The sequence below is a fragment of the Porites lutea genome, chromosome 4, assembly GCF_958299795.1.
Source record: "Porites lutea chromosome 4, jaPorLute2.1, whole genome shotgun sequence".
In the NCBI taxonomy this organism is placed as follows: Eukaryota; Metazoa; Cnidaria; class Anthozoa; order Scleractinia; family Poritidae; genus Porites; species Porites lutea.
Window position 1 is genome coordinate 39,934,779 of NC_133204.1, and position 70,622 is coordinate 40,005,400.

General features: G+C 39.2%; 6 protein-coding genes across 7 annotated transcripts; 2 read left to right on the top strand and 4 right to left on the bottom strand.

The window, feature by feature from the left end:
- Nucleotides 1–7,612: 7,612 nt before the first annotated feature.
- LOC140933558 (UBX domain-containing protein 6-like) lies at nucleotides 7,613–18,212 on the bottom strand. Its single transcript, XM_073383161.1, has 13 exons — nucleotides 18,119–18,212; nucleotides 16,186–16,425; nucleotides 15,322–15,475; nucleotides 14,398–14,471; nucleotides 13,786–13,908; nucleotides 13,354–13,451; nucleotides 12,711–12,786; nucleotides 12,338–12,416; nucleotides 11,605–11,729; nucleotides 10,737–10,831; nucleotides 9,738–9,865; nucleotides 9,480–9,622; nucleotides 7,613–9,260 (listed from the first exon to the last, which is right to left on the bottom strand). The coding sequence occupies exons 2-13, from the start codon at nucleotides 16,357–16,359 to the stop codon at nucleotides 9,129–9,131; spliced, it is 1,401 nt and encodes a 466-aa protein (XP_073239262.1). The 5' UTR covers nucleotides 16,360–16,425; nucleotides 18,119–18,212; the 3' UTR covers nucleotides 7,613–9,128.
- Nucleotides 18,213–18,285: 73 nt separating this feature from the next.
- On the top strand, nucleotides 18,286–21,776 carry LOC140935701 (PIH1 domain-containing protein 2-like). Its single transcript, XM_073385272.1, has 3 exons — nucleotides 18,286–18,473; nucleotides 19,847–20,515; nucleotides 21,312–21,776. Exons 1-3 carry the CDS (start codon nucleotides 18,291–18,293, stop codon nucleotides 21,447–21,449), a joined length of 990 nt encoding a protein of 329 aa, XP_073241373.1. The 5' UTR covers nucleotides 18,286–18,290; the 3' UTR covers nucleotides 21,450–21,776.
- Nucleotides 21,777–27,830: 6,054 nt separating this feature from the next.
- LOC140933559 (tyrosine-protein kinase Fer-like) lies at nucleotides 27,831–45,285 on the bottom strand. Of its 2 annotated transcripts, XM_073383162.1 has the most exons (14): nucleotides 44,919–45,285; nucleotides 43,127–43,593; nucleotides 41,217–41,354; nucleotides 39,638–39,760; nucleotides 38,966–39,020; nucleotides 37,675–37,742; nucleotides 36,955–37,033; nucleotides 35,671–35,769; nucleotides 34,423–34,623; nucleotides 33,228–33,419; nucleotides 32,230–32,608; nucleotides 31,103–31,330; nucleotides 29,576–29,739; nucleotides 27,832–28,664 (listed from the first exon to the last, which is right to left on the bottom strand). In XM_073383162.1, the coding sequence occupies exons 1-14, from the start codon at nucleotides 45,147–45,149 to the stop codon at nucleotides 28,500–28,502; spliced, it is 2,589 nt and encodes an 862-aa protein (XP_073239263.1). In that variant the 5' UTR covers nucleotides 45,150–45,285; the 3' UTR covers nucleotides 27,832–28,499. The 2 variants fall into 2 exon arrangements, with proteins under 2 accessions (XP_073239264.1, XP_073239263.1); XM_073383163.1 differs by lacking the exon at nucleotides 33,228–33,419 and having other exon boundaries at nucleotides 27,831–28,664.
- A 2,410-nt stretch (nucleotides 45,286–47,695) lies between these two features.
- LOC140933561 (uncharacterized) lies at nucleotides 47,696–51,533 on the bottom strand. The gene is made up of 2 exons (XM_073383164.1): nucleotides 51,398–51,533; nucleotides 47,696–49,803 (listed from the first exon to the last, which is right to left on the bottom strand). The coding sequence occupies exon 2, from the start codon at nucleotides 49,779–49,781 to the stop codon at nucleotides 48,540–48,542; it is 1,242 nt and encodes a 413-aa protein (XP_073239265.1). The 5' UTR covers nucleotides 49,782–49,803; nucleotides 51,398–51,533; the 3' UTR covers nucleotides 47,696–48,539.
- A 10,620-nt stretch (nucleotides 51,534–62,153) lies between these two features.
- LOC140935702 (uncharacterized) lies at nucleotides 62,154–63,817 on the top strand. The gene has a single exon (XM_073385275.1). It carries the CDS (start codon nucleotides 62,252–62,254, stop codon nucleotides 63,389–63,391), a length of 1,140 nt encoding a protein of 379 aa, XP_073241376.1. The 5' UTR covers nucleotides 62,154–62,251; the 3' UTR covers nucleotides 63,392–63,817.
- Nucleotides 63,818–66,830: 3,013 nt separating this feature from the next.
- Nucleotides 66,831–67,892, bottom strand: LOC140934670 (uncharacterized). The gene has a single exon (XM_073384254.1). It carries the CDS (start codon nucleotides 67,890–67,892, stop codon nucleotides 66,831–66,833), a length of 1,062 nt encoding a protein of 353 aa, XP_073240355.1.
- Nucleotides 67,893–70,622: the final 2,730 nt, after the last annotated feature.

A 70,622-nucleotide genomic window follows, 5' to 3' on the forward strand; every position in this document is an offset into this window, starting at 1 on the left:
GCATCGTGAAGCTTACGTCTTTTCTATTTACTGTAAATATCTAATAACGTAAAAAAAGTGTTTCGAGATTGCTTGGCAACAACAAATTACTAAATTTTACGCACTTTCTGACATCATAAAACTTATGAATGCTAACAACGGCCAATCAGAAAAAAAGTTGTACTGATCGGGTCGCTTTTAGAAGAGAGTTTTACCCAAGATCTACCCGGAGCAACTTTGCTTCACTGACTTTACGTTTTGACAAGAGCCATTATCATGATTATGGCTCTTGCTTTTGAGTAAGAAGTTTTGCAACTTTTTCTCCTCCAGTAAATATGAGGCGAAATTTAAAAAGCATTAAAAATCCTGGATTACGAATTGGTTCAAAGTTGATAAAATCGCTGATCTGAATGACCTGAATGAAAAAAGATCATAATCAAGCATATCGCCAGATTAAACATTTTTCGTTTAAAAAGCTTTAAAACAATAATCATTGTTGTCAATTTGAACCAAGTTTTCGTTTACTTACAGAGAAAACAATTTTTAAAGAAAAGCTCTTCATTTTCTAATTAATTAAACGGATTGACAGTGGATGTCAACTAACAAAAGGCCCTATTTGCATCTGTGTTAAGCACTTTTAATAACGTGGAATCGGATTTTTAGACTGCTCGTCAAATGACAGTTTATGAGGTTATAAAATTGCATTTTATCCTTTCAAATATCACTTTAAAGCTGTTATAGTCCTTTTTTGGGCGTTGGAAGTGTAGGAAATTGTCAACGACATCGTATGGAAGACACAATCAGTATTGTCCGCAAAATTAACTTTAAATTAAAAGGCCGAATCTTTTAACCCCAAACGGAAATGGATTCGTTGAAAATGACAATGGTTTTGATTCGTTTCGTTTGGCGTACAGTAACATCATGAAATAAGACTTCTTGGAATGAAAATGTTGGTATCACAACGACTCATCGGGAAACGTCACACTCTTTTTTAAGGCTTCCGGTCCAATAAGACACCCTTTTCAGAACTCTAAATAGAGAAATTTTATACTCGTTTAAGACAAAATGGATTGTCGCCCGGGCCTTTTTTGTAAGTGATTAAAAACCCGTAATCACAAAAATACTCTTAACTCGCGCTAGTACACAACAAGACAGAGAAACCCAACCAGAATGTAGTTCAAAACCATTTAAACATAGCATTGTTAAACGTATTTTAGTATTTAAACGGTAGATATAGGCATATTTTTATCCCTCTAAAAATTTCTTATCTGTTCGGATTTCCTAGCTGAAAGTCTAGTGATCCGAAAATTATAGGGATCAAAACTTAACTTTTCGAACATTTCAGAAGGCTCCCGAAAATTCTAAGTGACCTTTTTAGTGTAAAAATCTGTTAAAGATGGGCAGTTGTACCATTTCGTAGATGTTCGAAAATCCTAGGAGAGGCAGGCAAGCAAGAAATTTTACAACAAATGTTCCGAAAATTCTAGATCTCAAATCGTCTTCGGAACAGATATTTTCCGAAAATTAACGTTGGGTGCCTCTGACAAGAACGTTACTCATATCACGTCTAACATGGATCGTGTCTCGAGTCCGAATAAAGAGGCAGAGTCATGTTTTTAAGACCAAATTCAGCACTGAAGCAGACACCACCATCTCCTTGGTATTACCAGTAACCTTACTCATGCGCACAGCCAAATCAACCTGGCAGCGACAGCTATGGACAGCTGTTTCGCTCTCATTAAGACTCATCAGTATGGCACAGCCCCAGGTGAGAGGTTTCTCTTGCTGTCTATCGCTACCACTGCCCGAATAATATGGCTGTGCGCAAGCGTAAGATACTGGCAATACCGCGGAGTTGATAGTGTTTGCTTCTGTGCTGAATATGGTCATGTGTTTAAGGCTAGGACCTTTCTCAAGTAACGGCATGTTCGAGTCACAGACCACCCACGTCGACACAGGAGCTTAGCCAAGAATACCACGACTTCTATAATGCCACAATTGATTCAGGGTTTAGTGTATGACAAATGCATTGACTGTAAATCGACTTGCGGACCTGCAGACGGCGACAACAAAGAGGTCTTTCCAAATTTCTTTAGAAAATAGCATCGTTAAACTTCTGCATTTCTATACTACTTCCGAAATGACAGCAATTTTAGTTCGTCAGGAGCCCAGACTTCGTACAGACTTTGCATTTAACACCTTCCGAAGATGAAGTAAAATGGCACAGAAATCGCCGTTCAACTTAGCAAATAGGCCTAGTGTGAGATTTTTAACCAACAATTCTACGTATGACATAAATATGATAGGAGGTTACATGTTCGGTTACACCCGCGTAAGTAGCCAAAGGTTGACACTAACCCTAACCCTAACCCTAACCTTACCCTAACCTTACCCTAAAACAGCATTTATTAAAAAAAAAAAAGACATACCCCGGCCCCTACCCCTCGTTTTACTGACAACCAGATTTAACCACTACCTGGTTAACTTAGTAAGGAGAGTGCCGGTCTGTTGAGCGGGAGGTCGCGGGTTCAAACGGTCCGGCCGGAACAACACTTTCAATAAATGAGAAGAAAGTGGTGCATTTGTAATGACATCAGCAACTGCAAACGGTTAGACTTCCTAGTCTTTTGGGATAAGGACGAAAAACCGTAGGTTCCGTCTCACTGCGCTTTCATTTATCTGGTTCTGGGGACGGAAAAGAACCCACACTACTGCTCGAATAGAGTAGGGGACGTAGACCCCGTGGGTGTGGCCAATCTTTCCTGGGCTGGGTGGGTTATCTGTAAGGAGAGATCTTAATACAGGGATAACCCATCTTTAGGTGTAGTAATGGCTACCTGTAAACTGTGTGGACGGTACAGCTGACGGTATGTTAAACTGCATAAAAAAGGTTTAATGGTTTCGATTTACGGTCTTTGGCGGGAAAATGGCCCGGACAGATGGGTACCCGCCGCAGAAGATTAACAGCAAAATCCAATTTTTAGTTTAAAACATAACGAAATTAATAAGTAATTTTGAAAGAGTATGCAGTAAGAGATTATTCGATTGGTTCAAAAGATATGGCATTTTGTAATTTACCAGTGTTACTAACAACAGAAACCAGTGGCTTGAAACTGGAAAATCAGGATCACTCATTTTAAATTTTTAGGGCGTAATCTTAGAGACGTTTTCCTAGATAAAATAATTAAGATTTTTGGGAAAAGAAATTTCTGTCATTGTAAAAAGTTTGAACTCAATCGGAGGAAAATTGCAAAACAAGCTTGGAAATAATTTCGGCTAACCGGGCGTGGAACGCTTAAGCATTTTGATCCTAATAAAAGAAAAAAGCTCCTGATTCGGTTTCGGCACCTGATTGAAACTCGGAAAGAGGTCCAATGTTTTCATGGCTTTCGTTGAATTAAATATACTTCCCGTCACGAACTGTATATTGCATTAGCGACGTATCAGAATCAGCGCAGGTGCAATGTAAGCGCAAACACAAGCCATGTCAAGAAACCGCTTTAGGATTGCCATTGTTTTTGTGTTTGTGCTCATTAGGTATGCACTTTAACATGACCGGCCAATTAAATCACTAGTGCCAGCTTCACTCGTATAAGTGCGCTTTCCCGCTATTTTGGCACAAAATAGTAATGAAGGAATCAAGTCAGGCTTCAATAATAACTTTTGCTTAAAGTTTCAAAGAGGAAATTTAATTGGGTTTTACAGACAACAGAGAACTAGGTCCTACAGTTGTAAAAAAGGGTGTTGCTTTAAAATTGTTTGAAGATGAGTAAGCCAGAAAAAGCGGAAAAAACCTTCCATTTATTTCTCCGTCGAGTACGTAATCACAGCTCCTGTTTTTGTTGACTTTGTTAGATCCTCGTTATCAAGCTAAAAAACTGAGAATTTGCTTCTCCATTCGAAATTATTGTGTCTAAGCTTTTGCTTTACGTCGAGATCCGTTTTCACTTGACCAAGACTCAAATGCGCGCCATTCTGTTTACTTTTATGCTTTTTTTTAATGATAAGGAGGCTCAAGTTCCGGTTTATGGCCTTATTATCACAGTAAACATCGTTATCGACCTGTTAGAAGCCAAACCTTCTGTTAGTACCGTAGTATTAATAAAATCAGAAATTTCACTTTCGCTGAACCAAAAAGGTACTCTGATCTGCGGCCAATATAGAAACTATCTGTAGACAACAAAAGAAGACTGATTTTCATTTGCTTAAAACAAATAGGCAAAATATTACTAACAGAGAAACCTGAACGTCACTGATAAAAGAAATCTATGTTAGTAATCGTTCAATGTAATAAAATAAAGTTCTTTGTTTTTAAGAGTTACCATTAAATACACTTACCTGACCTCGTGGTAACGGTTTTTGTGGTGGAAAATTAACTCTTCCGTGGGAAACTTTATCGAGTTTACTGAAAGGGTAACACATACATGCAATATATTACATATTTCTAAAAGAACTTTTATGTGATGGGAGTTGATTATAGGTTGTTGCATGGGTTGTCACGACAACTTCTTGTGCGCTGAGATAATGTATCTCAGAGCGATCGTTTATTCTTTAATCCACTCTCTACCACAATTAACTGCCATCTGTCTGAACTGGCACAAAAGTAAGCGCATAGAACCATAATTTTAGCAAGAAGAGTGGAGAAATATATTTTGATAGCGTAAATGCTTAAAGGATTACTAATTACAGTAAGCCAGAAAATATATTAAATAGGAGTTCGGTATTTACTGTTCCTTTAATAAGCTGAGCCGGTTATTGTTTTTAAATTGGTCTACTTTATTTGTTAACCAAACTCAGTAAATGGCTTTTTGTTCTTTTCTTATGAACACACAGAGATACGAATTCTGACAATTACGAGATGCTCGAGGGGTGATGGGAAAGAGAAAACAGGGCAGACTGGGGAATGGTTTTCCTCCTTCCCATCACCTCGCGCGCTTCTCGCGTTCCGTCATCAGCGTGCAATCCAAATAAAGACGACTGAGGGCGACTCTGGCAGCGGTTGTTGAACCGATGTATAGCGCTATCCACCGGATAAATCACTACCCTGTGGATAAGTATTAGGTAGACCAGGGGCCCGTTTCTCGAAAGTCCCGATAATTGACGGGCCCGGTAAGCTGTCTACGTTTACAGTAAAGATCAACGTTTCAATAGTTTTGCATCTAACATGATAAAACTGTCAGTTAATGAAACAAAATGGAGTAGTTTGCATGCCAGGACCCGCGCTCTTATTCTTTATCTTTCGATTTGAATATTTGATTTCGGGCCCGTAAAGTTACCGGGACTCCTTTCGAGAAACGGGCCCCAGTTGCGCTATTCATTAAATGCACCATTTTCACATAAAATAATACACCTTGTTTAATTTTGTCCCCCCAAAATTTTGCGTAACCATTGTTTCCAATTTCTCCTGAGTATTACAGACGTCCTAAGAGAAATCGAAGAAAATGGGTGTAAAAAAGAGGGAGTGGGGGATTTACGGGGGGGAGGGGGTGGGGGTAAACAAAGTGCATTATGGTCTATGTGAAAATAGTGACCAGAGATTTATCAGGCAGTAGATACCTTTATCCACCTTTCGTGCAACTGGACCCAGCTATCACTCAGCAGTAATATGAAGAAAAATTCATTGTACTAGTGGTTTATAATTTTTGCCAAATGAAAGCTAAGATGGACTCCACTTTTTCAAGAAAATTGCATCTAGTGATAAGAAACATCGTCGGAGCAGAAGTCCGCAACTATATTAAGTCCTTCTGACTTCAGTTTAAACTTGTTGGCAGAATTTTCCGAACGCACGTATATTGCTTTTTAATTAATTATTAGAGCACATTTAGCTGTGATAACACTGTCTATAAATCGCTTTCAGTAAATCTAGCCCTGAAATCAAATGTTCTATTTTTCGATTTTTCTGGAACTAGCTCAGTATAGATTTCGCTCAAACTCAGCCGTCGCTTAGAAAACGAATGCTCATGAGACAAAGTTCGTCATAAATCACTGCGACTGTAATAACAACGGAGTCACCCTTACAGATCTTACAGGGGCCCACACTCGTTCCCAGAGGCCGCGATCCTTTTATTCAGCGACAGGGATAGGGACTTCAGTAGCGCATGACAAAAGGGCCCCTTGGGGACGAGGTTGACAGGGGCCTTAACACTTTGTTGTTACGCGCAGACGCAATTAAGTTGACGGGAAACACGTATTCATTTTGAATAGACCTATTCGGCTAACTCAATGTTGTACCCAATTCAAATCTCCCGGGGTCAAGATTCTTTGTGTACTGTATTTGCATTATAATGTTGCATTCACATTTAAGTGATATGGAAATTCCTGAAACAAAACGTTTTATCCCCAAAGGGTCTGAATTGGGTACAACATTTAGTTAGCCGAATAGGTCTATTAAAGCGGTAAAGCTGAAAAATCCACGAAGGTAACGCCACTCCGCAACGGACGAAGTTTTTGACCGGTTAAAATTTCGTGCTTTTGGATATTCCCTTATCTCGCTAACTGTACAAACATTTGGGAGCCTAGCCGTTCAAAAATTCGAACGCCAAAATCGAGGTCAAACTTTTAGCCTTTACGATCGAAAATTTGACAGGCCGTTTTGTACAGAAAAGCCGTGGTTGCATGGATACAACTAGGATTTGCTCAAGTGGCGCACTGCGCATGGGCGGATGGTAAAGTTCCCTGAAAAAGTTCAAATTCAACCTGGTTCATCATTTCCGTGTAATTAGAGTGAAAATATCGAACGGTTCCGTTTGAATTAAGTGCCCGGTCAAATCGTTCGACAGGTGTGAAAGTAGCCGAAGATAAAACTGTCATGGCTGTCCACATGTCGCTCTTCGGAAAACCACCTAAAGTTCCAGTGAACAAAGACATGACAGGACTTTGCTTCACTCGTTTAAAGTGCTGGATACAAATGCCCTGAGGCAGCTGGGATGGATACAAACCAGTAACCGTTTTAAATTTTCCGCTTCCCAGTGCAAAGTTACCGTATTTGCAAAGCCAGATCACAAAATGACTGCAGTAAAGAAGACAAATTCAGTGGTGAGAACTGCAAAACTTACCAAAACATACACTCAGAACATGCGCGTTGAGAGATGTTAAAGCACATCGACTTTGAGCAGAAAGGACAGAAAAACTACTTGCAATACAGTATGTGTAAATGTCCCATAATAGGTGGTTTTCATCCAATCTCAGGAGACACAAATAACAATGGTGAAATGAACAAATGCTGGTGGACAAACAAAACGATCTAATGAGCAATCTTTTGTTTACCGTCCACTAGCATGGCGGCGATGACGTAACGTGAAAACCACCTATACTGCAAAATGAATAACTGAATTAAATAGGATTGATCAGCGAAACAATGCTTCGCACGTGCGTCTTTCTTCGGTGGTACATTTTTGTCGTTTTTTGTAGTTCTTTGTAAGCAACAAAAGAACATCACAGTATGAAGCAAGATTTCATAAGGCCCGTTTACCCTGACAATTTTGTTGCTGTTATTGTAAATAAGAGCTAAGATTTTAGGCCCAATCAGTTAAAAAAAAAAAAAAAAAAAACTGGCGGCGATGTCACGGTGACAGCTTTGGGAAAAGGGCAATTGTAAGGTTAAAGGTTCCACTGAAAGAAATTTACATCTGCACGCAGTTCATGTATGATTTATTTTAGATTCTTTGCCTACAGCAAAAGTTATTGTTTCATCCTCTTTGTTTCTTTTAAAAGTTTCACTTTAAAAAGAAAGTTTCACTTTAGCCATCTAAAATTCAGAGATCCCCAAGTCAGTCTATACCTCTGTGACTGGATATCGGTGTCAGATGAAAGTCTTCACCTCCATTTTGAAGTCTTTTGACCAATTTCACGGCCTGGCTTAAGCATCAACCGCGTCCCTGGGAACGAGGCTGAGTACTTATGCAAAGGTCACTGGCATTAAACGGGCCGTGTCACGGCTGTTTCACTTCATTTAATAGGGATCTTAAGCAACGACAACAGCGACGTCAACGAGAACGGCAAAAAGCAATAGGTTTAGATTAGGGAGTTTAAGCAGGGACGTTTTTGAGCAACGCACGTCAACCGGAAGTGGAATTTTTGCACTTTTGAGCCGTGATTTTTGAACAGACTTTTAGGCAGATCGTCTCTTTAAGAGTTAAGACATTTAGCAATACAAATTTGATAGCGTTAAGGCATGTTAAAAGAGAAAAAGGCTCACTTTCGTTTTACGCTGCTTAAACTCCCTATACGCCATTTGCACGATGACGTCTTTTTACTACTAAGACCAGAATACATTTCGTTTTTCCTTTCATATTTAAATTTGGTAGTCTCAGTAAGGTTTGAATAACAAAAGCCTTAATTTGCACAAGAAAGCAATACCCAGAAGGATTCTGGTAGTAGTAGTAAAATGATGCCATCGTGCCAATGGCCTATTGGCAAAACAACAACTTTGCACGTGCATCACCCTTTTTTGTACATTTCTTTTCCGTCACTGCACAACTACGACGTGAAAAAGCCTATTTTCACGTTTTATGGTGGACTCGAACAAAAGACAACGACGGATTTCTTTTTCTTTTTGCAACTCCAGAAAAAATTGCCAACATTTGATGAATTGAACGAGGTGGAATAAGCGCGATAAAATTTGAAGCAGCGCGACTTCACTTTTTAATTGACGTTTTCGTAGCCTTTGCCGCCCGTGTTGCTTAAGCTCTCTAGTATTGTTAATAATGTCAATAACACGTCCTTATTCGCTATGGAACTTGACAAACAGGACCATGACGGCGACGGCCTCGAAAACGTCGCTTAAAAAGTGAATTTGCGTTCTTTTAATCTCTATCGCGATTACTCCAACTCATTTACTTTGTCAAATACAAGCGAACTCTTTTTGAGTCGAACTCCTAAGAATCATATTCAAGTTCAGAAGAGAAAGAAAAATTAGCGGTCGCTTGTTTACGTCCTTCATAAAACGTGAAATTAGGCATTTACCCGTCGTAGTCTCCATTTGCTGGCAGTTCCCATCGTCTCAGTTTTGATAAATTTCGTGACACAGCTTCTTCAGTTTAAAAACACAGAAACCTCCGACATGAATTACACCACGCTGCGGATTTACAGCGTCCGTTTCGCAAAGAACCGTACCCTAATATAATTCTTTAAATTTCCACATTGGTAGTTTAGCTTAGTTCTTGTACTAAGTGTAGTAGTTCAGGTTTTAAGACGACGTTTTCGTCCACTTGTCCTTGAGCTGCTACAATGTCTCTCATAACATTTGGATCCCATTTAAAATTCACCAGAGCGGCAGGTACCTGTAGTAAAAAATAATGCGCCCTAATGAGCAAAGGTTTATTCGCTTTAAAATCCCGGGGAAACTAATGGTGACGTCGCGAAATGTCTGCTGTTTTCACGGGCTATTTCTTTAGTTGCCAGCACATTCAAAATCGAATCTCGATTCCAAAGCTTCGATTCTTGAGCAGCTCGAATCTCTATTATCTGATCAAAGCCAACATTTTAACTCAACTACTTACCAAACCAAGGTCCATAAGTATTGCATTTTCATCTGTAAGCTGTCCAGTGGCTTCCGACAATACAAACGGTTGCCAGTCGGACACGAGTGACTGGCGCACAAACTCGAACACATCCCGAAGTTTTTCGCGGGAATAAAACGTACCTACCAAAAAGAAAACAGTAAGAAGCATTTATGTTTGTTGTCGTTGATCCACATCATGTTGAAAACTAGAACGTGTAAAAACGAGTGGATTTACATGCAGTATATTTGCATGTACCTTGAAGAATATAACCGTCGGGAAATCGAACCCGTATCAAGGTAAAACGGTATGTCTTGGAAGGGCGCTTTTCGGCCTCACGCATTGCTCGGGTTCTAAGCTGACTGCTGCGTTCAATTTCCTCAGTTCTGGTAAAAAAAAGAAAGAAAATCAATTTTATAGAGAGAATTCTCGTAAACTAAAAACAGCTCGTGTCACTCACTGATTTTCCTATACATGATTACAGTCACAAGTATATATGATTGGTTCTTACTCAGACTTTGTTTATTGGTAGAAAATTGACAAAAGTGGCCAAAGGTCTTTATAGGTCGAATACTGTTGGCAAAACATGGGCGATTTTAATTCTTGCCGAGTCGCCTTTGTAACTAACTGAAGAAGCATCATTCGTATATTCAGGTTATTCAGGCTTAAAATTCACCCTGGCTCACATTTATATCAATGCCATTTGCTCATATGCCGCCTATCGACATTTCAGTCCTTGCAGATGCAGCATATTGTTAAATAAATCTACGCTGAAGGACATAGTTCCCCTTAGTCTCCTATAGCTCAGTGGTAGAGCATCTGGACTAGAAACCAGGAGGTCATAGTTCGACTCCTGTGTTCGGAGAACTTTAAGTTTTTTTTTTCCGAATCACATGGGTAACTTATTGACGAAATACCACTCTCCTCGTTCCTTTCAGTTGATTTTGGTTATACATCAGCTCAATGAAGACCAACCAGCGCAGAAACAAATGTAATAGGCCACACAAATTATTATCACGCGCTGTGATATAACGTGTGATAGGAAGCAGGCGGTGAGGATAATAATTTGAAACAAGTCCTCCTTGGAAGTCAGAGCCACGATCCAGGCAGGCCTTTGTTGGTTTCTAGAGTTATCCCTCCCACCCCTGGGCACGATACTCATTCATCACTACCCCTCCCCCCACAGCATGATTTCAATGGTAACTAATTAGCATACACCTCAGAAGAAAAAAAAAGAAAGATTAGAAAATGTGATACCTTGAAAGTTGTTCTCTTTTAACTTCATCAGCAGTCTTATTAAAGAAATCACTGGGAACTTCAAAATGGCTGGCATGACTTGAAGGTTTGTACACCTAAAAAATCGTTGTTACAAACAACATTTAAACTGTTAAGTTTGCCAGCAGGTGCACCTTTTAATTTCCATACCATACCCCAGACTGCCCTCTCTTCACAGTAGAACAAACCTATGCAACCTGTATATGACAGTTCCCCCACTTCCCCCTCCCCCATGAAACTAGTTCTACAGATTCTATAGGCGATTCTTTACTTCTTTACTGACGTTATAGTTGACATTGTAGGCTCGATTGCCAGCCGCTGTTCGGGAAAATGAGCCCGCACTCATCCGGACCTGGCGGAAATCGAGCCTATTGACATTGTTGCTTATTTGTATACGAGTTAACTCATAGACTGCGCCAATATAACATTATACACAAATTTAATTCAAAAGTTGAAAGAGTTGGTTAATTGGAACAACTTGTGTAATGTTTAACTCTTTGCAAGCAATAACAAAGGAAATTGCCGCCACTGAAAATTGCAAAATTGCTGGGTAGCAAAAACGTTAATGAGCTCATACATTTTTTAAAACTTTTGAGCTTTTTCAAAGATAATTTCTCTGAAACTATTCGGTATATCGGGCTCAAATTTTCACAAACAACTGAAATTGTAATGCCTTTTTTCTGTTCGGAGAGTTTTTTTTAATAGCTTAATCAGAAAATGAAAGGTTCATGCTAATGAGGCAAAAATGTAAATAAGATTGGCCTATAAATCGGGTGATCCACTGGTCTGCACCGCAATACACCAATACATGCAGCATACATATATGCCTAAGTACGAGGCAATGACAAACCTTTAAGCATCGATCAAGCTTGGGCTTCAAAGCTTCACTAGAAAGTAAAACTTCCTTGAACATTTTCAGATGTTCGCTATCAGAGCATTTCTCCTTGGCTAATACAAAGAATCTGTCTTCAGAGTCTGGTGGGTAAATATGAGAAAAGTAAAAAAATCTTGCTAAAAAAAAAACATACATACATAAATGAACCATAGCAGCACTGCCCTTTGGGTAACAGACATTCATTGGCAGTAAAAACTTAAAATGGAGCATCAACTCTAGCAAAATAGAAAGAATCCCAAAGATATTAAGAAAAATAAAATCAATGTTATCATTACTACCATCTGGTTTAAACAGTCCCTGCACTGTACTTGGAAAGATCACTCTAAATCATTCCTAAGCACAAACACAGACTTGGAAGGATCAAAACATGGATGCACTTATCACAGATTAGCTAAGTTTTCAATATTTATTGAAGAGCACATACATCTTAACAGAGAAAAAAAATACCGAAAAAAAAACACATCCAAACAAAAGTAAAACAAACAAGCAATTCACTGTAAGAACAATAACTAAAATGTGCAGGAAACATTCCTCTTCATCACTGAAGTTCATTCAGTGACCTGCTACTCTAGATCAAATTGCATGCAGGAAGTCTTAAGCTTAATTCCTCAAAAGTTTAAGTGCCTCTTTCTCAGACTGACTGCACACAACTGAAACTGTTTCTTTGGGTACCACAACAAGTGTATACCTTCAACAGGAAGAACTTTATCTTCAAATCCACAGGCAAGAAGAAATGGTATGGCTCCTTTGATGGGCATCACACGCTCCTGCATTAAAGAATAAAATGAACTAACAAATTCACACAAGAAATGCAACTAACAGAGGGACAATGTTGAGTGCTACACAAGTAGGCCATGATCGAGTAATGATTTCTTGAGCAATGAATTAAGTATGTCAGATTTTAATATACATTGTCATTCTGCAAAGTATCAGAGATGAGTACACATGCTGGTACCTACACCCATCATAGTTTGCTTACTTTGTTGCTACAGCACGTTGTCTTGTTTCCTTTTTCAACCAGTAAATTTCTAGATCTTGGATATTCTGAGTGAAAATCTCACCTGAAAAACTTTGTTGCTTTGCTTTACTTTCTGAAACTTTTCTTCATCAGGGTTTTTGCAGATATTATCAAGGTACCTATTCAAAATAACAAGATTACAAAACATATTCAGTAAAAGTAATTATTAGACCTAATGTATTATTAAGCTGCTGCTTAGTTACCTTGGTGAAGATGTCTCCTACAGTGTATTTCCTTTGTTCCTTGGGCTCAAAGGAAAGAGCAGACATCTGCATGTAGGTTAGCTACTACCGGCATGCATACTATACAGCATGTTTGCATGGATTTACATGTACCAGATTTAAGCAGTAAAGCAGTGTAGAAGTACATGTATGCTGCATGGTAATGACATAGTAGTAAGTTGTATTAAAATACGGCCATTATATTTATCACCAGTATGTTGCTGGTTACCTTAAGTTTTTTTTGTGTCCCAGATATATGAGAGAAATTGCAAAGTAAATTGTCTTGTCTAAAGAAAATATGCAATGAAACAACCAAGGCTTCCTACATGTTAACCTTCATATAAAATATACTTGAATGCAGTTGAACTACATGTAACTTCCGGTATTTTAACCACGTTGATTACTATTGGCTATGAAAAAGTTAAGGAATACTTTATGAGATGATTGCTTTACATTCTTTCTTACCTACAAAGTATGTCAACACAAGCCTTCACTTTGTCCTTGTCTTTATTAAGTGAATAGATCATTGAGCACGAGGTTGACAAAGCTTCTTCCTTGTAATGCTGAAATTAATACACATAGTATTACTATTCAGAAAAAGGACTCCTTCAATTATGAGCACAACAACTACAACATAGTAAAATAATTTAATGCACAGTAAAACAATCTACAGTAGTTTTTATGGTCAATTATTATTATCATTATGAATTTGTATGACATACTACATAATGTGTTCATCAAAAATATATCAATCTTATTCAATGACATCAAAATGTCGCTACATTGCAAGAGCTATTATAATAAGAGAATGTATTCTCTCACTTGCAAATCTTACTTCCCCACAAAATCACAAAAAAACTTTAGCTCTTAACCTACATTTTAAGTACATATATTTACCTTCTCAAGACACTGTGCCAGATGTTTATCCATTTCACTTTGTAAAGTTGAGGCTGGACAAAGAGGACAACTGAAGTAGACTCCTTCATGAGCTTGCACAGTTGAACAATCAACTTCAGTTGGCTGTAGGTAGAAATCAAGTTCAGGGTCGATGACTTTGGTAAGTGATTCCTAACTGACTCCTCAGATGAGGACCCACTAACTAGCTACACCAAATCTTGACATAGCATTTTATTTCACATAAAAAGCTGGGGCCCAAAAGCTACTAATAATGTGAGGTAGTAATAAATACATGTAGGGCTGCATATAACAGCCATCCTTCGCTCATTGTCTAAAACATGCCCTATGTCCAACAAAATCCTTCTAGTAGTTGGATATGATGACTGGGCTACTAAAATTCTGTTCACAGGTTATCATTTTGAAGCTAAGGATTTAAATGGTACTTAAAGAAATAATATTATTGAAAGTCAATATGCCTGAGAACTTTTCTGGTTTGTCTGACTGAAATGGTGATCTTGAAAGGTTAGACGTTCACCTTCAGCCCTGACTCAGAGCCAGAAAATTAATAATCCACATCCAGGGAAATTACATGTAATCATAACAATGTCTCACCTCAGCTGCAGACTGAGGTACATTAACTGGTTTTCTTGCTTGGGTAGCTCCATCGATTAACATCTCATGTCTCACTAAAATTTGCATGAAACATTTGTCACAGCATAACCCTGGCCTTGGTTGTTAAAACCTTGAATAGCGCTATCCACCAGATAAATCACTACCAGGCAGATAAGTATTAGCTCAGGTGATAGCATGATTTGTAGTGATATTTGGCATGAATACCACGAGTGATATTTCGAATTTGTTATATGTAATTTCACGAGCCGTTAGGCGAGTGAAATTTGTGACAATTTTGAAATATCACGAGTGGTATTTATGCCAAATATTACGAACAAATCATGCTATTATTTGTTTATACTACTACCCGCAAAAGGTTTGTAATTTTCACATGTAGGTATTTCAAATTAAGCTGAAATACCACTGCTCTAAGCCAATCAAATTACAGAAATTTCTCATGTAGTAGTACAAAAAAGGAAACCAATATTATGTTATCCACTGGATAGAGATTTATCCGGTGGATAGCATTAACTACCTTACGAACAACTTGGCCCTGAGTATCTAAACTGTGCAGTCTGCCAGTGGAGAGAGACACAAAATAGTTTATGAATTACCATTGAATATAACTTCATGTCCTGACAATATTAAAAGTATTGATCTCTAAATGATAGACAGAAACTACCCACCCAACCAAATGGCAGCTAAAGAAGACTAGTTACTTTTTACAAGGGAAAAACAAAGCAAAACAACTACTACAACAAACATGTAAAACAAACATAACACCATTTTATAAACAATATCCTAATTTACAATAAACACATTAATTTTTCTAAATCAATAATATAATTAAATATATATATTAATCACATTACAATATTGTATAATTCAAGGATTGATCAAAGAGCATTTCTTTCAGTAAATCACCTTCTCTCTTTAACTTAGCAAGGTCCAGAGCATCACCAGAGCTTGATCCTTGTGATGCTGCTGTTGCTGACTCTCTGCTTTTCCATGTTGCTGTTGTGGACTTTGGACGTCTCACTGCATTTTTTTCATAACTAGAAAATCTCTCTAAGGCAGCCTATTAGTGAAAAAAATAATAACTATTATAACTTTGAAGCTCCTTAATGTACATAACAAACTGTGACATTATAGAGATATCTATAAAAGAAGAGAAAGAAACTTATGTTACAAGGCAAAATTATCTTCAGGCTAAAATTTTTTCACCCAGATTGATTCTCTGTTTTCTTTGTTGCCTAGGCCTAATTATTCATGAATCAGCCTGAAGGGCTAAGAGACAAAGAAAATTGACCTGGGTTAAAACATTTTAACCTGAATATAATTTTGACCTGTAACACACACAGAAAAGGTCAACAGCTGCCTCTACACCTCATTCATACATAACAATCTACCCCTTACACCCATGTGGGAACACACTGTTTGTAATACTGTCGCATGTTTTGCTCATGGCTCATGCATCTACTGATTGAGCAGTCTGAAGATGATTTGAAAGACTATCTCGTTTGTTACTTTAAATCTGTAATCAAAACCTTCCTTAAGTCAAGAGAGCAATACCATCTCTCAACTCTGCTATAATAAAATTTCAGAAGTAAGCTATTTCTGAACAAATAAACAGAAACTTTTCCTTACATATACTCCAGTAAAATCATGGGTTTTTGGACTAGCATAGTACACTGATCTGCAACTGCAACTGCAACTCACAATTTTTCATGACGTGAGGCGCAGGATTCATTAGAGCATTGATCAAAAGTATTCAATGTCCATACTCACCTGGCCCGCTCTTTGTGCATCTGAGCTTGGTACAGTTCTAGAGGCTGGTGTTTGTGAAGTAGAAGCCTGTTGTGTTGATGATGAGGACGATGATGATCCACCTTCCAAGGTATGTCCCTCACCAGCCTTTTTGAACTTATACTCAAGTTTGGCTTTTTCAAAAAATTTCTTCATTTCTACCCCTTAACAAGGCTACAGCCCAATTATCTGTTTACATCAGATGGAAGCAAAAGCGTTTGGCTTAAAACAAGAGAAAGATAAAAAAAAATACGTGAGATATTCTCTGACTGAATTGTGTGATGACCAGATGTTTGCAAAATGTCATCAGCTTGGGAGTAAATGTGTTAAAAAAGTTTTGAGTTTTGTCAAATCATTAAGTGGGCTCAATTTCCGTTATTCTCTCTAGGGGTTTTGCTAAAAGTGGGCCCATGGCCCAGCAGCCTGGTCATGATTTTCAACAGATTTTTGTTTTTTTAATAGGGCTCAAAACAAACTTGAATTCCAGCTTGTCCTTTGGGTAGGCAGCTCTCACATTTTGCTTGCCTGGAACCACTTCTTGCTTGTCTTAGTTAATGATTTAGTTAGAGAATAACTTGCCTGAACCCTGGCCATAGGGCAAGTAAGCTTCAGAAGTTACTGTAAAATTCTGAAAATAAGCCCCTCCATATACAAGCCTCCCCAAATATAGTATGCCCCCCAAACATGTAACACAAAAAACCCTCCGTAAAATTGCCCCTCTGAATATAAGCCCCCTGGGCTTGTACTTGGGATTTGCCCAAAATTCAAAGTAAAACAAAGCAAAAACGGGAAATTTCCTTACAACTATAAGCTAACCCAATCAATTATGAAACGTAAGTTTCCCTCCATAAATAAGCCCCTCAAAAAGGGCCTTTGAAAAATATAGGCCCCTGGGTTTATTTTCGGAATTTTACGGTACTTGCCCAGCAAGATGATCTACTTGTCCTGGACTAGCCGACAAGACTATTTTCAAGCCCAGAATAAGATGGCAATTCTCACCCACTCTGTTAAATTTTGTTTGAATGAAATGCATTTCTTTTTTCATTAATGTTTTTGGTGAGTTTGATCACAGATCATACTTTAGATAAAAAAGAATGGAAAGAGAGTGCAATAAGACAGTAAGAGAATTTTCAAAACAAAATAAAATATAAAGTAATGACTGGGAGAAATCAAAATAAGTAAATATTAATATCATTAAAATAGTTCAGCTTAGATTGGCATACCGGCTGTAAATATTTTTCGCAATTTTACCACTTTCACTATGAGTAGAATTTAGCAAACTGAATGTTAATATGCATGGCTTTATAGTTCTAGCTTACTTAGTTTATTAATGCTTTACGCCGGGCACACCAATTCCATATTCACAGGAAATAACATGTCGATCAAAATCGATCATCGGAAAGCTAGTCGATAAGTTGATAGTGCTCGATAATTGACGATTGATTAGTTTAATTTGTCGATAAAAGTCGATAATCACAAAGTTCTCAGAGCTGGCCATCGATTTGTATCGACTTTTATCGATTTCTATCTACATCAACATGTCAAGCTCTAGTTACAGTGCAAAATAAAACATTGAAACTTACATATATAGCTCTACATATGACCGTTTTTTATCTTTCGAAAGTCGATCGAAAATCGAACTCTAACACCAAAAGTCGATCAAAATCGATAATCACAAGAAAGTTTGTGATCGACTTTTATCGATTTCCGATATTTGTCGATTAATTAGTATCGACTTTTATCGACAACGATCGATTTTTATCGACTATCGGAATTATCGACATGTTACGTCCTGATATTCAGTTGTAAAGCTTATTGTAAAATTTATCAGAGTGATTTTGGCTTTCGCATCTTTAAGTTAAGCAATCGTTCACTACCATGACGTTTTTAAGTTATAACTTAGTATAACACTTACAAAACAACGGGCACCTTTTCCATTTTCACAAGAATCCCTCAACCTTCATTTTCACGAGTTTCCGGCTGCTCGAGTTTCTTGGAAGTTTGAGCGGATGCAAGCCAGCGGTCATTAGAGAGAGGCATGAGTATCGCATCTATACTCCAGTCCTCCTCGACTTTAAGAAATCAAAATGGCGGCACAGACGGGTGGTTCGGAAAGTCTCTTAAATCAGGCGGACAGCATGTGGAAAATGCTCGATGATCTGGTAGAATCAGATCCCGAAGCATATAAGAGATTCATGGAGAAGACGTTGAAGGAAGGTTCTACTATGTTTAAGCCACCGGAACCTTGTTTTTGTGTTATAACTGTATTGGTAAGTGTCGTGTTCAGTGTACTTGAAATATTGGTAAGATTGAAATTGCATTAGGTAAGTTGATATCTTTTAACACAATCACGCCCTTGACAGCCCCAACAATGAAGTGGATATTGATACTGATACGTGTTAAAAACCTAGACCACTTTTTACAGTTAGGATGTAAAAATACTACAATATAGCTGATAGTCACAAGATTTTAAAGTAACCAATCAAATAGCAAAAAGGGTGTAAATTTAGTTCTAATAGCATAACTCCTCGGGTATACACGCAGTTTATAGCATAAGGAAGCAGATTACTGAAGCGAGATTATAAGCAAAGTGCAGATACAAATTTGCAGGCCTATCCCGCCACTGCTACGGACATTCTTCTTGTCTTTCTGTTGTTTGTATTCTTCTATATGATTTGACTGATGTTTTATGTATTTATTTTAATCAGCTCTCTCAGGTGAATTTACTTGCATTTGAGTGTTTTTGTTGTAAATAAAGACTGTCAGATCCCAAAGCGTGTGTATGTGGTGGTCAAGAAAGAAATCAATGACAAATTAATATTAAGTTGATATTTAATATTTATAAGCTCTCCTTGTAAATCAACAATGAATTTGACCTCCATTTAAGTATAATTTATGCATTTATTTGTTATAACTCCTGCTGACAGCTAGCCTGCACTACCGATGTAATTTAACCTCAGTTACTAACGTCTGCGAGGCGCGAGGCAGTGCCAAAATCCTTGTCCTGGGCCCCCAGTGGACTCAACGAATTACCAGAAGTGGTAATTGCCAATCATGGCGCATACTCAAATCAAAGCCCTAGGATTTCAAATCCCATGGCTAACAATTTTTCGGTTCTGTGCCAGAGATCATGGGAAACTATTGGTAACAATTTTTTGGTCATATATTTTTTCTTGGCACTGGAAGCCATAACAATCACTGCTGCTAGCTATAAAACATCTTTCATACGTGAGTCATCAATAACATGCAATGCACGGTGGGAATGATTGAAGATGGTGGACGATAGAAGAATGGTAACATTTTTTAAAGTTTTCGTTTATACACAAGCTGAGTGATAAAGAATTGCTGTACTAGTTAAGAATCAAAGTGGAAAAATATTATATTCGCGTGTTTTGATACCTCAGTCTGAATATACCAGGACATGTCACCGGGAAACTATTTTTCGGTTCTGTTATTTTAAGATCATGGTAATGACACGGTACCGGAAAGGATCGTTACCGTGACATCCTAGGGCTTGCAAATCCTGGTACACAGATGGGGCCCATAAAAAGGATTTTGGCATTGTTTCGCAGATGGACTTAACCAGAATTTAGTGTCATCTGTGGGGCAGGATAGCTGACAGCCAAATGAAATATATTTTCAGCTTCCATCAGTGATTACACATGAGCTGTTTATAAACATCTGCAGCTGGGAACAAATGCCTGCCCCTAAATCGGAAAATGATCCTATTCCTGTGATGGCAGGTGAACTTCAGGAGAAGACAGAACAGAATTCAACATATTCAGTAGTGGACATAATTGTTAATCCTGTTGTCACCAAAGGTGTTGCAAAAAGCAAGGATCGTAAGAATCTACTTGTTCATGTTGCATTGGATTACTTAGAAAACACCAAAAGAATTCAAGTTTCAAAAAAGTATAGAAACTCAAAAAAGACCTTCAAAGGTGATCCAAAGACCCTGAGAAAATACCTACGACATGGAAAAGAGCAAAGCATAAGTCCTACCAATCAAGAACAACAAAAGCCAGGAGTGTCTGAAACCCCAGAGTCATTACTGAAGCAACTTTCGTCAATAACAGTTTCTGAGAGCCAGCCTGAAGGCAGCACAGGATTGAATTTGTTTGAAAAATCAGCAACTCCAAAGAAAGGCTTAATCGAGGAAGTGTCATCTACAAACTTCTCAGAAGTTCCAGCAACACCAAACTATGACATTTTAGTTGAGGAAGCAGAGAATTCCAAACCTAAAAGAGTTCTTGTGAAGGTGGAGTTGCCAAATGTAGTATCATCCTCTCAGTGCCAACTGGATGTCGGTGAGGTAATAACTGATGAACTTGTAATGTTACTTATATTAATTTTGATTTTTCTACTTCAAAATGATAAAAGTCTTTCATATTCATTCTGCCCAGTTTGTCAGAGATAGGCAAACTTAAGACAGAAAACTGCTATTTGCAGCTCTGCTGGTTTGATATCCAGCCTACTTCAAACAGTTCACAGTCCCTCAGGATTGTCATGTAGACAGAAGTGACATTGTCTGCTTACAGTCAAGTTAGGTCAGGCCTACCTCCCAAGAATCCATTATCCATTTATGACTCGAAAGTTGAATCTGTTGCTAGTTGTAGATTTCAGATTGATCTCTGCATTCTTGCATGTGTTATGAGCCGTGAATTCACGCGCAAGGCAGTTTTGAAATTTCTTCCCGCTCAGTTTTCCTGAATTGGATATAAATGTCTTCTAAGAAACTTAATCCATTCAAAGATTTTCAATCTGACCAAATAAAGAGAAGTTCTTGTAAAATATTCACTGCTCATTAAGCATGCAGGAATTCCGCTTTGAATTTGACAGAAGATACTGAAATGACTGACAACATCATTTTTCAAATAATCAATTCATTAATAGAATCTTGGGGGGTAGGCTTGACCTGCCTTGACTGTAATTTATTGCCTTCTCTCTGTAATGACAGGTAGCCTTTTCGGATCATAAAAAAGGTGACTGTGTTGCCTTCTAGAACTACCTAGTTCCTCATGTCAAAGCTTTTTCTTTTCTTTAATCTTAGTTTTGACCAGAAAAACCCATCAACTTTTAGTAACTGTCGTTTTATTTTCCTTCTTTAGAGTGAACTACTGCTGAACGTCCCAAGTATGGATAAACTTCATGTTAAGCTGCCACAAAAAATTGATCCAGACCAAACTGAAGCCACCTTCAATACGATCAAACACAAGCTAATTGTCAAACTTCCAATTCAATCTTAACTTCAACATTAGAAATAGATGTAAAGTTAGTGTCACCACCAATTTTTGTCATTATTTATGCTATCTTTCTGAGTCTTATCTTAAAGAAAATGAACCTTCTTTAGCCAGCTGCAATTCCATCCAGTTTGACAGGCATTGATCAGTTAGAGATTTCCATGTTGGCTTTCTCAAATTTGACACCTCAACAAAGTGGAAACCTTTCTAAGATGAACTTTATTAGCTGGCTGGTCTTTACCCGATCCAACTTGAGTCATTGTTTCTACGGCATGTAAGACCCCAGGTGATGTTTACACGATGTCAGGAGCTCTGCTGGAAACGGTTTACGGTCAAGTCACCCGAGAGTCATCTTGCCCGAAACCCTAGTTATCAGTGTCGCCCGATCATGCTCAATAACACCCTAACATCTTTATCGCGCTTGTTTCGTCTCCTCAAATCTTTTAAAAGAGCGAGATTTATTACTCATTTATCGCGCTTGTTTCGTTTGATCAAGGCTTAAAGAACGATTACTCATTTATCCGCTTGTTTCGTCTTATCTGTCTTATCGTCGCTGAAAGAACGAGATATGTTACATATGTAGTCCATTTATCCTTCTTTTTCCGTCTCTTTGTCGCTTAAAGAACGAGATATATTGCATACACTTTATTAAGATTTCGGGCGACATAACTCAGCATTTCGGGCGGCATGATAGAAAGGTGACCATTGCTTCAAAAGGTAGATCCTTCTTGGCAAATTAGAGCAATCATCGTACATGTAGCTTCCAACCTCACATAAGCATAAGCTCAGCTGATATTTGGTATGCTTAAAAATTAAACTCTCTATCAGGCAGTTATTAGGGTCAAAACATGCATGCCAATCGAATCTGTCTTAAAGCCCAGATTGGAAACAAGTGTTACTCTCAACTTTCTTTTTTTAAGATAAATCCTGTGTTAGATAATTACGCCGCAACTACATTCCATGACGGTATTAAGGTTTTTCTTTGCCTATCCCTGTATGGCGTCTTCCAAGGCCTTCTCGGTCATTGGCCGCGCAGAACAGTAAGGGTTACTACGAACCAGGAGTGACAGAAGTTGAATGCAAATTTGCGAACAACCAAGAGGCAAAAATCTTGAGATTTTGAACCTAGTACGGTTCCAGTAAAATTACAGTGTTTGTGTAGGGTAAAAATACGATCCAACCTCGTCCCCAGGGCTTTTCCCTTAAAAAATGGGTGGGGCGGGAAAAGGCCCTGGCATCGGCTGGTCACGTGTACAGCCTAAATATTCCTGAGAAGCTAATTTATATGCAACCCGCTGGTTTTGCGCTGACAGAAGCGGAACGGAGCAACAATGGAAAATAATAATATCGTGAACTGTTTGCAATATTTTCGCGTCTGTGCGATTCAAAAGCTTTAGACCATTTAATTGCGTATTATTCAAATCCTACAAGTTTATGAAAGGGCATACCGGCTCTACGTTGTCACGTACAAAATATGTCAAATGCTTCAGAGTTGAGACAAGCTGTTATCGAGTAGTACTTCGACTGAAATTCATCGCGACTGTGGAATTACTGTACGATCATCAAGTGGAAAGTGACTTTGTCCAATGTCAAAAAAAAAAAATGCGGGCCTTTGCCTCTAGGATCTGCAGTGAATTTAAACAAATTGAACTTAATTGAAATAGAATTGTTCATCAAAATGCTTTATGGAGTCTGGTCTTCTCTACAACCCGACCATGAAACAAACAAATCTCCGCGCTGGATGCAAGTCAGCCCTCCATCCAGGAACGATGACAGGTCGCCGATCTGAAACATTTGAAGATCTCTTATATCTTTTCTCTTCCGAGGATAAGTGCAAAGGATTTTCCTTATATTAAAGGGAAGATTGACCGATCGATTGGAATCAACTACAGCTATGTCAATTTTAAATGGACCCAAGTCTTTCTTTGTTACCAGCAGTCGTTTGATACCCCGGGTGCCAGAGACTTTTCATGCGCGGTTTCCGGTTTCGGTCAAGTCTCGCAGAGGTCACTGAATTTTTTAAAAATACAGGTCATACAAGATAAGTCTAAACCAACGCGTATCGCTATGATGATATGGCTGAGAGTTAAGGTGAATGGAACTAGGTTGTGTACGGCGGTCCACTTCACAAGAAATAAAATAAAATATCAAAAGAGTCGCGAAAAAGGAACTTTTCCAGTACAAACTTTACGCATTTACGATAGCTTGTTTGTCATTTACATCGCTTTGGAAGTTTTACAAATGTTACCGCTCGCTGCCCCCTTCATAGAAATCGGAGGAAAGCAAAAAATTACCATAGCCAGTATCTGTGACAAAAAGGAAACCTTGTAAAACTTTTCGTTAATCGTCAAGAGATATAAAAGGCCGCCCAAGATCGCGCGCTGTGAGGTTACGCATAATTTTAGCTTTTCACATAGCGCTAATTTATTACACCCAGGATTTTAGGGTGTACGAGGGGACACGTGACCAGCCGATGCCAGGGCCTTTTCCCGCCCCACCCATTTTTTAAGGGAAAAGCCCTGGGGACGAGGTTGAATACGATCCTAAAATTGGTAGGAAATACTAAATAAAGGTCAATGAAAACACAACTTTTTCCACGAAATTCGAACTCCAACGGTAAACAATAATGCTAGGATCGTAGAAATAGGACAGCATCAGATATAGAAATCAACGAAGCTTTCCCAGCTAGAGAAACGAACCCAGTAGACTGACAACTAGAAGGACATAATCCAAAAAAGCCGAAAGTCGTCGCGCCGAAGTGGCCGGGCCAGAACAAAGCGCGGCCAAGCAAATGAGGCCTGGGCACTGTACAATCAAATCCATCCGGACCCCTAGGTGTCCTAGGGTGACCTTTCTAGCTTGTCCAAAGTTTGTCTCCCCTGCTGGAGATACTCCCCCCCGCGGTATGTATTGAGGTCATTGAACAAAAAACTATTGACATGTTTTGTGAATCAGGCTCGGGAACTCTTATTTCGACACTTTTAAAAGAGCACTTACGTAACGAATGTCTCCCAACAGGCCATCGAATACCTGTTCACACTGCTCTAAAGTGTTACACAGAACCCGGCGCGGTGCAGCTTCTCTCCGTTACATAAACCTCCCCCCGGGGATGGGGGTACCTTGGTTAATGTTTGCTGGGTATGTGCCGCTGGCCTCTCAGAGCCCCTACCCCATTAAAGTCTATTCTGTGGCCAATTATAGACCCCATCTTTGTCACTTTTGCGCAAATATGTAATTTTCGCGACTCCAACTTAATAACTTTCTCTTTTTATGAATTGATCCATTTTTTAGATTGAACGAAGAACACTACTTTTTATCTGCAGTACAAACATTCTGGTACGTTAGCTAAGCGTAAATATGAAGAACTGCCTTACCCCCAAAAATAAAAAAATGTGCGACCCTATTAGTAGTAACTCTACTGAAAATTCGACCCCATTACAGTCGTGAAAATACGACCCCATCCAGCAGCACATCCCCATTAGTCTCTTATAAGGAAGTACCCCTCCCCCGGGCAGAAACAGAATCGCGCCGAACTTACTGTTCTTGTGTTTAAAAGAAGTCCTATCCAGTATGATTTTCGTGCCGGCGTAGGAGCTGCCCTTGAGTCTAGTGGGAACATAGTCTACGTTTAAATTAAAAAGTCGTCATGTGTTGCCATGCTCATCGCCGTTGCATTTAAAAGCTCGCTTTTCAATTTTTCTTTAGAAGGGTATCGTTAACAATATTTGGAGTATCAATCGACCTGATCAACTGCCGATCATTCTGCGAATGAAAACGTCATTTTAAAACGTTCATGAAAACGTAGAAAAATAACCCTGACTTTTCACTGACTTGCAAAACAAACAAACACCTTGAAGTTCCCTGGCCGACGTTTCTCAAAAAGCCATAACCTTAAGGTGGCTCGATACAGTTTTTCAGGGTCAATACCTCCCAAGTTTGAGCATAAACTAGGTCGCCATAAATAAAGTTTTGGAAAAACTGCCACCACAGTTGTATTAGATAAAGATGATAATTTGTTATGATCAGGGTTGCAACGTTATCAGAGTTGTCATAGCAACGAAATGTAGCTATTACCTATTTTACTTGCAGCAGTATATCTCGGCACTAGGAACTGTTCTTCCAAAACCGTTCACGGGAGCTTTTTCTTCCAATAGCGGCCTCGATGTTTGTGAAGTTTAAGCGAAATCTGTAAGAGCGTTATCGAGATATTTTGGGATGAAGTTTTTATGGTTAGAAACATAGTAAAAAATGGACAATATTGTTGTTTGGCCGTTATCTGTAAAAAATGAAGAGCTTTTGACATGCAATTTCACCTCGAAGTAGTTTCAATCTTTTTAAAAACGTGTGTGAAAGATCATTTAGATAGCTCCAACCGATTGCTAGAAAGAAGGGTTTGATTAGTATGTATCGAAGCGCTCTTGTTAGCGGTTTTGTAAACATTTTGGTCTTCTTTATCAAATTAGCGAATAATTTTTAAACTGCTCGATAGATTTTTTAAAAAATTTAAGATTCTTGAGATTAACCTTCCTTTTATATGACCTTTTAGTTTCAAGATTATTGATACATTGTAAGGCAGTAAAATAACGGCTACAATTCGCTACTTATTTATTGGAAGTCTCGTCATTACAAGAGAAAGCCTCTCATTATTCAAGGCATTGTCTCCAAGTTTCATTTTCACGTGAACAGCAGTAACTAACAATGCATTTGACATATGCAAAACTGCTAGCTATTGTTGTGCACGAAAATATGAAACTTGGAGACAATACCCTGAATAATGAGAGGCTCACACTTGTAAACAAAAAATTTAGCCAAAATATTAGCGAATTGTAGCCCTTATTTTACTGCCTTACAATGTATCAATAATCTTGAAACTAAAAGGTCATATAAAAGGAAGGTTAATCTCAAGAATCTTAATTTTTTTAAAAAATCTATCGAGCGGTTTAAAAATTATTCGCTAATTTGATAAAGAAGACCAAAATGTTTACAAAACCGCTAACAAGAGTGCTAATCAAACCCTTCTTTCTAGCAATCGGTTGGAGCTATCTAAATGATCTTTCACACACGTTTTTAAAAAGATTGAAACTACTATGAGGTGAAATTGCATGTCAAAAGCCCTTCATTTTTTACAGATAACGGCCAAACAAAAATATTGTCCATTTTTTACTGTGTTTCTAACCATAAAAACTTCATCCCAAAATATCTCGATAACGCTCTTACAGATTTCGCTTAAACTTCACGAACATCGAGGCCGCTATTGGAGGAAAAAGTTCCCGTGAACGATTTTGGAAGAACAGTTCCTAGTGCCGAGATATACTGTTGCAAGTAAAATAGGTAATAGCGTCATTTCGTTGCTATGACAACTCCGATGCCGTTGCAACCCTGATCATCACAAATTTTCATCTTTATCTAATACAACTGTGGTGGCAATTTTTTCAAAACTTTATTTATGGCGACGTAGTTTATACTCAAACTTGGGAGGTATTGGCCCTGGAAAACTGTATCGAGCCACCTTAACTTGCGAAGTCTCTGCACGGCGTTTTCCCAGGCCTTCTCGATCAATGCATTTCGGTGACGTATCTGTGGTTAACACGTGGACCCGAAACGCATTGACCGCGCAGAATAATGAGGCCTGGGGACTAGGCAAAACCTTACCCAGAAATTGACAACCGTGGCAAGCCAGGTTTTAAATATTACAAAACATATTGAACATTCTTGTGTTTCACCTCCAGCCATTTTATTTACATGAAAATCTTATGACTAGAGATAAACGCAAACTCGAGTATTATTTTGTATTACGTCATTTGGTGGTTGCAACGCCAAGAAACTACCGAAAGTTTGAGGAATTTCAATGCGAAAATTTTGGTTAAATCGAAATCGACCTGACGATCGACAAGCTGTTCGAAAACGGCCCAGTTCACTCCAGTTCTAGATTTACCTAACTGCAAACACATCAATTGACCACTCCAGAAAATACCTCTGTAACTATTCGGACCCGGGAACCAAACTTGTGAGCATGATATTTGCACCAGAGATTCTAATGAGTTGATTTTGAAGGTCGTGCCTTTAAATTCACGACACCAATAGGCCACTTTCGATCTTAGAGGACACAAACAAAGACAATGAATAAACATGTCTCTGATGCAAAAATAATGCCGACAAGTTTGGTTCCCGTGTCCGAATAGTTAAAGAGAGTTTTGAGAAGTGGGTTGTGTTTAAAACTAATTGACCTCTGAAATACATGTTATTTGCAACTTAATATTAAAGCTAACTACTTCATAAGAGCATCATTTAAGTATAATAATAATGATAATACTACTACTACTACTACTACTACTAATAATAATAATAATAATAACAATAACAATAATAATAATAATGATAATAATAATAATAATAATTCTAATAATGATGAAGATGATGATGAAAATAATAATAATGATAATGATGATGATGATAATATTATTAATTATAATAATGGGAACGCTTTTTCTGTACAATGTATATTCTCTTCCTTTTGTCATGAACTGCTTGTTACACCTACGAAATCAAACCTACTCTCACTGGTAGCATTTAATTAATATCATCCTAATAAAATTTTCTAATCTTTAAAATTCATTCTTAATTTCCTGCAAAGTATATTTTATGTTTTAACTAAGGGACATATTTCAGTTTATAATGTAGTTATATCTCTAAGCATCTCTAAAAAAATGTAAAGACCTTTGATATATCTCCTTAAAATGACACAATTTGGATTAGTTGACTTACTAACAAAAGATTTATGCACCCCAACTCAGCCATGGTCTTAGATTTAAACTTACTGTAAAAGAAGGAGGCCTTGTTAATAATTTTACAATAGGAAAACAGATTTGCTTCTAAGTTTTACTGATATTTAAGATGCACTATAAAAATGTATAAAGGCGAAAAATATACTTTAAATAAACCCCTTCTAGATGCTTATACTGCAAGTTAAACTACATTTAAAGTATTACAACTTTTTTTTTTTGAAATGATTCAACCTGAGGTGATTCAAACGTGGGCTATGGTCTTTGTAATGAATTATATATGGGTCTGGATTTGCTTCAGTCTTCTCAGTATTTCAGAAAAACGTGGTCTTTTCTCTGGATCAACGGTCCAGCAGTCCTTCATGAGCTGATAAACTGGGGCTGGAGTTTCTGCAGGGGCAGGCATGCGATATCCGTTTTCCACCTTGTCACGAGTTTCCTGAACAAGATATAACACTTTGTGAGAAACAAAAGACGAACTGACCTCCTTATCGAATAAATACCATGGAGTCAAGAATTAAGAATATTGAACAGATTACTAACGGTAACCTCTCCAGTTTAAAAAGTCAAAAACCAATCACACTTTTCTAATTTTCTCAAGCGTCAACAAAGGTGTTGAACTAATGTAATTCAAGTAGTAATGCATTTTGTGGGGCTATTTCGAATCAGAATAAGATTCCGGGAAACTGCACACCTACCCCACCCTTAACCCAACAGCTTGCTGAAAGAGAGAGATCTAAGTGCTAACTTTGGATTAAGGGAGGAATACGTGGGCACTATATCCATAGAATCATACAGGATCAGGTAGAGTAGGAAACAGAGGGGTGGCATAAGCCTAAAGGAACGAAGTGGGGGAGGTAGGGGAGACATTCGTCGTCTGCCTGCCTTTTTCTGCCCCGCACATTTTCGAACGATTTCACGTATTCTTTAAAGCCGCCTTCCAACTGATGTGTAAAGATAAAGGAGACAAGGTCAACGGCTTAACGTCATCGCCTGATGACGCGATCATTTGAACTGACAAAGGGGTTTTAGTCACAGCAAGCATGACCTAACCACATTTTAAGACCTTTGCTGTAGACAGGCACTCTTTCAACTAAGCTAAACAGGCACCTCACTGGTAGAAAACGTCTGCATCTGCACTAGTCTAAAATGTCTCAAGGTTCGGAGTATTGAGTTTAGTAGTCCTCGAACAGACTTTTTAAGTCTTCAGTGTTCCAGTGCCGTGCCTGTCAGAATGGCGGTTGAAGCCGCATAAGGCATTAAAAAGGGAAATAAAAGCATGGCAAAGTAGTTATTTGTCTTGATTTGTGTCGTAAATTATGTTGAAATATTAATGTTTCTTGTCCTTACTCTGTTTGAAAGACCAGGATATGGTGTATTTCCGTAGGAGAAGGTCTCCCATAGCAACACTCCAAAGCTCCATATGTCGCTTAGTGTAGTGTACTGGAAGTAGTTCAGGGCTTCTGGTGCAGTCCACTTTACTGGAATCTCTTTCATGTTTGAAGCTTCATATACTGAATAGAAAAAAGAAAAAGGAAAATAGAGAAAAAAGACTAAGTTTTCGCCGCCCTCCGGCATTCAGTCTTGGCTTCCTAACAATTAAGTATCTGATAAATGGAACTTCGAAACAGTAAACCACTGTCAAAAACTGTTGCCTGTTTAATCAAGGTTAAGTTCCGTAACTTGAGTGAAATCGCAGTTTCGCAAGACAGCGAAACAAACATTTGAGACGCACCCAAATACCGACTGGCCTAGAAAATAAGCGTCGTTTTTGTTTGAGGGGGCGGCTGTACAGGCTACTAAAGGCCGAGAACATGATTTTCTCCGCCATTAAGTTAGTCTCCGTTATGCCTAGCCCATTGTGCTTGCAGAATTCATTTATGTGCGTTATCTGTTCTTGTACATTTTCGCTATTACCGACTCCTTATAGAGTCCTCTTCACTTCTTTAAGGAAAGAACTTAATAAGCGTCCCCTCCTCGCCCAACCCCTCCCTCTATTTATTCAGCGTCTCCCTTTTGGTAGTCTGCTACACAGCCGTTTTTAGTGTCGTCACGCAACGCTCCTCCCCACTAGTGGGGAGGAGCGTTGCGTGACGATACTAAAAACGCCTGTGTAGCAGGCTACCCTTTTGGCAGTAATTAAAAAAAAAAAAAAAAAAATTCCAGGCATCTCTCAGTGAAATACGTTATTTCTCAGTATTTTACAAATGAAATCGTGGCTTTTCAGTTTCTGGAAATACGCCTGAGTATCAATAGCGAGTTTTTATATGTTTGTCTTGTATTGTCTGTTTGTTTGTCTGTCTATCTGATTGTCTGTTTTGTTTTTTGTCTATCTATTTGTTTGTCTTTGTTTGTTCCCTGCTTGTCCTGCTGTTTGTCTGTAATGATTTTATATATTAATGTTATTTTTATATATTGATGATATTTTAGTGATATATTTTTAATATTTTTACGTATGCTTGATTTAATCTTGTATTATATTCATTTTACTTATTTACAGTGTCCACAATTAGCTTTTAGCTAAAAACCTTGACACTTTAATAACGTTTATGTATGTATGTATGTATGTATGCATGTAAGCAGCGTCGTTTTTGAGCGACGCACGACAACCGGAAGTGAGCCTTTTTCTCTTTTAATAAACCTTGATGCTAACAAATTTTTATTATCAAGTGTCTTAACTCTTATAAGAGACGATTTGCCCAAAAATGTGTTCAAAATCGCAGCTCAAGATTGCAAAAAGTCCCCTTCCGGTTCACGTGCATCGCTCAAAAACGTCGCGTGCTCAAGTTCCCTGGTTAGTACCAATATGGACCAACCTCGTACCCAGGGCTTCTCCCATTTTCTTAGCGAAAAGCCCTGGGGAGGATCTGCATTTACCTTCCTCCACTTCGCGAGACATCCCAAAATCTGATATCTTGAGTGAATCGTCGCTACCAATCAAACAGTTCCTCGCTGCCAGATCTCGATGGATACAGTTCTTGCTCTCCAAGTACTCCATGCCAGAGGCTGCGTCAACACTAAACCTGATTAGGTTTCTGGTTTTTAGATGGGCGCCTTTCTTACGTAGATAAGAAAGGAAGTCTCCACTGGGCATAAACTCCATCACTAGAAGGTAAACATAGCATGAAAGAGTTTGTCAGTTATAAATCGACTTAGGAATTGCCTCTAGTGCAGCTCTGTACCACCTCTAAATGTACTAACAACCCCAAATGTAATACCAACCGAAAATGAAATACTCATTATTAAATATCCCTCAGTGCCGAATAAGGGACCCAAGAACACGGAATATGTGAAATGGCAGCAAATTAGACTGCTTGTTGTCAGTTTCTCTTTTAAAAAATCCCCCACAAGAAAACATGAAAAATAACAAAGAATAAATAAAAATTGGGACAAGAAGGATTGGGACAAGCCGTCTCCTCCCAGTTCCTTTCTGTTAAAACCTCTCGTTTTGCGACCAGGCTTGCTGCGATAAGTAACTTGACGGAGAAAAGGCGGACTGCTAGCAGCTGAGTACCTAAGACACGGTATAAAATATGTATTTGGCCAGTTCCTATTAGAACGGAGGCAAAAAGAGGCTTATAGAATATTTCAACTGCTTGTCTATTACTGTTATAGCCTGCGTCGCTTACCGTCTAAATCCCCGATATATTGGACTATATCGAGTTCTCTATCTACAATCATGGACAAACGTCCTTGGGACAGTAATGCAATATTCATATTTTTCTGTCATTCTGGGTTCCCTCATGAAACAGCGCATCCTTTTAGAAATTTTCCGGCAGTTTTCCCTGCCCTCACTATGTACAAAGTTAAAACTCGTGAAAAATTCTGGATACACGCGTCCAACATTTTTTGTGGGGTAAGGGGAGGGTTTGGGCCTGTGTGAATTGGAAAACGCCCAGGAATGCAAGTGTTCCAAGACTTTTGTCCATTATTGAAGGTATTGAGTGACAAGTCCGGCTGCAACGCAAGCTATTACTGTTACGGGCCAGGTACCCATTGATTACCTATAAAAACAGGCTCCCTGTCTGCGCACACGCCGATAAGCTTCACAATGTTTGGATGATCATACTGCTTCAGAATCTCTGCTTCTGCTAAAAACTTCTTCTTCACTGTTTCAGAAACACTCTCCTTGCATGATTTCACAGCCACTGGTAAATTAGAAGGCTTTAGAATTCCTTTCATGACGTCTCCAAAATGGCCCTGGCCAAGTTTATCCTTGAGAATGATGTCTTCCCGGCGCATTTCCCACTTGTCTTTTTCCTTCAAAACAGGGTTGACCAATATGGCCTGGGATTTCTTGGTCACGTAGATTTTGTTTTGCACGTGATAATCCAGTAGTTCTCTGACACTGGGGAACCCCCTGTCTTCAAAACGCACCAAGCCCTAAGAAACGACATACGTACATTGTTCAGTTACAGGCAGCCAGTACAACAGCTGAAGGAGGGTCATGAGGTTATCCCTATATTAAGATCTCTCTAGCCTGCGAAAACATCCGTTTCTCCTCGCTCTTCGACGCTGGGGACGTTTCGCGCGAAACGTCCCCAGCGGCGAAGTGCAAGGAGAAACGGATGTTTTCGCAGGCCAAGATCTCTCCTTAAGGATAACCCACCCAGTCCAGGAAAGGTTGGCCACATCACCGGGGTCTACGTCCCCTATTCTTTTCGACCAGTGGTGTGGGTGCTTTTTATGTCACAAAAGAGCCAGATAAGTGAATGTGCTGTGAGACGGGACCAAAGAAAGCCTAACCGTTTGCAGATGTCATTACAAAGGCAGCACTTTCTTCGCAGTTATTTAAAGACCCTGAGTGTTGGTCCGACCAGGGTTTGAACCCGCGACCTCCCGCTCAGCTGACCGGCGCTCTCCGAACTGAGCTAACCAGGGGGGCAGTTAGCGGCGGTTATCACAAGAAGAGAACGAGAACAATTCGAAAAAAAACGAAAAAACAAAAAACTGATGCCAAAGGAGGGAACGACAAACCAAAACGCTAAAAAGCAGTACTCACATCATCAGAGGTCTGGATGATAAAGTGTTTTAGTGCGCCTTCAAACCTCGTGGACAGAACAAATTGACCAGGTTTTGTAGAGCTTTCTCTCACCAGGTAGTCTCCGTTATTTTTAAGGCGTTCAGGTATATCTTTGCGATCAATTGTACCATGAAACCACAGCTCCTCCTGAAGAGGCAGGTTATCTTCAGGCTAAACAAATAAAACATACAAAAAAAACTCTCTTAACAGTCACCTCGCTAAAACCGACACCTGGAGTTGGTCCTTGCCGTCCCTGACTCTTAGGCCGATTTAGCAACAGAACGGGAACGTCAGTTAAAGACGGCGCGCGCAAATCCAACAACTTGCTTGACTAATGACAGAGAGGCAAATTGGGCACCGAAAGTAGAGTTTAGTCCTTTCCGCGCGCTTTCCCGTCGTCAAATGATGTTCCCGTTCTGTTGCTAAATAAGACGGACCCCCCTCTAAGATGGACCAATATTGCCAGTCCCAAAGGAGAGAGCACAGTTGTTATGGAACAATTTTGAAGACTTGTCAAAACGAGCCTAAGAATATTAGCAAACGTCGTTGATGAAGGGGTCTGGATGGAATACGAAAGCTCAGTGTAACTATCAAGAAATTGTTGGTGATAAGGACTATTTCTCTGTAATAAAGAAGTTGTTGCATGGCGGAGGGACCATTCCTTCTCGCAGGAACAAAGCGGGCGAGGCAGCTTTATTTTTTCCGCTTGGGAAGCATCCAATCTCCATCTCGCTACACGCGCCTCCACTATACGTACACTAAACTAGAAGAAGCAAATGCCAAATAGCCTCCCACGCAGACGTTCTTTTGGCTCGTCACGCAATCTAACGCGGTCTGACCATGGAACAAGTTACCATAAACATTATAGATCTTGAGCTTCAAAATGATAGTCTTGCAAGGCCCGGTCATCATGTCCAACATCAGCTGGGATTTTGTCGGACATTGGGTATACTCAAGTTAGACACTGTCCAAAGATAGATAGTCTGATCCACCGCCGTTTTAAGTGTCGTCACGCAACGCTTCTCCCCACAAACGAAAGAGCGTTGCGTGACGACACTAAAAACAGCTGTGTAGAAGACTAAACGACAGACTGTTATTTACAGGTTTGCAGATGGTAACTAAAGTTGAGTGAAACAAAAAATATATATATATAAGGGATTAAATTAAATTTTACCTCAATATATTCCCCTGTAGCACTGTCATCTGAGTCATTATCTCTTCCATTAACTTTGTCGCTAGGAGACGGGGCCCTGTAGCGAACAGGTTTTTTCTCTGCAGGGTTGGCAGACATTTCCTTTTCCAGTCTTCTCTTTTTAAACAATGTAGGTATTTTTCGCGCACTTTTTCTGAACTCGGGAGTAGATTGCCCAAATTCCTGCAATATCGAGTACACATGAGCGAAAAGCTGTTACAACATCTTTCTGTTTCCTTAACTCTGGATGGGTCTCCCAGAGGATGTTGTGAAAATTTGTTAATCGTGAAAACATGTAACTTTCTTACAAGCTAGATACCTGGTATCAGATTTACCTGACTTGCCCAGCCATAAGATGCTTGCATGAAGAAGCATGAGCACTCTAAGGGTTCCCGGTACGATCTCAAAAATATCAGACGCATTAACTTTTAGGCTCGATTTCCGCCGTCTCCCGGGTGTGGTCTTTGATCTTCCCCGAAGAGAGACGGCTGGACGCGTGACCCGTTGACCTTGTCTGTGACGTAATTGGAAAGTTGATAATTTAGGCGACAATCTTTGCCAGACGAAAATCTGCAGGCGGTAACATGATTGGCTTAAACCAACAAAGGCAATCGCACGCGTCCAGCCGCTCTTTCGGGGGATGAGTGCGGGCTCATTTTCCCGAACTGTTAGTTCATTTAAGGAGTAGTCATAGCTTTCTTTTATACGTGCACACAATAGTAAACAATGAGGTTTTTGACCAATCAGAAAATGTCTCCTGTAGGCTTTTTTCCTGTGCCAAGATTTATTGGTTTTCTTCTCACAAACAAAATAAAGTGAGATATCTAATGCACAAGAATTAACATTATAAGCAAAAATAGCAAGAAACACAAAGCACTCATGGTAGTAAATAAAATACATAACTAAATAGACTTGATAAATAAATAAAGAAAGAAAGAAAGAAAGAAAGAAAGAAAGAAAGAAAGCAGATTTACATACACAAGCACTAGCAGCATGCAAAACATATCAAGAGAAGTATAAAATAGCTACAAAAGAGAAACAATACTTAATGAGATAAAAGGTCATTAGTAAGTTTTAAGCGAGTTTTCAGTTTTCCATTTTAAAGTTGAACTTGGCGAACAAACTCATTAGATTAGTTAACTGGCTACTGTAAAGTTTTGCAGGAATTAAATTAATGTTTGACGTGCAGTGGTTGTCTACATTACTGACTTGGGCAGCTGTATTACCTACCCCAGCAGGAGGTGAGTTTGGAACTGAAAAATCTGCAAACTTTGGAGGTTGATTATTGCCCAGTCTGTCAAGTACGACAGCAATCATGTTGCACATTTTCTAAAATAGAGAATGAGAGGTTTAAGGTAAAGATGCACAGGACTATTCCCAGCAGTATGCCACAGGGTCCCCTTTTGCAGCGGCTAGCATGCCTAAGAACTGACGCAGACACAATATAACCCTCACCTCCAGATTCACAGTTCAAATTGACAACTATGTGGCCTGTATCACAGATGTTAGGTTTTGGTGTGTGTGAAGTGGCTAACATGACACAAGTTACAGCTTAACAACCAGGTCTCTGTCACAGGGCAAAATTACATTCAGGTTAAAATATTCTTAACCTAGGTTGTTTCCCAATTTTCTCTGTCTCCTAGCCCTACTTCATGAATAAGGGTCCGGTGGAAAAAGGGCACATTAAAAAATTTTGAAAATAATGCTTAAAAATTGAAATAATATTTGCTCAAAAATTGCCGAATTTTTGTGTAGATGCTTTTTTGTGTGCGCTAAACATTGTCCTGTACTTGTTTTGCTCATTTCCTCCTTATCGTTGTAGAAAAAACGTACGCAGAAAACGCGTCGGTGTTCTTTAGTTCGAAAAGAGACAACAGGCTAGGAGACAAAGGAAATTGTGAATCAACCTTGGTTAAAAAACTTTAACCTGAATTTAATTTTGACCTGTAACATCTCCACCTAACTAAACACTTGCTTTGATAAAAAAGAAAAGGAGATGACTAACAATGATAAGATGTCTTGAAAATTCTCCTCATGTGTACAATCTATGGAGATCAGTGACAAGATTATACTCGTTGATATTGGGGCTTAAATAGTTACCACAATACTCTCAAATACTAATGTAAATAACAATAAATTTAATAATGGTATTTATTATATAAACACCAATGAAATACCAGGTGAGCTTTCGCGCAAAAACTTGATATTTTCACTGGTGAAAATAACATGTTATCTTCACATGTGAAAATATCACTGTTGCTATGGCTACATAATAAATTGCACCTTTCACACCAAAAAACTGTTAAAGTGAAATGGTTTGGTACTTCATTGGTGATTATATAATAAAAAGAACATTACATGGCCGCTTGGAGATATGAAATTTCTCGTCTCGTGTTAAAAATTAATATTTCACTCATTCGCTGCGAAATATTTTTCAACACTTGAAGAGAAATTTTGTTTCTCCACGCGTCCATGTAATATCCTCTTTATACTAACAAAATATGACACACGTACCTCTAACTTAGTTTTTTTGCACTTTAGATCTTCCACATGCCAGCTTAGAACAGCTACATTCTGCTCCTTTTGAATGATGCTATCAAACCACAAAAATAAAGCAAATGTTATACAACAAACTTCAATAGTATTGAAGACTGAAGCATTGTCTAACCTTGGAAGTGTTAATTACTAGCACAGAAGCTAGTCGTGCAAACTAAGTCACAAAGGAAACATATTCATATTTAGAAACAGAACAATGCAGTAAAAAATCCATGTTATTATATTAACCAGGTGACTTTTAGCAAGCATCATTGGCTAAGGTGCTGAAGTCAGGACTTCTTCAAAAAACCAATTATAAAAGAGGGCAACAACAGCAGTCTGCATGGACAGTCTTTGTCCCCCAACAGATGAGAAAATACCCTTTCTTCTCCAATTTATATTTTCCAGGATAATATATTGTTACAGAACATTATTATAGGATGAGGAGCATTGATCCCTTTTACTTAGTTATCTTAGCAACTATATGCATTTCTAAAACATTTCTAAAACATGTTCTTACTCACTTGAGATGATCTAGGGCCAATACAACATATATAAGTCCAAGTTGTTAAGCTTACCCAAAACCCATTATCAATTGTGTAATTGCTAAAGCAAAGGTTTAAATTTTGTTGTTGTGTGTATTTTGTATTCCTTGCTATTTAGCAGCAAGATGTATTTTTTAAAGTTTTTTACTTGTACCTTAAGTGGTCTTCATTTGTTTGTTTTTCCCCTTGAAGTTTATTGTTTTCTTGCTCATGTTCCTTTTGCTAGAAAATGTACAATCAGTCAAGATAATGCTAGATAATGTACAATCAGTCAAGGTTCAAAAAAATCCTCTGGTCAGTATCATACAGTGGAACCTCGATATAGCCTGATGAACAGCAAGGGACAAGCAAAATGTGTCCACTATAATGAGTTTTATTATATTGAGATTCTTTTCCATCTTATGTCAATATTACTACTTCATTATATATCTGGGTTTGTACAGGAGGCAGCGTAGCTGAGTGGTTAGGGTGCTGGAGTTACAAGTCGGAGGCCCCGAGTTCGAGTCCTGCCCTGACCGAGGCCATGCCAGGGTAAATTCCGACAAGCGACATGGCCCAAAAAGTAGCGACAGCACGTAAAATGAAATCACGACAAGAGACAACCTCCCTCGGCCAAATTGTGACAGTGACGGCAAAGCCGACAATAAGCGACAAGCATTTATAAACACCGACACGAGACGTTTTAAAATTCAGATGGGCAACCTGGGACACCCCCCCCCCTGGCAGGGCCTCCTGACTGCTAGCTGGAGTAGTGTTCTCAGTCATCCAGGCCACGTTCAAATCCTCGACCATGGTTATAAATAGCCAACTAGTGGGATTCTTAACCCCATCATGTTTGATTTCAATTATTTGTTTCAGGTGTTAACTCCACCCCACTAGCACTACTTCTGCAAATACTGCAAAGGGTAAATAACAGAAATTTATTTTATATCAAGGTTCCAAAAATTTTGGTAACACTTTGGTAAAGCTGCACTTTTGAGGTAGATCTAAGCTTATTTGCATATACCCGCTAGACTTTTCTCTTGTTTTTAAGCTTCAAAACAGTGAGAAATTCCAGTAATGCGACAGCTATATGCATACGTTGCAGATGAAACCACCTTGGTGTGATTTTATCATCAACTATTTACAGTGTGGAGAAAATATGTATGCATTGATACTATTTGGGCCTAAAATATTACAAAAAGGAAAGAAACATCCACATTCTGTATTACTGTGAAACTCACAAAACTGTGAATACCAGAAGTATTCATGGGATGTTATTGTGTTGCGAAGAGAAAGCCAATAAGGCGTGAGAAACCTAAACCGGAAACAGCAACAGTAGTCAGTTTGTGGTTTTGTGGTTGGCTCGCATGTCCTTAACTTCACTGTGATTGGTCACTACACAATCAACATTCCTGAAATTTTTCAGCCGTTCACAGTTTTCTGAGTTTGACAGTAAAACTCACTTTAGCTTCAAGCTGCTTTTCGATGGTTTCAATTTCCTTGGTAAGATAATTTCTCCTAGGAGAAAGGCAGTACAAATTAGAAACCCACAAGTAAAACAGTCAAAGTTTCATAAGCAATCAATCAAAATGTGAAGATTCAGTGGTCACTTACAAGAATCCAACCACAGAGGGTCCCAACACATATACTTTTTGAAGGTGAATTTACTGCATGCAATTTCTAATAAGTTGCTATAATCATATTGAGCTCTACTGTTCTCACTAAAAGTTCCTTAGAAGTAGCATAGTACATATAGTGAACATAGAGATCAGACCATGCGTTGAGTGGTCGCTTACTAGAGGGTAAAAACAATGGAAAAATTGTCTCTTCAAAAAGTGGTCCTGGTTGCTTATGAGAGTTGACCATTTACGCAAGCTTGCTACAATAGTGATTTGACTAGGAAAATATTATAATTTTCATAGGGGTTTGGGATAGGTGTTCCCGTATGGGAGGTGGTTATGGCACTTTTAATAGGGGAGGTGATCGCACATATGCATGAAGGTTCAACTGGATTGAACTTTTAGAAAATTAATATTAGCATATGGTTAACAAGTGCATGAGTGAAACTATGGATAACTACCGGTAGTCAGAATAAGGGACACAATGAAAAAGCAAATTCAAGAATCAAAACACACCTGTATTCAAGTTTCTCCATAGTCAAATCGTTCAACACTAATTCATCAGCTGTTACCCCTGTTGATGTCAGTTGAAGAAGAGACGGATCAAAGATGAATGCTAGAGCTGGTTTTTGATTCTGTCTGCAAGAAAATAAAGGAGAAAAAAGATGAAACAACAATCTTGTGGTCAATTTCTACAGTTATGGACCAAAAAGTAGCAGCAGTGCAACAATGATTTAAAGTCAAGTGAGAGTTAGTTCGGATCGGACAAGCCTGAGGTGCCGCCCAGAAAAAGGGTTTCAGCACTTTCAGCACTGTTTTGCAGACTGACTTGAACAGAAGTTTAGTTTCTTCTGTGGCACAGGTTATATAAGGGACAGAGGTACTTAAATTTACTTAGACCTCAAGTGAATATTTTTTGAAAGTGTCAAACTACAGCAGTCATGGGTATGGAAATGTGAATGAATATGAATGTTTATTTCAACAAATCTGGACAAACTTGTTCTGTGAAGATAATCTGCCCTATAACTGCTGTCTTATAATTATTAAAAAAGTATGTGACACTGACTGTAGCGCATTATTAATTACTAGCAAACATCTAGGGTAGTAAAAACTCATGTTTCTGGGGATCATAGACTGCAAAACAGTGCGTATTTTTACATGTTCACGTACGTGTGAAAAGTCAAACAAAAGGTCTAGAGCTAAGCTGAAAACTGAGAGCCAGACTGGGAGAGACACTACAAATACAGACTGTCCATTTTACATACACTATATTTGTTTGATCTCACCCACTTCTCCCAGCCATGGGCAATTCCTATTGGCTAAATGTTGATGCAAGCTACAAGCTGTCAAGTTATGTTTCCAACAAGTCATTCACGATGTTCCCTACTGTGATGAAGTCATTATCTGTTGGCATGTCCCGTTTTTCTCTCATTGGCAAAAGCGTCACAGCACAGTTTCTAATTAGCCAGGCAAGAAAACTCTTGTGGACAAAGGTTCTCCTTCGTTGAGGACAACGAAAAGTTTATTTATCAGAAGGTCGGCCAACTTTGGTAATGTTTCACCTTTTTTATAGTAGGGGCAACAAACATACTTTCAGTGCTTATAATCCAGCCACTCTTTAAATTGCCGAACTGTCCTTTGAAACAACAGCTGCACATTCTACAATTATCTGCAGCACTTGGCTTGGCTTTCTCCCTCTTTGAGGAGCAGGAACAGGCTTTGTTGGCATACTGCCACTTCTGCTCATTTTGGAACTTCCAGAAAACACTATATACATTGCACACAGAAACAATGCTCAAGACTGGATACAGCATTCAACACAAGATTTGAAGCCACTGGGTGTATCAAATTTACAAAGAGGGAGGAGTTGTGAATAGATTTTTGACAGCTTGACAACATTTTTGAATCCCCTGGTCAGAACAAACTCATTGTATGGAAAACGGACAGTCAATTGCCCATAGGGCCTCACTCTTACACTACACTGGACCAACTTTGAGAAAAAACCTGACCGTTTTGCAGTCTGGGGGGATCATTAACCTTTTTCCATCCATATTTTTTCACCAAGGTGTATGTATTAATACCATCCATAAAATACCTGTTGTTATTGATAAAGTTTGCATACTCTTGGTCTCTTTTTACTTCCGTGACACTGGCCTGTACTGCTTGGCTTGATGACATATACTCTTCTCGGCAACAGTTTGTAAGATGAAAAACATCCTGCAGCACATCTTTCCTAAATTAATGAAACAAAAAACTACAGTCAGTTCTCTCTAAGATAAATGCTATTGCAGGCACCAACACTAATAGCGTGTCTCATCAGAAAGGTGTGCGCCTAAAGTAATTATAGAGAGAAGTCAAAGAAAAATGACTGAAAAAGTGCAGAAGAACCAAAACATCCTGCAAAAGACGTTTCCCAAATCCAACAACAAAATATAATCAGTTCTCTCTAAGATGGACACTAGGCTGATTTAGCAACAGAACAGGAACGTCAATTGACGACAGCGCACGCAAAGCAAACAGCTGGCTTGACCAAAAGTAGAGCGGCAAATTGGGCACCGGAAGTCAAGTTTAGTCCTTTCCGCGCACTTTACCGTTGTCAAATGACATTTCTGTTCTGTTGCTAAATAAGCTTACTATTGCAGGCACCAACACTGATAGCCTGTCTCATCACAAAGGTGTCCACCTTTATAGAGAGAACTCAAAGAAAATGACTGAAAACCTGCAGGCACCAACTCTACAAGAGCTGGAAATAAGTCCCATCTGGTTAAATTCTCAGGATAAGAAGATTTTCTGGTTGCGTGAGTAACTTTATTTTATAACCCTTAAGTCCCAAAAGCAATTTTCTTCTTACTGTATCAAGCGGAAAAGGTTAAAAAATTAATCAAATGATCACTTAAGAGAAAATGCTTTGATCTTTTAACAAATTCTCTCAACTTGTTCTATGGAAAATGTATGGAGATCAGTCCGGAGAATTTGAATGTGGATCTTGGGGCTTAAAGGGTTAAGAGTGACCATCATCAATTTTCTCCTAACAATAGCAATGCATAATCAAGCGGAAGAGGTTATGAGAATTATTAAGATGATCACCTACATGTAAGAGAGAATTCTGTGATCTTTTATCAAATTCTCTTGCCTAAGTCTTGAAGTAAATGTAACGAAATTATTTTGGAGAATTTGAATCTGGATATTAGGCACTCTTAAGATTTAACCCTTCAAATGCGGCAGGATTAGCTCAGGCGGAAGAGCACTTGACTGCAGAGCAGGAGGTCACAGATTTGGTTCCCGGGGCCGGGTCAATACTCAAGGTCTTAAAATAACTGAGAAATGAAGGTACTCCCTTTGCCCTGCAAACCGGTAGTAGACCTTCGCGTGGCTTGGATGACCACTTAGAATGGCAGTCCCGTCTCCAGTAGGAGACGTAAAAAAAATAGTGTTGTCAATTAGCACTTTCATGCTAAATACATTGACACTCAAATAAAGTGCTTTTATTTTTTAGAGCTTAAAGAGTGAAGCTTACAATGCCGAACAGGCAAGGGTCTACATAAGTCATCAATCAAGTTGCTAAACCATTAACTAAATATAAGCAAGCAATGGCTCTGAGCAAGAAAAAAGGGGAGAGCTGGTTGTTCAAAAGACAAGCTAGAATTCATGTCTCTTAGCCCTGTCTAAGTGAGGTGTTTGTAAAATATACTTTTACAGCTTGTGAGGTGTCTAACGAGGAACTTAGTTCACTGTATCCCCTAACTTTATGGCTCTTAGTCTCAGCATAAAAAATATGGACCCAATAAAAGCTTTTACTGTTAAGACTCAAAAAACTGTGAACACCAGAACCTTTTCTGGAATGTTATGTTATGGTTTTGTAATTGTATTGGAAGCAGAAATCCAATCAGTGCAACAAAACTGCAAAGCTGCAAGCAATAACTGAAATAATTATTAGTCTTCAGGACTGACTAGTACGAGTGGCTTTTGTGGCTTGTTACATAATTTATGCCAGTTAAAACTTACCATTCCTCCACATACTCTTCTTGCAAATATTGTAAAGAATTTAACATTGTAGGAACAAAAACATCGTTATAGAATCCTTGGTGGCAATTTCCTGATTTCAGGGCTAGCACATAATCATTATGATTATGATGAAGTTTCATAGTCGTTTTCACATATTTATCTTTTGAACGCTCCCAGTCTTTGCCATTTAATTTATCCTTTGCACGAACTTCCTCATATTTTCTTTTCCCAGTCTCAGATTCCTTCGCATTGTCTTGGTAAGTTTTTCTTAGTCTGTCAATTTCATCAGATTCCTGTTTGCAGCCACTATCAACTCTAAACTTTTCAATCCTGTACACTTTCAATAAGTTTCTCTTGTCCTCAATAAGCTGGTCCAGTCTTTTTAATGTAGTAGAATTCAAAATGTTGGTAAATTCTGTAATCAACTTGGCCTTTGTTTCACTTTCTGCAATATATGTGCCCCAAGCCTGGTAAAAAAATGAGATAACAGCCCACTGAAATAAACTTACATGTGTAATATTTCTGTTCATTAATACATTATTACATATTCACACTGAAAACAGGTTCTGAGCAAGTAAAATAAAACATATAAAATATACTTTTTACAAGACCAATAAATTATGCCCCTTGCCCCAGACCTCGACGTATTTATAAATTAGCATAATAAATACCTTGTGCTGTGTTCTCAAATAATGTACTTACTGAAATAAATATTAATATTAGTTTAGTTAGGAATAAAATTCCCAGCCTTATATCAACAAGCTACAGTTCTATATATAACCCATATATTGAATGATATTAGTAAACAGCTGCCACAAAATTGCATGTCAGAGCAGGGACTATCAGAATTGGCAAGTCTACAACCTCAACATGAGATCATAAATTAAAATAAAAAACTCTGTTTTATGCATTTTCTGCAGCCTACAACAGGCAGATATACAGCAGTACCATCATACTGCGAAAAAGGTTGAAGGAAATTTTGATACATGTGTTCCACAATTTCTGAAAGTTGGTGTATTAGAATACAAGATGAATAATTATTCTTTTTTCATATTTATTTTATTTTTTTAAATAGACAACCTGAAAAAAGAATTGGACAAGGGAAAGCTTAGTTCAATCACATAAAAATACATGTATATCCTGTAAGTATTGTACAATACAAAAATTGCATTTTCTGGGTGAACATTTCATTTTCTTCAACAAATATCAACTAGCCCACGAATTTCGAGAAAGTTATCTACTGTTGCAATACTGGTTGGCTTAACCTTCAAAAATGATAAATTTGCATTGCAAGTCCTACATTGTCAGGGAAGTCAAATACCAAATAATTTTATAACTACTATATAAATAAACTAATATGTTATTATAATAAAACAAAGTTTTGAAATAAATGTAGTTGGGGCTGATGACAGAGAGTATAAAAAGACGAAACAAATAACCTTAAGATAAAATGGAACACTGCCGGGTTTTAACAGAAAACAAGACATAACATTCGGCATCGGAGAGCCAAAGAATGTGATGAACGCAATTAAAATGAAAACAAGCTTACTGCGAACTGCTGCCGCATAATATCACACAATACATAAAAATACACAATAATAAAACAATAACCAAATAAGAAAAATTTCGTTAAAACGAAACTGCCATGATTTTATACTTAGCAAGATTTCTTAACGATTTCCGATAGATACGAAATCAAATTGAAGAATCAATGATCAAGCCCACCACACCGGTCGATTATCTCCGAACTAAACATATAGAAACATAAAGTTTAAAGGACCGAAAACTTTACCTTTCTTATGGGGCTTTCTTTCTCGTTGTCGTTGATAACCTTAGAAGCAACCGTGTTTATTCTGGTCAAAGCTGAAGCATAATCAAGTTCGACTTTAGCTCGTTTGGTGAGATATTCTCTGACATGCTCCAAATGTTTCAGTTCTCCTTCGATGTGAGTCAAGATCGCCTCGTGTCCTGTCTTAGAGGACAAATCCACTGAAAATCGCAAATGCTGCCTATCGAAACTCATGGTAAAAATTTGCAGCAACGCCCCACAGGCAAGTCTTTCGACAAAAGAACAATTCCAATTCACATCCTGTTAAATAATTTCTGTCATCTCGGGCTTCTTCTAGTGTGAAACGAGCTTCCGCCTTCACAGACATGTTTACAAAGCATTGTGGGATAAAAAGTAGCCGCGCCTTTCGCACAGGATACCCATTCACAGTCGCCACTGATTTCCGTGATTGTCATGAGATTGCATGGCGGTCGCGGTCCACTGCCTCTGCTATTTCGTTGAATTACCTTACTTTTGGTATTTTGCCTCAAAACTGTCAGAAGCGGTTTTTTGAGCGAATATGAAGGATTTTGAGTTCGCCGTTTTACTAATCGGCAGGTAATCGGCGAACTCAAAATCCTTCAAAATCCTTTTTCCTATATAAGGGGTTCCCAAAGTCAATTTTCCGAAAATATCTGTTCGGAAGACGATTTCAGATCTAGAATTTTCGGAGCATTTGTTGTATAATTTCTTGCTTGCCTGCCTCTCCTAGGATTTTCGAACATCTAAAAAATGGATAATTGCCCATTTTTTAACGGATTTTTACCCTGAAGGTCACCTAGAATTTTCGGGAGCCTTTTTTCTGGCTGAAATTTTCGAAAAGGTCAGTTTTGATCCCTATAATTTTCGGATCACTAGACTGCCGTTTGAATACCAAAATACGTTTAACATGCTTTGTTTAAGTGGTTTTGAAATATATTCTCGTTGGGTGCCCCTGCTTTATTAGAGACTGCTGCCATTGATAAACGCAGTTCGGTGGCACTTACTTGAGCGCTAGAAGCGTGTCAATACTGAGCCCAGGTCCTGCGCCCAAATCCCCAAAACTTTTCTGTCTCAGAAAATTCTGCTCGATTAAATTTCGAGTTCCCCGCTAAGAGAGCCTCTTTTCCCTGAAAAACGGCTTCTGTTAGCAGGGAAGACGTCGGGATTCGGGATTTTATATTAGCGATCTTTAGCAGGAGCCCATGTTGTCCGTGATGATATGAGAGGAACAGGAGCTAGATTCGGGATAATAATAATGATGAAAAAAGCACGACTGTTTTTTTTTATGTCTGTCTTCGCCAGTATAAGACAAATGATCTTGGACTAACGGTTTTTGAGGTAATTTTCAAAACTTAACTCAGTGGTCGAGACCTGCTGGTTAAAGTCGTCGGGTGTACGGGGAACGGGGGGAAATTTTGGCCGAGGCCCGAAGGGTTTGCAAAACGTAAACCCTTTTAGTCTGATAGGGATACCGACTGAGCTTGTGCATTGTTCTACACAAGACATAATACAAGCCCAGGATTCAGATCACCGGAGATTGAGAGTAGTCAAGAGACTAACATTTGCGGACCTTGAAAATACATAGACATCATCTTGACCATAGTATCAGCGATCCAAGCCAACTGAACCTCGGCCAGAATCCATCGTGAGTGACTTTTCTATTTGCCCCTTTTATAGCAATGGGCAGGATTAGCTCAGTCGGTAGAGCACTTGACTGCAATGAGAGAGGGAGGTCGCGGGTTCGATTCCCGGCGGGGCCGGACCATATAAATACTCAGGGTCTTAAATGATAACTGAGAAATGGAGTTACTCCCTTTGCACTGCAAGCGGCTGGATGGACCTTCGCGTGGCTCGGATATGACCACGTAAAATGGCGGTCCCGTCTCCAGTTGGAGTCGTAAAATTAGTGTCCCTAATTAGTACTTTCGTGCTAAATACATTGACACTCAAATAAAGCGCATGATAATCGGATTTTCAGCACAAAATTACTAATATGTTTCATCTTAGTTCAGATAGGAGACGTATTTTCGTCGGGAAGGAGCTCAGAGTACCGGAGCACCTCAGGCCGGTCTCGCGACTCTTTCCGAAATCCGCTTGGTACGGTTGTTTTTGAAGATTTCGGCCTGGCAGAAAAATAAAGAAGTAAGGAGAGTGCAAAGGTAAGCAGTTTGTGTTTACTCTATGTCAATTTAGTTTAGTCATTTCCCCTTTAAACTCCAACTCGATATCATCATGAACGTTACCAACGTTACGTTCAATTCGAGAAACGGTGACGTACTTTCGCTAACATATACTGGGCTGGGAGACCGTCTTCCAGGAAGCCAGGATGCAGTGACGGTTGACATTAAGCTGAATGTGGTTACTATATATTTTGCGTTACATTCACATGCACGGTTCAGTATTTTTTTTTAAAAAACAAAAAAAATCAGCGTTTATGGCGATCATGAACGGCAGGATCAACAGCTATCATCAATTGACTATACCCCTTTCCATTGCTCTCAAAAGTACGACTGCCCGTTAGTAAACACTACCTGTTACAGGATCTGAATCCTAAAAGTCCCTTCTTTTTTACCAAAAATATGCAAGCCCTTAGGACGGTGAGCCAGAGGATAAAAAGGTTTTAAAAATCTATTAAAAAACAATAGTATAGCGTGGGGTGATATCGAACGCTTAATAATCCGATTAGAAATGAGATCTACGCATACAATATATAAATTTTATGCATTTTTTTTAAGAAAAAAGAAACAGAAAACCAAAAACTTTGTAATCAAACTTTATTCAATTCATTGTAAATATAGCTTTTTTTTTACACAATTCCACTCTCCTGTACATCGTGATAAAAATATCCAAATAAATATCCATCTTAGTTATACAGAGCTACCGTATATTGACAACTATGGATGAGTATAATCAATGCTTGAAAAAAAGCGGCGGAAATCACCGAACTCTAGCTGTTAAAGGTAACCTGTTTTATACATATTGGTGGAAGATTACTCAGTTGGCATCTCAATAGTATAACAAAGATTCTGAGTAGACTGAAATCATTTCAAATTTATTTTCTCGGCCGAACCTCAAAATCATCTGCCTTCTACTTTGTTAAAACCGATATGTAACAAGTGTCTGCAATACTATCAACAGGCCGTTACTCTACCATTTATATATCTGTCTACTCATAATTATTCCCTTTTAATAAGAGGAAAGGTTAACAAAACAGTTTTCTGTTACAATTATTCTACAATTATTCTACAATTCATGTAGAATAAAAACAATCCCTCCTCTATTTGCCAAAAAAAAAAGAAGACTACACACAAACGCAAGGATTAAAAAAACGTGAAAGGAAACAAGCGGTCGTGCGTGTACGCTTGATTTTTTTTATAAGGTTAACGCAACAATAGGAAAATTATTGGCTTAAAACACTACCAATATTAAAATACAATATAAATAAAGAAAAAATAATATCGACATTATCTCACTCAATTGTTTGTTAAAATTGTGTGGTTTGTTATGTTAACGATAGAAGGTCAAAGAAAGCAAAAAGGTCGCAGGCCAATTAACGATAACCCAAAAGGAAGCTAATCGAAATATGACAAATTAAAATGCACACTAAGAATTTAAATATGGCGTGCTCTTCAAGCCTTCCCCATGTTCACATGAATTGCACGAACAAATTTTACTGTGTTTGAGCTCTTGTTCGTCTTTTCCGCCTGTTCGTAAGTATCGACATCTCCGGAGTTCTTCGAGTGTTGTCGTTCTTTGTTTCGGCTCAGAATCGGAGCGCTCCCTCGATAATAAAAATTCCATTGGGTCTTTTCCCGCGAGACTTGATGTTCTGTTCCTCGCCGGTCCTATATTCCATGATTGTAGCACTTCATTCATAGTTACTTTAGGTAACTCCATGACTGGGACCAGATCCTCTGAACTTCCCCTGGCGGAATCGTCGTTTTGCCCGTGGCGCGCAGCGGGAGAAGGAATCGGTGTAACCTTTTTCGGAGTTTTCAATTTTCTTTCAATTCCAGAATCTTTAGGTTTCGGACTGATATTTAAGTATCTCCTTCCACCCTTCGAAGGAGATTCATCAGTCATTTGTTTCAGCGGTGATCCGGGTGAAACTCTTCTTCGTGTTCGCTCTTCGTGCCCTCCGCTATGTTTTGAATGCAGAAGCGCGTGATGAACCTGTGGTTTTAACTTCTCCTCTTTTTTTACTATTTCCTTGGACTTGCTGATTCCTTTAACACTGACTGAATTTCTTGAAAGTCTATCTGTATCTTTTGGGGTATACTTAGGTAGACCAGAGTCTTGAACTCGAGACATGCCATGTCCTGAAATAACACCCCTGAATTGTTCATTGCCCGAGGATGTTGCCCGAAAGGATTGATCTCGCGCCCTCAAAGACCCAGCTGTAACTGTGACTTTCTTTGGCTGTGTTTTACCGCCAGACATGTTTCCAGAAACTGTAGAAACGTGTTCTCGCTCACGGGCTTTGCTAGCTGGAGCGAGACCTTCGCGTGTTATGATGACGCTCTTTTTGTGACGCTGCTGATATCGATAATCTAACACATTTTCTTTGTTAGGCACGTACTGATCCGTGATGAGATGACCCGGCTCAACTTGTCGTGGATTTGGTTTCACGCGAAGCAAAACAGACGGCGTGTTGTTTTTGTTTACAGCTTCCCAATTTTTATCCTTTAAAATTTTGTTGTCAGACGAATTGTCTCCACTCGGAAGGGGGTCAGTTTTTTCTCTGGCCACGTTTCCTCTTGAAGGAAAAAATATTGCCTTTTTGATCGATTCCCGTGGCGAAGTTACAGAAATCTGTGGCAATCGTGACATTGTTTTCAAGCTCATCTTGGGTACAGCTTTGGTGGTCCTAAAAACAATGACATAAGTATTGTGAGAAATCGCCGTCTAAATCAACTCATACAAAGCCTGCCAGAAGAAGTTCAATCCATTTTCTTCCCTTTTTTTTAAATGGTTTTTATAGGATCTTAGTTCATTTTTAGCGGATATGACTAATCGAGTAAACATTCGATTATTTTAGCAGCTTCTCGAATGTTTCCGCTGGCCTAATAAGGTCACAGCAAGCAATTACACCCATGTCATGTCAACAAAATAGCTGTGAGTTCCATTTGGCTCACGTATCACGCTTCAATCAAGTAATTAAGATTGTATTTGTAATACCTTCGGGTAAACATGTAGCATTCGATCAAGTGAAAAATTTGACTCAGCGGGGGGTTCGTTCTAACGAAAACTGAAAACTGAAAAACTGAAAACTCAGTGTCACAGGCCTAGAAATGTAAATTAGTTCCATCTCGCCGAAAATTTGGAGTGTAAACAAAAAGTAAACAAAACAAAGAGAAGTCACATGGTCCCGGGGGGGAGGGGCACTTGGGTCCCATTCTAGTGATCTCTAGTAACTCTATTGAAAATGCGTCCCCGTTATAGTCAATCCAGTCGTGAAAATACGGACCCATCCAGCGGCACATCCCCATCTTGTAAGGAAGTATACCCCCCGGCACATGGTCTACATTGACCGTGACACATGAAACTGCAAACAATATTTATGCTGAAAAACTGATTACAGTATAAGGCTGGGAAAAGTGGAGCACTGAAAGAGAAAAGTGTGTAACATGTTCTCCTAAAGTCGTTCCCAGGGTCCTCTCCGCCTAGTCCAAGCCCTCTGACAAACAGATCACTGTTGCAGTTCAAAGCAAAAAAGGCTGCTTAATCTAAAACCTCTAAGTCTCTTTGGAATGGTTTACGAATTGTACACTGAATTAACAAAGCAGAGCACCATGCAAAATACACTCTGTTTGTCCTCCCCCCAAATTTTCACAAGTATCTTGTTCCGGTGCTCTTGGCCGGTATGCGCTGGAATGCGGTAGTCCGGCGCCCCCAAACAAGTTACCGGTATGCAAAATTTGAAAAATTTGAAAACTTTGAAAAATGAATAATTCAACAAGCGCGGAGCCTTCAACGGGTGAATAAAAATAGAAATGTGGTGATTGAATGAAACCCAAATGTTTGAATTCTTAAAAATTTCGGCGACTGACAGATCTTTGTTACGAAACAGATAACAGTCCAAACAAGCTGAGACGTACAGCATTTTAAAAACGTACTGCTGACAAAAACAAACAAGCAAACTTGCCCGCGCCATTTTAAAACTCGAATTACGTGCTTTACTGATTAGTTCTGACTAAAAGTATTGACCAGAGTATTTTTTTAAGTTCACTTTAATTCACAGTATCAACCGGGAACTGCCGCGTCTAATCGGCATGGCTCTCAAGATTGCCTTTAAAAAGAGAAGTTAACTTTTATTTCAATTAAATCGTGTAGCTTGAACTCCGAATTGTGAACCTTTTTGCGAAGACCGTGGAGTGAAGACTTTCAAATGAAATGGTGATCTGGTTCATGATACCTACAGTACTAAAATAACAGACCATGAAGTGCTTAATATTACTTACGGTTTTCCTTGATTCAGTTTAGCCGGATTCCTCTTGACCCACTTTAATTTTCAGTGAGAATACTGATTGAACCAGCAAGGATTAGCAGTCAAATGGATATGAGTCGTTTTCCAAGAAGGGTGGCGTGGGTGACGTAATTTTGCATGGGTGACCGTGGCGGAAGGGTGTGAGGCTATATGCATAACTGTTCTCTCTAGTTTCGGCGGAAGTGGGATCAAATGTCATTTTTTTCGGTCGCTTTACAAAAAGCGCCGATTAAGCGGTAATCCCTTCTTTTATTAAAGCGGCGTTCAGTAAATATAACGGGCTTTAAAAGCATTCATAATTTGGCTTGCCGCTGCGAACAGCCGCCAGCGTCATTTAATTTCCGACCGGGAAGACCAGGAGATAGCTAACAGAAGAGTAATTTCGGGATCCGGGAAAACACAGCCTTTTTCCAGGCGTGCAGGTGGTAACATACACTTTATTACGCGGGTGACTCCTCTATACGGGGCTATTCTGTCGTAATACAATTAAAATATACAATATTAAAATCACATCCGAGCAAAAATATTTACATGTGTTACTAATAGAAATATATACATGAGTTATACTGTTATGGAAAATGTGATTCGATTCAGTTTAAGAAGCTAAAGTGTTTCCAAGAAGGTGGGCGGCGACTTTCCTTTTAAAGCTTGAGAATGTCTTCCGGGAGTAGGTTGTATTCTTTTTGCCCCACGGGGCGGCGCATGCGCAAAGAATAGTTAGCAGGAAAAAAACATCAAGGGGGCTGGAGTTGGGAGTGAGGGTGAAGAAACCCTCTTCTCTCCCTCTTCCTTTCTTCCTCCTTTCCCCCTCCGTTTCGTCATACTGAAGTATGAAAACCAATTTCTTTTTTGCAATGGCCTTAAAACACGCGTAAATTTGTAATATCAATTAAGAGAGAATGAGCTAGATCATTCTCTCCTGTATCAATCGAAAGAGCCAATCTAAATCTTACATTTTTAAACGGGTTTTACAGCAATTAGTATTTAAAAAAAACCGGTATTCGAGAAGGCGATAAAAAAAAAGACGAGATGCGGGATTTCGTGAAAAAGGAACAGGAATGCGGGATCCCCCATCCCCTTCCAGAACCTGTTCATATTGCCCCCTCGATCTGGATACCCCGTCAACAGATCGAGTTTTTATTTCTGACAAACTTTGTAGCTGTGCACGCGTATTTCGTGTTGTTGCGTGGCTGAAAGAAGAGTCCAGTTACTCAGTTCCCTTCGTTAACTGGGCTGACCTTAGGAAAGTACACACTCATGTTAACTTAGAAACATATAGGTCAGCCATTTCCTTCAGTCGATAATTTTGTCACCAAACGATCTTCAGGGTTATCCTCATGCCCACAGCTCAAGTACATATCACGAAAAAAAAGATCAGTACCGTGATATAAAAAGTGTTTCTCCCTTAAGATTAGCCTTCTGGAACGACGCGCGTGTGGTGGCAAACAATTTGATTATCTACTGTGGCGTCCGCGAAAAGGTCTATCTTCAAGACTTACTTCGGAAAATGGAGGAATTGCTCAGTATCTGAGTAGTTCATCGCGACAATTAAAGTTCACTTCGGTAATTTGCCAATTTAAGTGAATTTCCTGGTAATCTAATGGATCGCATCCAAGTTTAGAGAGAAAGAAAAAACCTAATCAAGTGTACAAAAAAAGCAAGAGGAGGAGCGAGTACATTTTCGATCGTTACTCTCAAATGAACAGGTTGTTTAACTATGTGCCCGTGCAAAGCCGCTTTTACTTAGGACGCAAGTCCGTTTCTGGATTCCTAAGCCACACGTAATAGAAGATAGACAAGACCCTCCTCCTCTAATTCTCATCTTTATTTAGTGAACGGAAAACCTCAGCAATCGTCATCATCAGAAGCATATATTATGCTTCTGTGATGATATTTGAGTTCCTTCTTTTGCACTAAGCATTCAATCCCTTTGATTGAGGGGTGAACCGTCTTTTGCGTGAACTGTGGTTGTGCAGAGTATCTCGTGAAACACAACCTTTGAGAAATCTTTCCCATCAACGTTTCTACAAATTTTGAATAAATAATATAGTTCTTGTTTACATTGACAGTCTTTTAGCATGCTTGATTGGCATTAAAATTTTTTCGATTCTGATTGTGTGGAATCAATGTCAAATTTAGTATTGGATCAAGATCTGAATATAGGTGCCTTTTAGTTGAATTAACTGCTTGTTGTCTCGCTTCTGCTTGGTAGTTCAGTTTACTAGATTACGTCAATATTTAAGTGCGCTTATAGAGCGTTTTCACATGACTCCACGGCGGCCATATTAGTGTTCCAAAACAATGAAACGCGGCTACATTGGGTTCTCCAGGCCAATTCTTTGGGAGTTAAACTCTGCATAGATGCTGTTCACGTGAGTGCAAATGCTCTATACTTATTAGTCCGCCCAGTCACTAAGCGTTCTCTCTTGCCCGTTGTCTGCGCGAAGTCTGGGAAAAGGTAGGCGAGTCTCTCTCGGTGACGTCATATCTCACGCTAGAGTCCAGGTTTGACCAAGCCGAAAACGCGTGGGAACGAGGCAGCTTATTAGCGTGAAAACTTTTTCTTCTTCTGCGTTACTACAGATTCCCGTACGTATCTGCAGTCCTTAACCTCTTCCATATTTGTCCCACTACCCTTCCCTTTTGCATGTGGATTCACTACAGTTGATACCATATTCCAATGCCTGCTGTTTGTGATCTGCCAAGTTTTCATCACTTGTTCCATAGAGATGTGCGGCAAGCGCTCGCTGAACTTGTTCAGTTCCTTCTCTGCCTGTTCAATTATCAGCTGTGATGTAGCCTGAAGGTCATTCCTGGCCTTGGCCCGTGTTGGTATGCGCGCTTCTTGCTTGGCAGCTGCCATAAAAATCTTGCGCTCCTGCTGGGGAGTCACAGGACAGGTTGGTGCACTTTTTTGAATTTGACAATTGCTACTTCGGCGCAACATGCGAGGCGATGAGTGAGCTGACAAACTTCCTCTTCTATCCATCTCTTCTTCATCAGACACAAGCTTGCGAAGATCAGTTTCAGACTTGCTCATGGAAAGGCTAACACTGATACCCAGAGATGAACTAGCTCTGTGCGGATGTGGTGGGGACGACACACTAGCGGGTCTTCCTACTTCGACAGTTTCTTCTTCAGATCCAATCCTGCGAAGATCCAGAGCAGACTTACTTAGAGAGCGATTTGCTCTGACGGCCAGCTGTGCATGTCTTTCCCCCGATGGTGGCTTCGGGGAGCTAAATTTACGCGTTTGCGGTGGAGATGCTAAGTTTAAACTTTGTGCTATCCCCCTGTCTGCCTCAGATCTAACTCGAGAATTTGATGGTGAATTCGTCGCTTCAATTATTGACGTAGAAACTCGCCTCACGGGAGAACTTGGTGAATAATTTTCGTCCGTGTTTGTGGTTACACCTGCATTCTTCAGAATAGACAAGCTATTTTCAGAGATTTTCCTCACTGGCACTTTTGGAGACCTCGGTGGAGATCCGGCAAGGGCCGAATGAACGTTGTCTACAGCCCTGTGATCGCCGTCAAATCTTCGGGAGCCTTTGTCCGGTGTCGTATCCCCACTGTTATTTTCAATTCTAGCGAGCTCTCCGCAAGTTTGCGATCTTTTCCTTGGGTCAATTTTAAAAGACAAATCGATTCGTTCTGATTTCTTTTTGTTGATCATAATTTCTGGGGAGTGTTTACTTTCACCTGTAATCAAGCGACTGTTTAATGGTGTGGATCCAAGGCTTTGGACAGACCTCCTTTTGTTGAGGTTTGAATTATTCTGCGACTCATTGTAATTTTTATTGTCCCCAGAAACTGAACCCACCGTATATCTTCGCCGCGGTGGAGAAGGATTTTTTATCAAACCATTACGCTGTGTATCGCTTGAGCTCCAAGAAGTCTTTCTCGCTTTCCTTGAAACGGATGTCTTAAGTTGTTCAGCAGCGCCTTGTTTATTTAAATTGTCTTTCTTTGTTTCTACTTGGTTGTTTTCAATCTCTGTTGGGGTGTGCGACGAGACTTCAGTTCCTTCATAAGTCGATGGTTGATGACTTTTTACTGTTTGTTCGTGGCTTTCTAACATAGTTGGGTTCTCTTCTTCATGAGATCCGTTTTTGCTAACACCATCATTTCCATTAGCATTAACATTAGCAAAACATAAACCGCTTTCTTGCTTGTTTTTATTATCATCCAAAGAGTTTTCCACCATCGCTTCAGCCGATTCTGTCTTGGATTTGTCTTCCAATTCAGCCCAAGTTGGGTCGTCTAACTTTCTTTGCATGTTTTCGTTGTACGCATCGTCATCAAAGCTCGTAACATGAATTGATGGCGTTGAAATATTCATCTGCTGTAATACTCTGCAGAACTGAGGCGAATTAACCTTAAGACAGTTTGCGAAAGCTGCCATTTCGTTTTCGTCGTATACTGCACAAATGAGATCGACCCGTCCGAAACTCTTAACTTCCCTTAAACCACTTCAACACTCTTTCTGTGCTCTTGTGTCCTCCTACAAGGAACTACACATACAGCTCACACGCATGCCGCTATTTTCGACTATGCTTTCGCAAATGATGCATGGTAGTTCATTGGGGCTTTCTTCTTAATGAGCTGTGAACAAAACCTATTGTAATATGCGACCCAATATAACGGTTACTTTCACAAAAGCAATTGATTGTGACACATTTTGTGTTTATTTCAGGAATTAACGAATGTGGTTTCCCACTCACTACGTGCTTGTGTTTTAGAGCGTATTACGTCGATACGCTTTTCAAACTGCTGGCGTTTTAGTAGTGATGATTATCAAATTGGAAACTACGTCATAATTTTGAGATATTTTTAAAAGAAACGGCCATTGGATTAGAGGTGAAAACAATAAACAAAAAGAACTAAATCATTATGTGAGAAACTCCTTTGTTAGAGTTGAACTCAGTTGAAAAAATTTACATCAACCGCTCTGATCTAAGGACACTTCGCCCAGCATTATTTGTTACAAACTTGGGGGTTTCCTTTCAAAGAAACATTAAAAAGAATTACGCTTGCTTTTCCTGTTGAGAGAAAATAGACCAAAACGGTACGGAATTAAACAAGACGGCCACCCATTCGGATTTCTATGGCAATGTATTGTCAATAAAATCTCATTGCTCATTCATTCTTTATTGCCTGTCAAAGAAAATCAATAAAACAAATTGGCAATAAAAAATATTTGACAATGCCTCGCTCAGCATTATTACAACGCCGACTAAGCCTAAGCTACACAGAACACACGCTATTGACCTCACAGTCACCTCACCTCAGCGATCCTCTTCGCGCCTCGTGGCACATAAGGCTTTCACAGAGTGCTTCCACCTATCTCGGTTAGCTGCAACGGTCTTTACTTCCTCCCACGATGTTTCTACACGCTATTCAGTTTTCAATAAATGATGAATCAGTGATTTAGCATAGACTGGCAAACCACTCGATAAACTAGACATTCACAGTATATAGAGATGATATTTCAGCGTCCGATAATTCGAATACCTAAATATATAGTAGTCTTAATTAGGACACTGAGCAGCTATCCTCGCCCGGCCATCCAAGACAGTCTTAAATTCCGGATTCCATGCTGAGAGATTCCATATTCCGGGTACTGGATGCCATTAAGTGGAACTCGGGGCGCTTTCCATTCGTTAGAACTGACCGGCCAGCAGACCATTCCAATCATAATGAGAATTTCACTTTTACTCAAAACTATCCAAAACTATCCAACCAATAGCATACTCGAAGGAGATGGCGTTCCAACAAAAACTCTTGGAAAAAAGCATTTTTCATTGTCAAAATGACTGGTCGGGCTATGATCCGGCCGGCCAGTTCTGACTTTTTGAAAGAGCCCTTAGATTCCGGACTCCAATCTTAAGCGGGCTGCCGGATTTCTTTTGAACCTAGGATTCTGGTTTCCAAAAGCAAAAAATTTCCCAGATTTCCGAATACGGGGCACGCTACATGGGGCGAGTTACCGGTCCAATTTTTAATCCAGCGACTTTCTTTGACTCGGATCTAGTCACAAGGTTTTCCTTAGTCACATTTCCAAGGCACATCGCGAGAAATCAGATAACCTGCAACAGAAATCGTATAAAGTAAAAAAAGAGTGCGAGCAAGTCCCCAAATAAACGACCACTCAAGGGGTACGACCAAATTGGTCGTTTATTAAGGATCGAGGTGCGCGTCAAGTTTGGGACGAACAAATGTGGTCTTGTGTGTAAACGGGGTAGGCGTAAGGTAGAGTTTTAGTGAAGCCTCCGACTGGTTGACAACAAGAAAGAGTAAAAAGAAACCAACTGAGACTGCACAACTCCTTCCAGCGTCGGGGAACGCGGTATTATCCAATAGTACCTTACGGACCTTATGCACTGGTACACAGCCATGTTCCCCAGCTGGCCGCATTGGCAGTCATGGACACTGTTTTGTAGTTCAGTCAACTCTTTTTTACTGCCGATTTGGTTTGATAGACACAGGCCTGACTTGCCACAGTAGACCGCTGTTCTTTTTAGGTGCGCTTCTTTTTTGAAGAAAGCTATAATTGTTACTATCCATATTTTCTGGCTGTAAAAACAAATCAGTTTTCCAGCCACCTCTTTTGGTTACTTTTAGCAGACACCTGTTTGTTTAGCTCGAGGGCAGCGCAAGTGTCCGCTTAATACGGCTTTCATTCATGGAGCCTATAACTAGACTCCTGCCTTGTGTTTCACTTTAATACAGTGGAACCCCCTCAATCATTAGGTCACTTACTGATCATAAGAATTTTCTCGTATGACGGAGTGGCAGTATTAGCGGGGTAGGATTACATATCATCGCTGAATTTACAAAAAACATTGGCTATAAAATAAATTAGAAATAAAAAATACGCCGATGATAATAGATTACACAGAAATATTACAGTCAGCGGAATTCGTTATTTTTCTTAGGATTTCTTATCGTTTGTCTCTTGTTTGTCCTTTAGAATTAACGATGATTTTGAGTTCTGAGTGGCCGTATCAACAAGGTGATCATTTAGGAAGAGCTAAAATTTCTTGGCGGTTGGCCGCGTTGATTTTTTTTAAAAAGGAAATTATGTGGACAATTCATCAGGACAATTGAAGTGGCCGTAATTGACGCGCGCCAAACGAGAGAAACTTTCTGAACATCGGGGCTCGGGTCTTTGTTTTTGCGAATTTGATACATAACCAAAGTCTTGCAGAATAACAAAACTTTGGAAGACTCATGTACTTTAAATTTCTGAAAAAGCGAGCTATAGATACGGATTTCTCAACGCAATCCGGCAATTTATCGGAAATTAAAGAAAAAAGAACGTAGCAATTAATCTATTATTATTTTTTTTCGTAATAAATGCAGGAAATATATTCAAATTAAGCGTTAATGACGTTTTTTATCCTGGCCTGTGTTACCACTTCGCACTGAAAATGAGAAGAAAACTCCCTGAGGTGTTTGCCCGTGCGTTCATCATGACGCACTGGGCTCTGTGTGGGCGTTCTTCTACGCCATTAGTTGTTGCTGCTGGATCTCAAACGGATACGGCTCGCTACTGTGTTAGTGTCTTTCATATGATTATTAGTCTTCTCTAGTTTAAAAACAAAAAAGCATCCTTCATTTAAAAGCTTTCGCACCTGGTGTTTAGACTATATATCAAAAGAGAAGAAAATCTTCTGTGTTGCGGTGAAAATCTAGTCCTCTGTTTATCCATCAAAAAGCATTTCCCTGCTTTGCAAACAAAGCAGAATACTACTTTAGTGTCTTCTTGGTTTAAAGGTAAAAATGTTTGTTTTTATTCTTTATAAATTTTACTCAGTCGCATAATGCGCAACATGAAGTAAAGGGATTTAGTTCATTCATACTGGATTTAAACGAACTTAGAAATTAATTCGTATTTCCTCTTTTATTATATTTTATTTTTGTGGCAAACCGTGATGAATTCTCAATTTTTGTGAACAGATTTTGTTACAGTAATACTTTTAATTGATGAAATTCAAGGCACTGGGCGCTCTGACTTCACTTCCTTTTGGTGCGGCGTTTTCAATGTAGGACGTAAACACACGACGACGAATTTTTCTTTCTTTTCCTAAAATTAGAGTGTACCCCTAAAATATATAACTGCAGGCGATATCCATTTGACATTCCAAGCGAGTTTGAATAATCACGACAAAGTTTCAAAAACGCGAATTTCGGCCGAGTTTTAAACCTTCCATCGAACTAAAACTCTCTTTTGGGAGCTCGGCAATGGCGACGGCAAAGGTCAGCAGCGAGAACGTCAAGAAATAGGCAACAAAATTTTGACTTGGGTAAGGTCCCCAAGAAATTCAGTTACGCGACGTGGAATGAAGGCGACAAAGTTAAAAAAAAAATTAAAAAAAAAAACAACAACAACAACAACAACAAGAGATTTTATTTTCAATATTGAGCAGACGCCAAACTATAGGCCAAGCTTGTGGATGGATTAAAGATTTTGACCGTTCCTTTCGCATGTTGTAATGTCCGAACCGGTACTTCCGATTAAGTTCGAAGTTGATATCTCCCAAGCGGCAATTTTCTATGGTGCAATTTCTTTTTCTAGTGTTTTACACAGAAGTTTGAAGTTCTCCCTTTAACCCTTAATATCAGCACCCTTCGGATGAAAAATCTAGTTCCTCGATTATGCACTTCCCATGTTACTGACCGGTAGATTGATTGAACAATTAATGTTTCCCTCGCTCCAGCTGTCGCTAGGCAATCATTTCCTTTTTTTCTCTTAAGACTTTGCGTTCGATTTAGCAGTTTTATTTTTCTAGATGCTGGACACTCTTCGATGCCATGAATGGTTAAATTTTACATATGAAAGACCTTTCAAACCGTCAGACAAATGAAAGTTCATATACAGTAAAAACCGCGGCTAAGAACCTGTATTTTTCCAAGTTAGCCTAAACAGGTTCCTACATAAATGGTAATTAGCACAAATTCAGGCTTTTAGGTTCTTAAATACTTTCTTATTTTCTGAGGAAAAATTACATTGAAGCTAAGAGTATTTAGTGGTGCATAATCAGCTTATTCCTAGTATATAAAATCGCATGCCATTACATTGCAGTTGGAGTGTCAAGACATCTGTGTTTCCAAAGAGCATTCTGAATGTTGACCTAGCTTATTTGCCCAAGTGTACAGAATTTACAAATATATAGATAGATTTGAGAAAATAAGAACCTGTTTCATATTTTAGCCTCACAGGTTCTTAGTTGCGGGTTAGCTGTATCTTTCACATGAAGAGTTATAAGTATGACCCCAGAGCTCTTCTGTACAGAAGCGTATAAGCAATAATAAGCATAGGAAGAGGGTTTCTCTTGTCACGGGCCATTGTTGGCGAAACGCATGAGCATTGATAGACCCTTCCACGGTTTCTTCGTGACTTTTGACTTGGACAAGTTTGGGAAAATTCGTCGACACCAATGAAAAGAGCGCCTTAAAGTTAGTAACATGGCCAAATTTGAAACTGATACGTCAGAAGAGAGCAAATATATAGTTCCGCAAAGTAAAGAAAATTTACAGACGTTTTTATGGTGGGGAACAAGTATAAAATTTCGCGACTTTGAGGTGCTATGACCTCATTAGTTTTAACAAATCACTTTGAAACTTGGCAATTTTGCTAATTTTAATGCGCTCTTTCCAGTGGTGTCGACAGATTTTCACTAACTTGTCCATGTCAAAAGTTGAAAAAAACCGTGAGAGGGTGTATTTTGGGGGCATCTCTTTTAAACTGAACGCACCAGATCACATGTAACGACTGGAAAAGATTTTGTGACCAACGGTTCCAGTGAAAAACTTAGTTTTGATGGGCGTTGATGTATTCTAAGGCTCACAAACTTGGTTTCATCAGTTGATGTTACTCAAGATTTTTTTCCGTCTTAAACTGAACGTTCAAGTTTGCCGAACTTTTCTAAGGTAAATTGTCAATCAAAGAGATGTTTACTTTAATTAACAACAATACGAAAACGTCCATAAGAACAGTAATCTCAGTGCAGAAATGATAGACTAAACGTCGTCAAGCGATTACGAAAAGTGTTGTAACATAATAAAATGACCACAACATCTCATCCATCTTGTGGGACTAGTTAATAAATTCACGCTTCGTTTACCTCTGGATCCACTTACATTTCATTAACTCCTTGTCCAAGCCATTGTGTACACCAAAAACAAAACAAAGCCTGCTGGACAAAAACAATGCGAGGATCCAGAAAACAAAAGAACTAAGTTCAGTTGTTCAGTTGTTGTGCAAACTAGGACTGAAATTAGTTTTCACCTGGAATGAACTGAGAATTAAAAATTCGAATTTTTGCAAAAGGTGTTTCAGTGAAGAATGAATAGAGTCAATTGACAAAGTAAAAGTGCTTATCTGTTAATCGCAAAAAGTAAAAATCGCGTTATCAAGAAGATGCGAGAACTGGCATAGCAATTAAATGCATAACCGAGTGTAATCAGTGAAAACTGCTTTTGATGTACTCTCCTGAGATTTTTCATTGTACTATTTGGTTTCCACAGAGACAAAAAGTGTACGTCTCATGTCGTGTCCAGTTGGCGAACACCTCACTGACTTGTTGTGTTGAGCAATTGAGTTTGCAACTTTAAGTCGTTTGTTTTTGGAGAAGTATCGCAACTGGAAAAGAATCAAGTATATCGTCAACTAAAGTGAGCATTGGAAAAGTTGCCCCACGTCGGCCTTAGAGACAAAGAGCAACAATTCTCAGCCGCTGGCAGGACCGAAAAAAGCTGCACGAAGTACAGTTTTCTGACAGTCTCATCAAAATTGCGCAAGGTAAACAAAGTCGAGTGAACAATGAAGAAAATGAGAAAATACTCAGGAGCAACCGGACTGAAAGCCGTACCAAGTATTCCTACAACGTTTGTACCAAGAGGTTCTCCGCATTTTGTTGCCGCGCTCAGCGGTAGGGGTCAAGAATATCTACTACGGAAGACATCTGTTTATAAGAACGCTCCTTCTACTAATCAACTGAAAAAGCATAGCACAGTTTGCCGACCTAATCTGCCAATAATTCAGGTCACAATGGAGGAGAAAGAGGGCAAAGATGCCTGGAACGTACAGAGAAAAGTGTCGTCTTCATTTGCTGCTACACGTGTCGAACTAGGTTCTCTTGAAATAAGCGAGAGGTGTAATACAGCTTCTCAAGCGAATGAAAAACAGCGAAAGACGTCGGTAAAGGAAAGAATTGTAGTGGGTGAGACTCCACTAGGGAAAGACGTTGTTTTTCGCAGGAAAATTTCCAATACAGCGACTCCAAAAATTACTAAAGCTGAGGAGAAGGAACGGTTGTTGATGAAGTATACACCACTTAACAATGAGACAATGAATGTAGGCCAATACAACAAAAAACAAATAAAAAAATTGTACTTTAGTAGGTACAATATTTCGATGGAAGTCAGAAAAACTGCTGAACTTTTACCGTCACTGTCAAAGGAGAGTAAAACTAGGGGAACAATCCTCTCGGATTGGATTGCTCGAGGTAGAACGCAAAGCCTCAATTTTGATTCTGGAAAGGCTGAAGCAAGGAAGAAGGCCTTTCGAGGAGACCCGTCAGCAGATGCAAATTCTAGGGACCGAGCGCAAAGCTTGAACTTTGAAATACGGAGATGTGAGAGTAGTGCTGGGTCTACTAAAATAAGACAACCCAAGGACAGAAAGAAAGGATTACACGATATAACAAGAGAGTTGAGGAAACAAAACTCGCCTCATGACACAGCAGAGACAAAAGAGTCTGCAGTTAACTCCATTGGTTTGCCTTCATCGTTACTAGTTCCTTTTTCACAAAGCGCCATCGTGGTAAATACTTTTGAAGGAAAGCTCTCACCTGTACGAGACAAGCTGGACATCAAACCATCTCGCAAAGAATCTCAGGATAGAAACGCTTTTCTAACGTTTCCTTCTTTAAGGGGGACATCTTGGACAGGGGACTTATAGCTAAACTTTAGTTACTGAAGCCTTGTCTAAATTTTAGATGTTTTCCTATTCTACTTTACTGGCGCCGTAAAAGTGCAAGTAGGGAGCTTTAGCAACCACCACCACGACGAAAACGACAACGTCAAAACACAATCGGATTTATGAGCAGAACAACAGCTCTACACGTGCATCACCGTTTTAAGTGCATTTCTTTGACGTCCACTGTACGAATACGACGTGAAACTTCCTTATGCGACGTTTTATGAAGGACGTAAACCTACGATGACGATTTTCCTCTTCTTTTTGAACCTGAACAAAGTCCTTAAGAATTCGACTCTAGGAGAAATCGCTCACATTTTACTTGAAAGGTTTCAAATAGACACGTTAAAATTTGGAAGGACGCAAATTCTATTTTCAGCGACGTTTTCACTGCCGCCGCCGTCTATGTTGCTTAAGCTCTCTTAAGTCAGCTGAGATACCGTATCGTTGACTTATTTGCGCCGTCAAAAATAGCATTACACACATATTCTATATCATGTTAAAAACAAAGAGTTCGGTTTAAGAGACAGTATAGTTCCTTGAGACTGCACCATAATACTATTTCAGCTCGGGAAGAAAACGTGTAGACACCAATGAAAGATTAGAACTTTTGGTTAAAAGCTTAACTAGCAGAGCAAAGCGTCTAGTCAATCAGCCAAGCCAGAAATGTGGGGTACGTTTTTTGTTATGAGTCAGATCTTAAAATCCAGTTTTACCACGGTATATGTTACGACAATAAAGTTGTGTTTAGAGAGTAAACAACTACAGTTATAAAAAGTGTTTCGAAAGAGATTTATTAGTTAAATGGTTGAGGGGCGGGGTGTTGACAATAATAGCTTTGTACAGGATTAGTGGTAGTGGCTAGAGAATAACTCAAGCAACATTTTGGTACTGTTTGTATTATATGGAATAAAGAGCTAGATATACATAGAAATAAACGAAGTAGTCATGGACACAAATTACTGACTCTTTTTTTATGCTTTTCATTCATCGTAGTTCTCAGTAAGATGATTTGGATTAAAACTCAGGTCCGATGGCAAAGTTTCTTAGCTCTGGTACGGTGACAAGAACTATGGACTCCTGACGGTTTCTATATACAAATTTTAAGTAAATAATCTCCATAAAACAAACAAACGGACAAAAACTAGTAATAAAAAAACTCAGCCGTAGGTTAAAACATTGGCAGTACTTAGCAAGTCCGGTTAGGTTTGTCTTCTTGATTAGATTTCGGTTAAACACTAGGAAGGCGATCTCGTTTTTGGCAGGCACTTACAGGTCGCTAGGTACCGAATCAGTCAGTAAGGGGTGGCGAATGGTAAAATCCGAGACTCGCCGAGACGCCGAGATCCTAGTTAGAAATCCGAGCCCGAGACTCTTTGGTGAAAAGTTTCGAGACTGAAAAAAAGTAAAAGCAAACCATGAAAAAACGAGACTTCGAGACTTATCAAAAACGCTTCCGAGATTTCGAGATCCTGCCAAAATTTTCCGAGACCCACGTTTTTCGAGGTACCATTCGCCACCCCTTCAGTAGGCTCACTCTCAAGCCTTGGATGTCTCGATGCGCATGTGCAATTCTCTTCACCTCACGATCCGATCTCACGCGCCATGAGATGGGTAGAATTGAAGTGACAGTCGCATCGAGGCTTTTGCAGCTCTGGAGTCTGGGCCTGCGGTCCAGTTTGTCATCGCAATCCATCAATGTAATGCACATGCGCCATGCGTACGCTTGCGTATACGATTCACGAAAGGGAATACCTTATTATAGGAAATTAACGCTCCATGAAATTAACGCGAATCGTTAAGCGTTAATTTAAGTCGCGTTAATTTTGTTGAGCGTTAATTTCCGCGACGTTAATTAAGTGCAGCGTTAATTCCCGCGCTCTAAATTTCCAGTATTTTAAACCCAATTTTGGAACCTGTCCAGACACCTAAAAAACATTAACTACAAGCTTTCGTTCTTTCCATTTACCCTTTATTTTTCATCTTTCACAAAAGCTAACACGAAGGTTTACAATATTTCGAGTTCATCTTCATCGTTGTCGCTGTCAGAAGTGATGTCAGCTCACTTTTGTTCAGTTTTGGATTTTTTTGCATCCAGTGTTGAAATAAATTTGTTCCAGTTGCCTCCACCAGCTGTGTCTTAATCGCGTTAATTTCCTTTATTATGAAACTCTACCTCCTCTTTCGCGTTAATTTTCTTTATTCGAAAGTCGTTTTCAATTAAATTCGCGTTAATTTAAGTCGCGTTAATTTCCAATACCTTAATTTCATGGAGCGTTCATTTCCTATAATAAGGTAGAGCATACTTTTAATCAAAGACTAGACGGTACAAGCTCTTGAATTGACTACAGAAATACTGTAATTATTTACACACTTTCAAAGGTCAAGTATTACAAAACGCGAAGTAGTCAGTATTGTATTAATAAAGAATTTTGTTTTGTACCTGTTTTCAGAGAAGTGAAAACGGACAAATTAAATGGGCCAAAAACTAACATAGTTTTCTTCTCCTTGGTTACCGACCTGGAAAATGAACAACCCTATAATCAGGAAAAAAAACAGAAACAGAGTTGATATAGATAAACTTAAACATTTAATAAAGAACTTGTTTCGTATGCAACATTAGACTTATCGCCCAATGTAAGGAAGTAAGACATTCTTGGACTCTGGATTCCGCGCCCTACAGTTCCGAATTCCAGGTACTGGTTCCAGTCTTTGTCGGTGAAATTGGTTGGTGGGATTCTGGATTCCTCGAGCTGTATTCCCTATTCCAAAGCCCAGGATACGGATTCCAGAAACAAAAATTTCCCGCATTCCCTTTAAGTGTTGTTAAGTGAATAAATAAATATCCGAGCAAACAAACTAGTAGGTAATGGCACCGGACAACAAACCCTGCAATGAAAATCTCTGCAAGGCAGCGCCTTCTGTGTGAGCTTCGTGTAGCCCCTAATTTAACTTGCGAACATACACCCCCCTCCCTCCCCCAGCTAATTCTTGAACCCATGCTTGATCCCCGTAGACCGCCAGAAAACGACTGGAGGCACCCCATTCTCCTTCGTCCCTTGAATATATTGAGCCACTACTACGCAGGCTATGAGAGCATCACCTCTGGAAGTACCCTGCACGCTTGAAACGTTAAATATCTCGATGCAAATGGGACGTTTATGAAAGACGTGAACAGACACTAAAGATCTTTTCCTGTCTCTTTTTGAACTAGGGTACGGTTCGATGCGAGGTGCCCATCTCCACGAAAATTAGCCTACCTTTGAGAACTGAGAGAATTGGAAGCCATCTTTAATTTGTTACGAAATATTGTTTGCTAGGTTCGAGAAATTTTTAGTTACTACTCAGACTACTGTCCCCCTTATCATTCCTGAATTGAATGGGAATGAATACAAGCTAAGTTAAGTCTGTAAAATGTTCCTCAGTCTCCAGGTACCCATTCTGTATGGCCAACTATTATCACTTTGGGTACCAACTCGTCTGGTAGTTTGCCTTGCTTGATGTCCTCTTCCAATGAGGCTGTCCTTAAGTACTTACAAAACCGTACGTCATTCATGCTTTCTTCAAGCGACTTGCGGTGTTCATTGTCCAAATTGTTACCAGCCGTTGATTGATTAAGCGCCGTACCAGAGCTGGAAGTCTTTCTGGTAACTTTTACGTTTTTACTTTCATGATTCGCAGAAGCTAATTTCTCCGCCTCAGTTGGAAATCTTTTCGGTTCCTGTATAGCTTTCCGCTCTTCTTCATGTAAACCGTCATCTTGTATGCTTGTACCTTGATCCGAGGCTCTCGGTTGTAGTAAAGCTTTATCCAGTTTAAGAGCCAGTTCCTCTCCGAAGTCCCCGGTGGAGTTCTTTCTGAAGCCCCCAGGAGATGGTGACCTGGTCCACCCTGAAAAATCTCTTTTTGGTGTACGCGGTGAGCTAGGGGCAGACCTTGACTGACCAATATTCGCTGGTGCTGTCAAAAGACAACTAGGAGATCCCGGCCGGGAGTAGCTCATGTTTGTAGCAGATAGCCTTCTTTGCCTACCATTGCTATTTGCACTCGAAGCAATAGAAGGCAAAAGTAGTCCTTCAGCTTTAGGGTTAGCTACTATCACTGGTAATTTGCCACCATTCTCACAGCGATAGATCTGAGGCAGCACAGTATCAGAGATTGCTCTTTCTTTTTTACGAAAACTCGTTAGATCAGTAATCATTTCACCGCTCGATAAGTCTTGATATTCCGTGTTCATCATAAGACACGAGGGAGCAGAAATCTTTCTTGCACCGTTGTTAGACGCGTTCCGATGTTTTTCCATCTCTAACTCTTTCTGTCGGGCCTGGTATTTGTTTTTGTAAAACTCCAAGGATTGCAAATTTCTCTTGGCATCAGTACTTAATGAGCTCATGTCCGCTTTCATCTTGTTCTCCATCAACGCGTTTCGAGCCAAAGCTTCTCTCATTGTGAGCGAGAGTTTGTCTTCTTTAAGTTTCTTCATTGTGCCCTCTAAATAACTTCTCTGAGATCTACTCTTCAAGTGAAAAAATTAAAAAGAAAGTCGAACGTGTCTTGATCATAAAGCATTTAGCTGTAGTTCTTAGATAACAATGAAATTATATGCGGTTCACTTTTTGTGTAAGGAGCAATTTGAATACACAACAAAAAAAATCAATTAGTAATGCAGTCCCACAGGAAGGCTGTATTGTAGCCTTAGTGGTGATTTTAATCTATAAAGAAAATAATTACGCTTTATTTTTCAAATCTAAAATCTTGTTACAGTCAAAGACTACAACATCGTCAATATCGACGCAACATACGCTCTTGAAGACGCGCTAAAATAACAGGATCAATTAATTGGTAGTTGTACACAAGTTTCACGTCACTTGTTTGTTAGCTCGTGCGTCTGTTGCATGGTTACTTGGCAACACAAATACAAAATTAGAAGCGTATTTCCTTTTCTTATGCCTCTAATTGTTCTTGTTTTGTTTATCATTTGTATGGAGAGAAGAAAACGTGTAGGCGACTCTAAAAACAATGGAGACATCAAATATTTGCGCGGGTTTGTCTAGTGGCTGTGTTCAGAATTTTTAAATTATGAAGTGCTGACACAGTCGATACAAGGTGAAAGTGTGCGTACGGTATTAGAGCGATTTTACTTGACCCGTGAAACAGTTAATAACAACTAGTGCAAACTAGCTACAAATAAACAAAAGAAGACAATAGAATTAGTTCATAATCATACGTAGTATTCTACTACCTATTTCACGGGTTAAGTAAAATCACTCTAACGTACATGTTGTTTCAGATAACATACAGATTTAGCCATGCCTAAAAGCTCAGCTTCCTTTTAAACACTTGTATTAACGGAGATATTAAATGCAATCAACTTAAAGTTATGACAAAGAAACCTGCAAGTCTATTTACAGTTTTGAGGGTGGCCGTTGGGGATTTAGGAAAAAAAAGCCGCTAACACACCTAAAATAAAAATTTCTCCCTGATCGAGCCGAGTCTTAGTGTTCCTAAGGTGCAGGTTAAGTCCGATAACAGTGCTTCATGGATAGATTAGCGGACGCTGAAGTTTTGAATGCTATAAGAAAGCTAAGAAGGAGAGACTCAGGAAGAAAGCCAAAAAGTCGTCCATTGAGTATCACTGGGTTGCATTCCAGTAGAAACGGAAACAATACTTCAAAAGCCTGTCTTCCACAATCACTGAGAATCCCAAGCGATTTTGGACTTATTACCAATCGAAATATAAGAGTAAAAGACTCCCTTGCTCTGTCCAACATAACGGTGTTAAAGTGTATGATACAAAAGAAAAGGGCTGAGCGTTTTAACAACTACTTCAGTTCAGTATTCAAGATCGACAACGGTGAACCGTCGCACGAGGACTACCTTTTAAGTGACTTTGATGGCGATGCTCTAGTAACATCTCAATCTCTCCTGCTGATGTAAAAGAAACATCTGGAACAAGTGAAAGTTAGCCTGTTCCAAGCGTTCAGATAGTGGAGAGCGGTGCGAAGTAAAGAAAGCGATGAAAAGTAGAGGGGGACTGGGGAGAGAGGTGCGGGATGGTAAATCTTGCGGACCGGACACGATATCACCTCGTCTATTGAAGCGTGAGTGTGTAAATTATATTTCCTCTCCGTTGTGTACCTTGTTTAAAACAGACCACCTGGTAGTGGTCAGTTGCTTCCCAAAATTGTGGAAGGTGGCAAACTTGGTTCCAGTTTTCAAGTCTGCTGATAAAGAAATCGTGGATAACTACAGTGGAATATCGTTATGGAGTGTTGTTTCCAAAGTTTTGGAAAAGTGTATTTTCTCACGTGTTTTCCCTTTTTTTCAGCCTAATTAAGCTTTACCATCTACTGGATGGTTTGCAAGGGGGCGCTCGTGTGTTACCAGCCTTCTTATATCCACACATGACTTTGGCAAATTAAAGCACTGGATGAGAAATATCATCTTGATGCAGTATTATTGGATTACAGCAAGGCATTTGCCTCTGTTTCATTTAACTGTTTGCTGAGGGAGTTGTTTGCTGTTGGTGTAAGAGGGAATTTGCTATCCTGGTTTAGAAGCTACTTGACAGATCGCTGGCACAGGATAGTTATTGATGGACAGTCATCTACTTGGCAACCTGTTTTGTCTGGTGTACCTCAAGGGTCCATTTTGGGGCCGTTCTTATTCGTGGGGTTTTACTGTAAACGACAACAGATGTTTCTTTTTTCGGTGATGTAGTTGTAACTTCATGCAATCTCTTGAATTTGGCACCATATATCGTGTTCTGCCTACCCGCTTCTATTAGCTATTTGCGGGTTGTTTTATCGTCTCCTCTAAGTTCCTGCTATAATCAAGTTGTTGCTGTTGTTATGGAGAAAGAGTGACCAGGCGCACCAAACTTCACTCAAGGGGCATTCCAAAATGTTATTACATTGGAAGATGACTCATTTGCAGCTCTTGTAATTGTCAGGGTAGATGCTCTTTCTGTAGTGATCGCCATAATTTCTCCCCAAATATCCCCACGTTGTTAGCAGCCTGTTCAAAGCTCCAAGATAGTAGGGGCAGCGCATCGAGAAAAGTTGCACGTTGCGCGGGTACTGGGGAGAGATACACTCCTACACCGCACATTTTGTAGCCTCCCACGCAGACCTTTTTAGGGATAAAAGACGAGCTCCCCTAAAAACGCCTGCGTGGGAGGCTACACATTTTGACGCGAGAAACGGTCTTTGTG

What these genes read in the sequence shown, in the direction of transcription:
- LOC140933558 (XM_073383161.1), bottom strand. Translation starts at nt 16,359, where the DNA reads ATGAAGAAATTTTTTGAAAAAGCCAAACTTGAGTATAAGTTCAAAAAG. An exon ending in TGTGTTGACATACTTTGTAG is followed by an intron (nt 12,787 to 13,353) that starts GTAAGAAAGAAT and finishes TATTTTGAATAG; the next exon opens with GTACCTTGATAATATCTGCA. An exon ending in TACTTATGGACCTTGGTTTG is followed by an intron (nt 9,261 to 9,479) that starts GTAAGTAGTTGA and finishes TTTTTACTACAG; the next exon opens with GTACCTGCCGCTCTGGTGAA.
- LOC140935701 (XM_073385272.1), top strand. Translation starts at nt 18,291, where the DNA reads ATGGCGGCACAGACGGGTGGTTCGGAAAGTCTCTTAAATCAGGCGGAC. An exon ending in TTTGTGTTATAACTGTATTG is followed by an intron (nt 18,474 to 19,846) that starts GTAAGTGTCGTG and finishes ATATATTTTCAG; the next exon opens with CTTCCATCAGTGATTACACA. An exon ending in GCCAACTGGATGTCGGTGAG is followed by an intron (nt 20,516 to 21,311) that starts GTAATAACTGAT and finishes TTCCTTCTTTAG; the next exon opens with AGTGAACTACTGCTGAACGT.
- LOC140933559 (XM_073383162.1), bottom strand. Translation starts at nt 45,149, where the DNA reads ATGAGTTTCGATAGGCAGCATTTGCGATTTTCAGTGGATTTGTCCTCT. An exon ending in TCATCCAGACCTCTGATGAT is followed by an intron (nt 32,609 to 33,227) that starts GTGAGTACTGCT and finishes GTCGTTTCTTAG; the next exon opens with GGCTTGGTGCGTTTTGAAGA. An exon ending in ATCCTGGTCTTTCAAACAGA is followed by an intron (nt 28,665 to 29,575) that starts GTAAGGACAAGA and finishes TATCTTGTTCAG; the next exon opens with GAAACTCGTGACAAGGTGGA.
- LOC140933561 (XM_073383164.1), bottom strand. Translation starts at nt 49,781, where the DNA reads ATGAGCTTGAAAACAATGTCACGATTGCCACAGATTTCTGTAACTTCG.
- LOC140935702 (XM_073385275.1), top strand. Translation starts at nt 62,252, where the DNA reads ATGAAGAAAATGAGAAAATACTCAGGAGCAACCGGACTGAAAGCCGTA.
- LOC140934670 (XM_073384254.1), bottom strand. Translation starts at nt 67,892, where the DNA reads ATGAAGAAACTTAAAGAAGACAAACTCTCGCTCACAATGAGAGAAGCT.